Genomic DNA, 66208 nt, shown 5'->3' with positions numbered 1-66208 from the left:
CATTCTAAGGATAAATTTGGAGTAGATACAAATGATATCGGGGAAACCCGATGATTGCATGTTATTTTTGCTACACAGCTATATCATTCTAAGGATAAATTTGGTGTATAGATACAAATGATATCGGGAAAACCCGATGATTGCATGGTATTTTGAAAGTTAAATAAATATACCCTTAACCCATTGCCACCTTATGTTTCACATGAACTCACTGGTAAGTTACTATTTATTCATCCAACTTTACACTAGATTATGCAAAAATAACTAACACGATAGGGTTCTAAAAAGTTCTACTTTTGTTTCGTATGTGTTATTTCGTCTTTCAGATATCTTGTTTTGAGATATTGTAATCCTTTAATATTTTTTGTCCCGAGATATTTCATGAAAATTGTTTGGTTTTGATAGTATGTTATGTTTCCAAGGATACAATTTCTAAGAAACAAGATAGATGAAGTAATCAACAAATAAGCTACCAATGTGCGTACTTTGTCCATTTTTGTATTAAGAAAATATTAACTTTAATGAGAAAAAAAGTATGTCATTAAAATACCATTTTTATTACCCTATTAATTTAAAAAATAATCATTTTTTCCCAATCTTACAAGCTCTCTATGAAAAGTTTTATATCCGGCATCATATTGTATTTGGCATAACTGGAAAGCTGAATTTCTCATGTATTTGATAATCTGTTTTAATCTCAATCATCTCGGAAACACCCAAAGAAACACCTCACTGATACGGAAAAACATAATTTTGCAATCTTGTCCGTATGTCTGTGTGTCTGTCTGTGTGTGTGTGTGTGTGTGTGTGTCCGTGTGTAAAAACGATAACTTGAGTACCGTTACAGCTAGGTTGATGAAATTTCATATAAAAGTATTTAATCAAAATCGTAGATCCGTATCAACTTTTGAGCGATTTCCGATAACCGGAAGTGGTACTTTTCCTACTTTGAATTTTTCAAAAGCCTATAACTTGAGTACTATTTCAGATAGATAAATGAAATTTCACATGTAAGTAAAAGATCTAATTCTCTACCTTGTGTTAAATTTTGAGTAATTTCCGTTGACCGGAAGTAGTAATTTACGCTACTTCCGATTTCTCAAAAAAAACAAATGTAAATTTTTAAAGTACTAATAATATTGCGCACTATTATGCACTTTTTTATTTGGCGTTCACTTGGTGTGTAATTAATTTGTCTACGAGATTTTATTCTATTTTTAAAACTTTAAGTATTTAAAATGGATTAAAAATCATGTCTATAGCCCGAGTTCCCATCCCCTGTTATTTTATATAAGAATATTCGAGAAAGTTTATGGGAGATCACTCCCGGTTTATTTATTTATAAAAAAATGCACACTATATCTTCAGTAATTGTTCTGCATGCAAAAATAAAATTTTTGTCACGAGGGAATTGTGATGGCTTTCATAGAAAAAAAGTATTCGGTAATTAATATGCAAATGTTGAAACTTTTGAATACTAAAAAGGGTACGATATTTTAACTATAGTAAAAAGTTGTCGTGAAAAAAATGTAATATATAGATCTAGATCTACCGAAATATAACTAGTTTAAATTTGATTGCTATAAGTGCATAAATATGCCTTGGCATTTTTAAAAGTACCGAAAAATTAAAAATGGTGGAGGTTTTTTGGGTTTTCATATTTGGGTACGATATTTTAGACCTTGCTATTTCTTACTAATAACTATATCAAAAAGTTGTCGTGACAAAAAAATTAATATATAATACTGAAATATAAGCAGTTTAAATTTGATTACTATAAGTGCATAAATAAAAATGCCTTAGCATTTTTAAAAGTACCGAAACATTAAAAATGATGGATGTTTGTTGGGTTTTCGTGAAAACCAAAATTGTTTTTAACCCTTTTTTTTTTTTTTTTTGCTGTTTAATACTTACTTTCATGTGCCAAAGATGGTAGTAGTATTCAAAAGGCTTTAGATCTAAAATTGTAAAAAAAAAATAGAGAGAAAAAAACGGAGCATATCCCCTTAACTTAATTTTGCTTCCTAGTCAAAGATCGAAATGGGCGAACGAAATTTTGAGCGTAACTGACCGATTCATTTCAAACTTGGCACGTCGGGTCAAAACCCGATGACAATGCAATCTGAAATTAAATTTGACTTAATTGGATGACTAATTAATGTTTTATGAATAAGTTTTTTTCCAAAATCTTGTCTGAACTCTATCAAAATAGAGTATTTTAATCAATTCCTATTAGAATGTATTAAAACAGTTTTCTAAAACGCAAAATAACGTCTAAAATTAGTTTTCTAACATTGTTTTTTTTTATAATGCAAAAGTGTGACGTCGCAAAACCTGACCCCCCACCCCCTCATCACACACCGTCACAAAATTAGGGACCCTCCTCCCCTACGAGTGTAACGTCATTTATGGACGACCCCTTTATCATGTTCATTTGGTGCGTAATAGTTTTTATTCATGCAACTCTATTGTATTAAAAATTTTAAAACTATTTTAAAACTATAAAACAGCGCGGGTCTTTCTGTCACGTTATATATATATATATATATATATATATATATATATATATATATATATATATATATATATATATATATATACTAGCCTTCCCGGCCAGGCCCTGCACAGGCATCTCTGAAAAACGTATCTGTAAAGGACCATAACTTGTATGTTTAGTAATCAGCATTTATCAGGCATTGCCCACCCTAACCACAACCAACCAAAACACACAAAAAACGCAAACATAACACTAACACAAAACAAACACAAACGAAAACACAAAAACAAACGCAAATACAAACCAAACCACAAACACAAAGAAAACAGAAACACTAACGCAAACAAAAAAGCAAACGAAAACAAATCCAAACGCAAACACAAACCCAACAACAACCAAACAAAACCAAAACACACCAAAAATAACAACGCAAACATAACACAAACGCAAATACAAACACACACGAAAACACAACACCAAACGCAAACACAAACACAATTACAAACACAAAGAAAACACAAACGCAAAGAAAAAAAGCAAACGAAAACAAACCCAAAGCCAAAGCATAACGCAAACACAAACGCAAATCCAAACTCAAACACAAAGAAAACACAAACGCAAAGATAAACTCAAAGTGTCCACAGTCTAGCCCGGGGCGCGAAATCGCACCATGACGATGTGCGGCTTAACCGCCAAATTCAACTTAGTAAATGACTATAGTACTCAACTTATTCATAGTCTTTTGAACTCACTTACGCAAACGTAGGTACGATAGCGTACATGGGAAGGCCCGGGGCGCCAAATAGCACCCTGTTGGGGTGCCGGATGACGCCCGGATTTGATTCACTTAAAGACTATAGTAACCTTTCTTATCCATAGGCTATCGCACTGTTTAAAACAAAATTATGCAGCATAGCGCTCACATGATAGCCCAGGGCGCCTATCAAACCGTGCAGGAGCGCCGGCGGACGCGCCTGTTTCAATTTAGTGAACAAAATTAAAATACTCCAAGCTTATCCGTAAATGGAAAGAAATAAACATATAGGATTTGTAGGACCTGGCTTATTAAATGTTATTGATTTAAAAAAATAATTAGTGAACAGTATGTTCAGTGTATAGAATAAATAAAAGGCGGTATTAAAATACCAACGACATTGAACTTAATCAATCCCCGCTAATTATGTAATTATTTTTTTTCTTAACACCAAAACAAAGTAATAAAAGCAGTGGCGTAGCGAGGTCGGGTGTCACCCGGTGCGGCACTTAATGGCGTCACCCCCCAGAGGCATAGAGACCCTTCCCAGGGACAAACTTTCAAATTTTCGATTTGCACCCCCCCCTCAAACTTTCGATTTGCACCCCCCCCCCCTCAAGTTTTCGATTTGCACCCCCCCCCCCTCGAGTTTTTCTCTTTATATTTTGCTATTTTTTGCCTTGGTGTCACCCCCCTAAATGGTGTCACCCGGTGCGGTCCGCACCCCCCGCCCCCCCCCTCGCTACGCCCCTGAATAAAAGTAAATTCTTTCTTCCCCCGATTTAATGTTTTTTTTAAAGGGAAGTAACTGTGTAGTCAATACATTTCAGACACAATTTTATAAATTTCATAAACGTCTATAGTCTATACACTTTTTAAAAATTGTATGTATTGTTCATAATTGAAAATTATTATTCTAAGTAAGTATATACAATGAAAATTGTTTTTAAAGACTTTCAATAGTATTTTTTTACTCATAAATTTAGACCATGAGCAATATAATATTCTAACATTTAAATCCATCGAAGTATCCACGACAAACATTTTACAAACATTTTACAAACATTTTACATACAGAATTGAACTTTATATTTTAGATATAGTGCATAATTATATAAAAACTTGTATTTAAAACAGTATCATTTATATATATATATATATATATATATATATATATATATATATATATATATATATATAAATGATGATGTTTTAAATACAAGTTTTTATATAATTATGCACTACAAAGTAGAAAGTAATATTCTCCACTATATTTGCCACTAATTAAACATTTTAATAACTACTAAGAAAAGCGTGGAATTGATAAGTAGATACTGAGTTTTCTTGACATCAAAAATTAAAACCATAATAATATTGCACAATGGTGAAGAAGTGGAATTTTTAAAATCAGATCTATACTATCATATGCAATTATATCACACACATACACATAACATACAAACAATTCTGCCATAGATAAACTGAGTTTATTTCAGCTTTATATAGAAGGGCCTAGGCCCTATGCCCTATAGATAAATACTAAATAGTTTATAAATTATTTTCTTCTATTTACTAATTTTAGTGTATAGTCAAATGCTTTTTAATATAGGCCTAACTTGCTTTTAAAATTAAATTAAAATGTTTTTATTTAATAGCCTAGATCTACTCGGTTTTTTTTATATTTACTTCAAGAGCAATACAAAATGCCGACATCATAATTGTGATACCACTACGTGCCCGAAAATAGCTTGTAGCCTAATCTAGGTCTAGGTAAAACCTTCGTTTCGCGTCGGAAATTATCGGGTAATGTTTGTTTGCGTTTCGGTAACTAAAGTTACGGTAAACCATGGTTTATATGACCATTGAAATATAAATAAATGAAAGTCGATTGTAGTAAATTGTTTTAATTTTTAAAAGTTTAATCGAGAAAAGGAAACGCGAATAAATATATATAATAGTAGATTTAAATTAGATCTAGTAGATCTAAAAATTAAAAAAAAATATATAAATAAATGATAAAGTGTAAAGTCAAATGTAATAATTTGTTTAATGTTTTTAGCTTGCAGCGAATTTGCATTAATTAATTAGTAATGAGATCTAGCTAGCTGCTAGGCCAAGTGAAAAAAAAATCTAGATTATGAAAATAGTAAAAATGATTACAAAATGTTAAAATGATTACAAAAATAGTAAAAGTGACTAGAAACAAGGTTCTTACCCTACTTTGAAAATGAAACCAGACATTTGTAACCACAACATTATTAGTGCTTATATCTGATAAACTTTTGTCTGCTATTAAAAACTACCGGTATCCCCCCCCCCCCCACACACACACACAACAAGAGACGGTGGAGGGATCACTGTGAGGTCACAGTAGCCCAGTCTAATACGTCATAGCATGTACTGTACTGTAACTTTTATTCCTCCTCCCCCCACCCTCCCCAGCCAAAAAGCACCAACTACGTACTTGGGGTCACGGTGAGTTCATACAAGGGTCGCTATGTCTCTGGGGGGGGGGGGGGTGACACCATTAAGTGCCGCACCGGGTGACACCCGACCTCGCTACGCCACTGCTTACACTACACCTTCCTTCATAACTTTTTTTTATAAGACTACCTGCCTGCATCCTCAGACAAACTTAAGAAATAATAGCGGGTAAAAAAAAGAGGTCATGATTTGTATGGCCATCCCCCCCCCCTCCCCTCCCTCAATGACGTACAGTGTTTCTTCCAGACTTTTTTCTCCGGGGGGGCACTTGAAATCTTCGGGGGGGCGGTAAACTTTCTTCGGGGGGGGGGGCGGACACTGTTAAAAGTATATATTTTCTATATAAATTATATAATTTTCATTTCGTTCGGGGGGGGGGGGGGGGCGGTAAAAATTTTTCGGGGGGGGCTTCGCCCCCCCGTAGAGATGCCTGGAAGAAACTCTGAGACGTAGTAACTGTGAAACACTTAAAAATATTAGTTATACAAAATGATTAATAAAGCAGTATATTTGGTAAAACTCCATTTTAGCGTATTTTATTCTCCGCTTGTCGTTTACCTCCAGTCGAGCGTATTTTATTATTAAAAAATGGAGTTTTACCCAGTATTTAACACGCAAATAAAATAAATGTATCAAAATTTTAAACATTCTGTATAAAAAATAAAAGAATGCGCCAAATAAAGTATGGTTTACAGTACTTTCGTTGGATTCCAGAAGTGTATGACAGACTTTGTCATTGTTTTACTGTTTTTTTTTTACTGCGCGATTCCGGAATAATAACTGACGCTAAACTGAGGTTTTACCCTAGGTCTATTTTTAGAACAGAAAAACAGATCGGGTTTTCTTAAAATCGGGAAACTATGACATTAAGTCGAAAGCAAGAATCAACAATAGATCTTGATTTTTTAAAACAGAAATCATCTAGATCTAGGTATAATCGTACATCCACACATTTCAATCATGTTATCACGAAATAGGCTATAGAATACTAGATCTATAGATCTAGAATCTAGTCTAGACTATTTATTTAAAGTATTTATTTGCTAATCTATCGTTTTAGTTTTAGTAGGTGCGTAAAAATAGTAAAATCGGCCGAGGCTAGATTCTACCTCTACACTCTACACTCTACTAGAATCTAGAATCTCACTAGATCTAGATCTAGATCTAGACTAGATTCTAGATCTATAGGCCTATATATTATATATAGAGTATCTAGAAATAGATCTATTATATAATCATATATTAAATTATATTATAGGGCTTTAAACTTTAATTACTTTAATAGAAGTAATACTATTATTACTAATTTAATTAGGCCTAGAATCTAGTCTGGATCTAGAATCTAGAAATCTAGTATAATATTAATTTATTAATATTCACGTACACTTACACTATAAATATAATATTGATATTGTGTCAAATATTATATTAGGGCCTTTAAAATTATATTATATATAATTAATAATATAGGCATATAGTATATATATATATGGCCTATTATATATACTATTAGGCTAATACTATTCGAAGTGTCTACTCGGAAGAAGATTTTTCTCCCCTACGTCTCCACTTAGTCGGCAAAAGATAGCTCTGCGCATGCGCAGTGACCTATTGCTAGGGTTAGGGCTAGAATGAGGGTTAGGGGTAGGATTAGGGATAGGATTAGGGATAGGGATAGGATTAGGGTTAGGGATAGGATTAGGGATAGGGTTAAGGATAGGATTAGGGTTGGTATTAGGGTTCTGCGGTTGTAAACACACGCATGCGCAGTACCATCGAAAACATCGCCGCTAAGGCAAGTCGTAGTTTCTCTGCATTGCGCATGCGAATCGCATACGTATCTTATTCCGGCTAGAATCGGCCAATACTATTAGCCTCTAATAGTAATAGCCTATTACTAATAGGCCCTATATATTATATTATAGGCCTACTGATATAGATAACTGAATAATAAACCAAAATCAGTGGCTAAATATAAATAATAAGGCTGCCGATTCTAGACGGAAAAAAGATACGCATGCGCAATGGAGAGAAACTAAGACTTGCCTTCGCTGCGATGCAGTAGCGTAGCGGGGGGGGGGGGGGGGGGGCGGGGGGACATATGTGTCCGAGCGCCGACCTTAGGGGGCGCCAAAATGGGTTGGAAAAATAAATTGAAAGGTTGAGGGGGGGTGCAAATTGAAAGTTTGAGGGGGGGTGCAAATCGAAATCTTGAGGGAGGGGGGTGCAAATCAAAAAGTTTGTCCCCGGGTACCAGGAAGGGTGGCTACGCCTCTGCGGCGATGTATTCGATGGTATTGCACCTGCGTGTGTTTACAGCCACAGAACACTAACCCTAGTCATAACCCACCTCAGCTGTTAAGGTCACTGGGCATGCGCAGAACTATCTTTTGCCGACCAAGTGGAGACACTGGGGCGAAAAATCTTTTTCTGAATAGTCACTTCGTAATAATAAATATATCAATAATCCTACAAGGCCAGCAATTAACTTTTACTTTTAAGGATTCAATTTTTAACAGCAGTGTTTGTGAGCAAGATTTGCTATAGTATAGTATGTACTATATATAATATATATAGATTAGTATATACTTTATACTATATATAGTTAATATATAATCTAGTCTATATAAACATCTGTAAATTAGAGTTGTTTTCCCTGAATCTCTATCTATACTAGGCCTATAATTTATAATCTTATTAAAAAAACTTACTTTAAAATTTAATTTAAAACATTAATTGTTAGAATTACTTCGGCGCCATGTTGGGGAGTCTTCTTTTTCTCGTGCGTAGGACATGACCCAGCCATCTCCATCTCCTCATTCGAACTTCTGAAACAATGTAGTTTAATCCTGTCCTTCGCCATATTTCCTTGTTCAGGTGTTTGTCGTCCCACTTTATCCTTCGGATACGTTGGAGGGATCTTCTTTCAAAGCCTGAGTCGGCTCTCTCCTTTCTTGTTTAGTTTCCATGACTCTGCAGCATAGAGGAATACAGAACGTACATTTGACTTGTAGATCCTTATTTTAGTTCTCTGCTGCAGTGAGGATGATTTCCAGACCTTATCAAGTCTGTTGAAAGCTTGTGCTGCCATTGCTATTCTGGTGGCTATTTCTTTCTCCATGCTGCCATTTGCTGATATATAGCTGCCGAGGTACTTAAAGTCTTCAACCTCTTCTAGCTCTACTCCATTCGCAAAGGTCTTGAGAGCACTTTTGGTTTTTACTTTCATTAGCTTGGTTTTCCCGGAGTTTATCTTTAGCCCAACGCTTTTAGCAATTTGCTCCATTTTTGTGGTTTTTGTTTGGATGTCTTTTTGGGCATGTGAGTGTAAAGCCAAGTCATCCGCAGTCTTTGTTAAAACTATTAAACTGTGTTAAAATACTGCTTCAGCTATATCACCTTCTTTGCGTTGGTTGCATTTCTCTTTCATGCTTACCAAGTAATTTAAACAGGGTGATACTTGCACCAGAGGCAACAAGAACCGCATAAAAATACATGTTATAACTTGTCTGAAAATGCTAGATTTAGTTATTATCTAACAAATAAAAACATTATGATAGTGATCGCTCGTTTTACTCTGAGAATTATAAAAACTTTATAGCATGGTAAAACCTGACAAATGTCAGCCATTTTGTTTTGGCACCAACAATCACTGTGCAAAAAAAAATTCACCAAAATAAAACTATTCTATATAAAAATGGTTTTAAAATATATAGCAACCAATGATTGAACACTTGAAAAAAGAATGGCATTGAAAAAGTCATGTGAAGTTTCCTAAGTTATGTCTACTTGGGAAAAAGTTCACAAAATGGTTTTATGGAGGTGAGAAATTTTGAAGAAAGAGCAATGGGATTAATACGTATTCATCTTCTCCATACTGGGCCAAGTGTGTCATAAATTACTTAAAATGAATCCTCTGCTTCTCTGTTATCAAAGAACAGCAGTGGCTGTTACCTCAGAAGTAGATTAGTAGTTTTGTTGGGGGAGGGGTTGTGGGGGTGGGGTGCTGATCAGGTCTTAATACTGCATGGCTATTAGTGGCCTGCTTTACCCTATATAGTGTTATAAATCTAATTCTAATGATTAATTCTAATAATTATTTAATTATCACTACTAATGTAATCATTGTAATGCAGATGTTATAGGCCTCTAGCTTATGACATAGCCTAGCTAGGGCAAAGAGCCAGTGTTTCTTCCAGACTTTTTTCTCCGGGGGGGGGGGGGGGGGGCGGACACTGTTAAAAGTATATATTTTCTATATAAATTATATAAATTGGAAGAAACTCTGCATAGAACATAGGTCAGCACACAATCATCCATGTCGTATTACTGTTAATTGTTAACATAGGCCCACTTTTTGGGACACTATCATCATTATTTTTTCCCCATTCATGTCTGAGACACATGGGGCAAATAAAGTAGAGTTCATCTGTATTCTGTATCAATGATATCGGCATACGAGGGGATAGTGTGATCATCTCTAGACCCTACCACCTCCATTTCTCTAATGTGCATCAGATAACAGAGTTAGGTGGACTCAGAGGCATCCTACAGACTCGAGCCTACAGACTTTTGGATTGGCAGGCATTTGCACTACCACTCAACCATGCCATCCCAAATTTGTCAATATCTTTATTAAATATAGATCTATATTTTAATATTTTATACTATGCTAGATCTAGGTCTATCACCTAGTGAGTTCACAAATTTTAAAGTGTGTTTTGAAACAGATGTATCTTTATATTATTTTACACCCCTTCTGTTGTCATCTAGATCTATATATTAGAATTATATTTTCTTGGTTCATCTGCACAGTAAATCCCAATACTTTTAATTTTATGTTTACATAGATCTAGACCTTAATGTAATGTAAACATTAAAATTAATAAATTTATATGTAAATGTGCAGATATTTTATTATTTAATATGTTTGCTAGACCATCCATCATTATTCATTATATACATTATACAAGTCAAAACACAAGTGACAGATCACTCCACAATAAGACCTACAGAAAAACCATTAAATTCAATCGGTATATAACTGTTGGATAATGCGTCGACTTTCATACTGTGTTTGAATAATTTGCTTGTTTTTCATTTATGCGTATATTTCATTAACTTTAAAAATAAAACACATTATTTTTTGGTTAAAACTATTAAACTGTGTTAAAATATTGCTTCAGCTATATCACCTTCTTTGCGTTGGTTGCATTTCTCTTTCATGCTTATCAAGTAATTTAAACAGGGTGATATCCATCTAAATATCCAATCAATGTATACCATTCTTGAGAGTGGATAACCTAATGGTCGGAGCTTTATCCTAAACAATCATCTCTAAATTATGCATTAAATAGTTGAATACCTTTACTAAAATTGTATTAACAACTCGTGCTGGTTATTCATCGTTACGGTGAAGTTGATATGAATCTTGGATAAATTTACTTAATATTTGTTAATGTTATTTAATTAAAAGTACATATCTTTTGTAAAGTAGGTAGCATGTTTCAAGCCTTCAATTGTTCATAATTGAAAATTATATATTAACAGCAGCTCAAGCCATGGGAAATCGTAGTGCAACAGAGAAAATTAAGCCAGCTGTTGAAGGTAACACTATTTGAATAATATCTAGCCTGTTTATGTAGAATATGCTATCATTTTTTTTTTATTTACCTCATAACTTAATTAGATTCAAAACAAGTTACAAATTCCATAATCTCAGACATGTTTCCACATTAAAAATATATGTTTATAATCTAATAGTGTATGCAGCCTACTAGTAGGCCCAAGAGACATCGCATGTTAAAGATTTTTTTAATGTTAGTTATTTAAGCTTCATAACTTTAGACTTAAAAATTTATCTCCTGTAGGAAATCATGAAGCTGAAATGTGCTATAGAGGAGAAGCTGATCTACACAAACATGTTACTGGCTGTAAGAAGAATGCAGGTCACAAAGGTTTTATACCACTTAAAGATTTCAACGCAAGTTATCTCCCCTCACGTTACCATGACGACGAGCTCATGTCTGAGACAATCAAAACATTGGCAGCCCTAACTGTCCAGGTGCAGAGTAAATTCACCAGTCTAGAGAGACCAGAGTTTTACCCAGGCACTCAAGTTCAACATCCAAATTATATTCGCAGAGGCAGTCATGGGATTAGGTTAGGGACAGGGAGGGTGTGGGGTGTGACCAAGTACACAGAGAGTGACAGAACTTGTCATTGTGCCAAGTGTCAAGTCTCTGCCTCACCCAGAATAGTGTGGGGGCAGGTTCATGTGGTGACAGCCACACATGTGGTGTTTGATGACAGTGAGGCGAGACAGACCAGTTGTGTTTTAGGTTTTGATGACAATAAAAGTCCAGGGGTCAGTCTTGATGGCTGGGAGGTGAAGAGGGCACACATTGAGGGGGACTTGGGTCAGTTGAGTTATTTGACACGTGACTTAGAGTTGGTTGATGAACTGGACAAGTTGTGTCGGGACTTTGATGATCTATGTAGGGAAGGATGGGACAAATACAGAAGATTTGTTGATGTGGACAAGTTGACCGTTATAGTGTCACATCCTCACGGCTGTTCTAAACAGGTCTCTGTAGGACAATGGACACACAAATGTGAGAGGGATGACTTGTACACCACGTACACCAGGTACTGGTACACAACATGTACATGTCCTGGAAGTGCTGGGGCTTATGTGTACAGAGTAGGCTGTAACCCACGGTGTTGTCATCATGTACACAGTGGATCAAACTCTGAAGGAAATTATAGTGGGGTGAACTTTCATTTACCTTTGTATCGTCCTGTGGTGTGTGATGTCAGCAAGATGAGACATGCTTGGTGTAGGCCAACTTTAGGTTTTGATGACAGTCAAGTGGTTACTTCTGTTAGCTGTATGGTAGAGTTATTAGAGCTACTAGAGAAGATGTATTGGGCAGAAGAAAACAAATGCTGGAGACATTCTCTCACAGATACATTGATTGTTGTAGTGTTACATCCTCATGGGTGTGTTGAACATGTCTCCTTAGGCCAATGGCCACACAAACATGAGAAGGAGGGTTGGTACACCAGGAATGTCTACACAAGTAAATATCCAGGATCTAGTACAGCTTGTGTGTACATACTGGGAAGTGACAAGTTAATTTGCTTGTTACAATCCGAAAAGCCTTTGACTTCTTGTCATCTTTTGCTATCTCAAAGAATACTTTCTACCTTTCTTTCTCGAAAATGTTTACTGCCACTTTTTACTTCTTCTTCAATTACAACTCCCAGCGATGAGAAATTTTTTCATACTTTTGATTTGAAGCATAAATCACTTAAATGTGAAAATGAAAGTTTTCAAGATTTTTGCAATGAAACCTGTGGCTCTCAAGGATCAGAAAAAAGTTTTGGTGCTTTAACCAGGCATCTGAATAGCAACAAGAGTAAACACCAAGATGATTATAAGGCTGAATCTGTTACTCTATCTATAAAAGCTTCTTCCCATGATCTAAATGTAGATCAGGTAAATGGGAATGAAAATTTGGAAATAGTTGGAAAACTCATCTCAACTATTGGAATAAAGCAAGTTCTTGGCTTACATTTAAGAGAGACAAGTGTTTACATGCTTCGGTCTCCCTCTGGGAGGGCAGACCACCCTAAAGAGGTGAGGGGAATACCTTGGAAAGAGTTTGAAAGGGAGACCATGAGAGTGGCATCATTTGCTGACTACCCTGTGGACAGTCCCATCTCCGCGTCCATCCTAGCTAGCCTGGGGTTTGTGTACATCGGGGAGGGGAAGAGTCAGAAGGTCATCTGCTTCTTCTGTTCCCTGGTGAAGGAGAAATGGGAACCTGTGGAAAATGTGGAGGAAGTCCACAAGCTCAACAGCCCCAACTGCCCTATTGTGGTTGTCATGGAAACCAACAACACAGCCTCGTCTTCTTTAAGTAGAGAAATATCAGATACAGCAGCGATGTTCAATAACTTGGGACAAAATGGAAATCAACCCAGCTACGGCGCCGCGCCTGCATCTTCAATAGGGGCTAGCGCTGCCGACATGGACGTTGTGGACATGATCACTGAAAATAACAGCAGGGCCGACAGTCTGGGTCAAGGTGCAACTGGGCCAGCTGATGCTGCGCAGCCGCTTCATCCGAACATAAACTCTTCAATCTACTCCATCCCGCGCGTCCCATTATCCGTCCCTCCCCAACCCTCCGCTGGTAACCAAAACAGGGCAGCAGCCAGCGGTAACGCAGCCGCAGGTCGTGACCTTAACCTACAGGATCTCGGCATCTTCCACGAGAAACCAAAAAATCCGGAGTATGCTATCCTGAGCAAGCGGATTGAGTCTTTTGATGGATGGCCAGCTGACTGTCCTGTATCCAGTTTGGATGTGGCCAGATCTGGACTCCACTTTTTGGGTAAGTACAACTCTCAGATAGTTGTCAATTTTAGCTGATTGGCCTGATGTTCGTTACAATTTTAACTAATTAGCCTGATCTTCGTTACAATTTTAACTAATTAGCCTGATGTTCGTTACAATTTTAGCTGATTGGCCTGATGTTCGTTACAATTTTAACTGATTAGCCTGATGTTCGTTACAATTCTAACTGATTAGCCTGATGTTCGTTACAATTTTAACTGATTAGTCTGATGTTCGTTACAATTTTAACTAATTAGCCTGATGTTCGTTACAATTTTAACTAATTAGCCTGATGTTCGTTACAATTTTAACTAATTAGCCTGATGTTCGTTACAAAATTTAAACTGATTAGCCTGATGTTCGTTACAATTTTAACTGATTAGCCTGATGTTCGTTACAATTTTAACTAATTGGCCTGATGTTCGTTACAATTTTAACAATTTCTTGAAGACACCAGTAAATTATACATACTAGAATACCCTAAAGAAAAATTTAACATAGTTCGTTACGATTTTAACTGATTGGCCTGATGTTCGTTACAATTTTAACTAATTAGCCTGATGTTCGTTACAAAATTTTAACTGATTAGCCTGATGTTCGTTACAATTTTAACCGATTGGCCTGATGTTCGTTACAATTTTAACTAATTGGCCTGATGTTCGTTACAATTTTAACAATTTCTTGAAGACACCAGTAAATTATACATACTAGAATACCCTAAAGAAAAATTTAAAATAGATAATTTTCACAAACCCAAACTGTTTTAACATTTACTTTTTCCCATTTGCCCAATCAGTTATATAATTATATTAATTTCCATTGTCATATCATCATCTAATAAAGTATTGTCTCAGTTTATAAGCCAGAATAGCTTAAAAATAAAAACTAGTTTTGGGTTTTAAAAGTGGTGCTATAAATTCAGGTTTCAAAATATTGGTAGTGATCAATACATATAGGCTATAGCATATGGGTTTAGATAAAATAAGTCTGATGCTTCACTAAAATGATTTTAAAATAAATAAAAATAATGAATTATAAAATTTTCAGAATATTTTACAATATAGCTTTTAATCTATTTTGAAATGTACAGTGCTGTAATTTGATACATGTATTTGTGTTATTAATGAGGAGTTTCATTTTTCTATGTTGTGCTGTTTAAAAATTTCTCACAATAACTGAAGTCGGTATTCGTTCATGTGTTATAAACTCTCTTAACAGGCTACAGTGATTGTGGGAAATGTTTTTTCTGTGGGGGTGCCCTCAGGAACTGGACCCTAGGGGATGATCCCTTTGTTGAACATGCCAGGTGGTACCCAAAGTGTAGCTACATCAGGCAGTACAAGGGGCAGGCTTTTGTTGACGCAGTACAGGAGATCAAGACCGCTGACAAGAACAAGGTCAGTAGAAACACAAGTTGGGGGAACGGTGTGGTTGGTTGGTAGAGCTCAAAACTGCTAACCCGAAAGTCTTGAGTTTGAATCCTGGGTTTGAGATCAAGAATGCTGACAAGAACAAGGTGAGTCAAAACACAAGTTAGGGGAACGGGGTGGTTGGGGAAGGGTCAGGCTTTTGTTGATGCTGTACAGGACATCAAGAACGCTGACAAGAACAAGGCTAGTCAAAACACTAGTTAGGGGAATGTTGTGGTTGGTTGGTAGAGTTCAAAACTGCTAACACGAAAGTCTTGAGTCTGAATCCTGGGTTTGAGATCAAGAACACTGACAAGAACAAGGTTAGTCAAAACACAAGTTGGCGGAACGGTGTGGTTGGTTGGTAGAGCTCAAAACTGCTAACCCAAAAGTCTTGAGTCTGAATCCTGGGTTTGAGATCAAGAACACTGACAAGAACAAGGTTAGTCAAAACACAAGTTGGCGGAACGGTGTGGTTGGTTGGTAGAGCTCAAAACTGCTAACCCGAAAGTCTTGAGTTTGAATCCTGGGTTTGAGATCAAGAACACTGACAAGAACAAGGTTAGTCAAAACACAAGTTGGCGGAACGGTGTGGTTGGTTGGTAGAGCTCAAAACTGCTAACCCGAAAGTCTTGAGTCTGAATCCTGGGTTTGAGTCCTAAGTGCACCCTGCTGTAATGGGCACCTGACTAAGGCGACTGGGCATGGTGCTGACCACACTATCTCCATTATGCCAAGGTCATTGAAATAGATTGACTCTACTTCATCTGTTTCATGTGTCTTTGGCTTGAACTGGAATAGATAACGAAAAATAAAAGTTACTCAGCTTAGTGGTGGCTTGTAAAATATCTTCAAAATCTGTGTGAATAGTGAAAATGTAATGTATTATCATGTAGCCTACATATTTGTATGAATTAGTGTTTTATTTTCAAATTGATGTTTGAGTTGGCCAAGGCTACCCCCAGTTTGTGAGAAATAGGCACCTTGATTTGATTTTGTGCCACCAAATAATCATTTAAGAAATCAAATTGATACCAGTGTCAAAATATCAATTTTGCTCAACTTTTGCTCCTGATAATTTAATTTCCTGGAATTTACGACATTATGATTGAAACTCCTGTGTGGCTCCTAGAGTGCTTGCTAGTTATAGATTCACTTAACCTTCTTTTATTTAAAAATTTGATAGTTTGATTCAATTTTTTTTTCTGTTTCAACAACACACATTTTGATATGGTTTGTATAGTAATAAAATAAAATGTATGACTAAAATACATTAGACATTTTTTTTTTTTTTTCACAGAAGATAATCACCTTTGAAGAAGTCAGACAGTACATGGAGCGTAGTGGAGCCGTCATTCTGAACCGTGAGTAGCTTCTTGATGTCTCTTAATGCAGCTTTTTATGCAAATTAAATATAAACTGTCACAAACTTTGCTACATGTCAGGTTTAATCTTCCAAAAAAAATAAATACTTTTTTAGCATTCATAACACCAGTCTACTTTTTCATTACATTTCATTATGATTTTTTAAAATAATGTCGTCATTAAAAACTTAAAATCCAATTTATAAGAATTACATTGGCAACCAGATTGGTTTGTTTAATTGAATATATTTTGCCCTTTGTAACTAGTAACATTATTAATAATTAATATTAATAATTAACATTATTGCTTTGGGCTATTTAACTGTTTTCATTTTTTTTTAATACACAGTTAAAAATTAAACATAATTAATTTTGAAACATCTTTAACTTAAACAGTACCTGTGTATTTTTTTCAATTTTGTATATGTAAACATAATGTTATGAAGTGCTGGTATACAATTTTATACTGCTTGTGTAGTATCAGTTAAACATAAAGGTTTTTTAGCTTTCTGTGAGCACAGCAGTAGATAATTGGGGAACCACAGCTACATACTAATATTGCTAGTAACAGGTTCTGCAATCACTAATTTGTAGCTATTTCTACTGAACATATGCAATCAAAATAACTGTACACAATTAAAATATTTAAAAACTCTTCTACACTATGTACATTGTATTAGAGTTTGATGACACCCCAGTGGAATATGATGCCGCTGTCATGTCTCTTATAGAAGAAGGATACGGGGCAGAGGATGTCTACAGTGCTGCTAGAAGCATTAGAGAATCAGGTGGGTGATGAAACTGTTCAGTATTTGACCATTCCACCTTATTTAATCTGCTAATGTAGTTGTTATACTATACAGTTGACTTTTTTCTAGTGTTTACCTGTCAAATGACCAATATTAAATGACCAATATTAAATGACCAATATTAAATGACCAATATTATATGACCAGTATTAAATGACCAATATTAAATAACCAATATTAAATTACCAATATTAAATGACCAATATTAAATTACCAATATTAAATGACCAATATTAAATGACCAATATTATATGACCAATATTAAATGACCAATATTATATGACCAATATTAAATGACCAACATTAAATGACCAATATTAAATGACCAATATTATATGACCAATATTAAATGACCAATATTAAATAACCAATATTAAATGACCAATATTAACTGGTCTTAAATATTTTAAATTTCTTTCCAAAAGTAAGAATTAAAATAGGCTAGATTTTTCAGTCAAAAATTTGGCATTACTCTACTCCATTATTTCAGGGGGGACATTGAGGCCTGATGTTTTCTAAAATTGGACCATGCTGTATTCTTCTATAAATTATTGTGTGTGTGGGGGGGGGGGGGTCTGAAGTTAATTTAATAGACCTTGAGGTCTTATGTTATTCCCAAAAAGTTGACCATACTTTATTCTATGAACTATTCCAGTTGGAACCTTATACATCATTTCAGGTGGAACCTTAAGGTCTAATATTGTAAAATTTGACCATGCTTTATTCTATACATCATTTCAGGTGGAACCTTAAGGTCTAATATTGTAAAATTTGACCATGCTTTATTCTATACATCATTTCAGGTGGAACCTTAAGGTCTGATGTTATTTTAAAATTAAACGAAGCTTTATTCTTTAAATCATTTCAGGTGGAACCTTAAGGTCTGATGTTATTCTTAAATTAAACCAAGCTTTATTCTATACATCATTTCAGGTGGAACCTTAAGGTCTGATGTTATTCTTAAATTAAACGAAGCTTTATTCTATACATCATTTCAGGTGGAACCTTAAGGTCTGATGTTATTCTTAAATTAAACCAAGCTTTATTCTATACATCATTTCAGGTGGAACCTTAAGGTCTGATGTTATTCTAGAGAAACTGTTGGAGGGCAGCAGAGCTGAAGGTGCCACAGCAGCCATGCCAGTATTGGTTGACAGCAAGGAAGATTTGAGTGAGTTTTAGCTTTAGTCTGTTATAGTGCTGAACAACACTATAATCAGGTATTTTTCTGTTATTAACAGGCAGTTGGAAAAACCAATTACACCACTACATGATAGTTTACAGATTTTCTGTTGTAAAAGTTTACCTAACAAAACTAATCATGTAGAATTTTTACATAGGCGATTTTCTTTCCAAATTATTCAATTATTCTTTTGAAGAATATTTCATTCTTTTTTTTTAATAGAAAAATAAACTTTTTGAAGTCATAAATCTAGAGAAAAACCTTGATTTTATGTAAACTCTCTCATTGATTAAAAATATACTATTGATGGCACTGTAATATTCAATTGTCTGTTATTTACCTCATCATCTGTGTGGAATGTTGTAAACATTTCCTTTCTATTATAAAGTGATTGATGTTTGTAATCTTTTTTAACTATAAAAACTAGTCAAATAGTTTTTAAGTCATTTGTATCAAGAATATATATTTAGAACTGAAATATATACCAAAACAGCTGCAATGATAAATAGTAAATACATTTCCTTTCACATTAAAGACTGTATCATATTAATTTATACCACACCAAAGATAGATATCTCACTAATCATGCTTTGATTATCTTGCTGAGTTCTTAAAGATGTTCAACTCATTTAGTCCAATTAATCTTCTTCTAGAGATAATCCAGGACCTGAAGGAACAGAACAGCACACTACGCAACAATCTGATCTGCAAGATATGCATGGACAAGGAAGTGAAAATTGTGTTTCTGCCATGTGGCCATCTGGTGTCATGTCAGGAGTGTGCTGTGGCCTTCCACGACTGTCCAGTCTGCAGGAGCCACATCAGGGCTTACGTCAGGGCTTCAATACACAACCGTTAGAGTGTTTGTCCATTTTTATGGAGCACTTTTCACAATTTAGAAGCGTAAGTTATGTAAAAGTAGTAGCCTACTTTCGTAAATCTATTTGGCGTTACTTTAAATATCCACTGCTATTAGGGTGTTGTTTGCTCTACATTTTAAAACCGTCTCTTGGTCCGCCAAAAAGACCAAGCTTTATTTTTTTTTCTATTTGTAAAATTTCAATGTCATTTTAACAAAATGTTTTGTATTGTTTTATTTTACAAATTGTACCTTACTGATCATGTTATAGCTTATAAAGATGATTGCTTAGTGTTTGTCATACATTTTCAAACTACAATATTTTTGTTTCATTATGTTGGGTAATGCCTATTTTGTCCACCTTTTTGATGGGATGAACTGTGGTAGATTATTTTACACAGTTAATTAGCTCACTGATTATAAGTAGTCACAGCATTACAAATGAATGGTTTCAGCATCATAGCCAGTTAAATAATAAATAATAGCAAACCATTTTTTAACAACCAATTTCTAGGCGTCAGATTTATTTTGATAAAATCAATTGATATTTTATGGTAAACAAATGTAGTTTTTATATTGTTTAAGTCTTCTCGAACAATAATAAAGTTTAAAATTGCAGTTCATCTCTACTTATTCCCCATTGTTTGATGTTAAATGTCTTTTAATTTCTTTTTCTAGATTTTCCCCAAATAAATTGTACAATGATATTATATATGAATGTCTTATGGCATGTAGAAGACAGAGGAGTTGATGAATTTGATGTTGATATAAAACTAGACCCACATATTCAGGAAGTAAAGGCAGCGCTGTTATGAATAAACAGAGGATGGAACCCAAATGTAAATACAAGTGTAACAGTTGTTGTAGAAACAGGTAACTCAGACAATTATAGATAAGCCCAACTGATGTGGTCACATGATATGAACCTGAAAGGACAACCTCATTACTACAATGTAACTTTGATGATCCTACTTGTAATTTGATGATCCCACTTGTACTTTGATGACCCCACTTGTACTTTGATGACCCCACTTGTACTTTGATGACCCCACTTGTACTTTGATGACCCTACTTGTACTTTGATGATCCCACTTGGAATTTGATGATCCCACTTGGAATTTGATGATCCCCCTTGGAATTTGATGATCCCACTTGGAATTTGATGATCCCTCTTGGAATTTGATGATCCCACTTGTACTTTGATGGTCCCACTTGTCCTTTGATAGTCCCACTTGTCCTTTGATGGTCCCACTTGTAGCCACATCAGCAGTACTGCTGTGTCACAAGATCACCCAGCACAACAGACTGGTTTTCACAATACATTATAATCCCTGGATCTTATCCTGGGACAAGTGCTATACATACACATTTATACATGTAATAAAAACAGAGTACCTACTGTTACTCAGTCTGGGAACTGGCTATATGCATGTCCCCATAATACAAGCTTATACTGTTTTGCTGATGGCAATTCTCTAGATAAGATTTGTTTGTCATTTTGTTACTAAACACCATCAGATTAAGACCCAATATAATGTTGTAATTTTGTTTTTAAGTCTTTTTGACCAGTTTGTCAATTTTATTAATTTTCACTTTCATTTTTTTTTGTCATTCATTTTATTAAAATATTATCATAAGTTTAATAGAGATAATAACTTTTGATCTGTATTTTAACAATACTGCTATGTCTTTTTATATGGAATATTTAATTATTATTTATTAATGTTTGTAAATCACAAAATTGGTTAGTTTTTTTATTTATGCTATGATTCTTTGATAAGGGAATAAAATAAAATCTGATATATTTTGTTTTATTTCTGTTCATGAGTTTTAAGGCTAATATATAAAAAAAAAATTAAATATGAACCTTTTATAATAATAAGTTGTTAAATTTTAATATAATTTATCATAGTATACTTCATACAATTTTATATGCATGGTTAATGCATGGTTGAGTTACTTAACCTTGGTGAATTGATTAACTTCAAAGGGAAGCTATATAGCTCCATGCTTCTTTTTTTTCAAATCAGTTTTTTAAGATAAATTGTTTAGTCATTGAGTGTAGGATTGCCTTGTCAATTTTATCTAGGGGTCTTGATACTATATTTTATAAAGAAATGTACCATAGACCATCTGTCTAGGAATAGTGCCTTACACAGCTAGTTTGAAACCATTCAGGCCAAACCACTTCTTTTTTGACAGACTGTTATTAATAACCTGTACTAATATTACTAATAATCATCTAGTCAGAACATAAGTTAACGAATCCTCTTTACACCTAGAGATTCATTAAGCAGATAAAGAAGAGTTTATATTTTTCTTGACCTTGGCATATGAAGAAGGGAAGGTGTGGTCAGCACTTTGCCCAGCTCCCTTTACTTTCCCTAACATGAGATAGGTACCCATTAGAGCTGGGTGGACTCAGGACCTTCAACTGACTTGCCAGATTTGAAGTTAATATTTTCGGGTTAGCAGAAAATGGATATAATTTATCCTAGTGATTTTAATTATTGTAAATAACATAAAGACACTAAACATAGGGTTAGTGTCTGTTCAAAAATATGGAAACTAAACGTGAAATTTTAGAACTGCTAATCAAGATTGTTGAAATTATTTTTGGGGGTGGCATTGTCAGGCTGGTGTTAAACTGCACAGTCCCAAGTTCAAACCCTAAGCAGATGAGGCTTAATTATTAGCTAGGGGCAGCATCCCATCTAGGAGAAAAATTCTAAATTTAACAACTGCTGCCTTGTAGTTTGTTCTTTGATGGACAAAGGCTATGGAAGAGAATCCAAAAAGAAATGCAGGCTAAACTTGGGGTCAACTGGCCTGATGTTGCTAAACATGTTGACAAGTAATACTTGTGTAGAAGATCCCATCTAACACTACTAATAAGAACAAAGAAGAAGAAAGAATTTGTGAAATTGGAGCAGCTGTTTTATTTGTTGTGTGAACATGGTAGGAACACAAGGAAGAAATTTCAGATAAATGCTAACCTGATAAGTCTACAAGTACAAAAAACTTAAAATTGACTAAATGCTTATTTAATTTTTCACAACAAAATAATTCTAAACAAGCTGTAGTAGTCAAAATAGTGCAATGATTTCATACAGTTAAATCAAGAATGTAAGAGTAACATAACCTAAAACTTCAGAATTTAAAAAAAGAAAAAACTACTCATTGCATCTGATTACTAAAAACAAATATTTAAATTTCCTGTACCAAAACTTAACTTCTTTCAGGTTGTATACATTTTTTCCATACAATCCTAGACCTTTTTATCCCATTGGGCTTTGAATCTTTCAGGTTTAGAGACATGGTTTTACACCTTTGTCCTTCAAATGGATAGTTATGACCCAATCATATTTATATGATTATTTATACTACCATTATCAATGAGCTGCTGACAATGAGCTGCTGACCTTTTGGTACATTGACCTTCTAGTATTCAAACACAACACTTTGCAACAGAAAGATTGACAACAAAGTCTTTAAACAATTTCATTTGTTTATTCTGTTTGACAACTTAGGGCAAAACAGAAGTTTTACACAGCTGACTTAGACTTATGACAGACAAGACTATCTATAAATGACATAACTGGGACACAAGACAATGATGGCCGTTTCCTATGGCAACAAGAGAAGGACCAAACTAAATGTGCCTACTCCTTCCTTCCTGTTTGCACCAAACATCTTTATGACAACCCTCTGAACAACATCAGCTGCTTTAGCCAGTGGATGAGATCCTTGCAAGTCTCCTGTAGGACAGTCATGGTAGTTGGGCTTTACAACTGTGAATCAAGTATAGTGAAAGCTCATTTATATCCATAGCTTGAAGTATAGTGAAAGCTCATTATATCCATAGCTCATGTAGCAGAGGCGTAGCGATGGGGGGGGGGGGGGGGCAGGGGTGTACATATGTCCCCGGGCGCCGACCTTAGGGGGCGCCAAAATGGGTTGTAAAAACAAATTAAAATGTCATTTTAGCTGCACTTTTGCATTATAACTAGTTTGAGGGGGGTGCAAATTGAAAATTTGCTCCCGATGGGGGGCGCCAAATTGAAACTTTGTCCCCGGGCGCCGGGAAGGGTCGCTACGCCTCTGTCATGTAGTAAAGCAAAACAGCTATTGCAACAAAAGTACAAATGTATGTTTCAGTGAATCAGCTGACTGTGTGTTTAAAAACTGCACTTACTGGTGTATGTAGTTTCCACTTCTGCAACCATCTAGTGTACTGCTGCAGTCACATCCTGCTAAGTCTCATTACTTCTTAATGTCACGGAATATTTCATTGGTACTAAACAATTCCAGGCTTCTTGAGCTGTCCATTTTTTCTTTTTATTTTTCCGATCAGCTATACATATTTTGATGATTCACCTGAAAGCACATCAATTAAAACATTTAAAGCCTTTTTCTATGAAATGTTTAAAATATTTTTAAGCATAATTTTGCTGTTAAGAGGCCAGTAACACATCTACATATATGGGACCACAAGGGAGTAGCGTCTCCATTGTCCACCCCCCCCCCAATCAGTAACGTAAAGAACAACCTGAGTGGGTAAGACTAAGAATGGTCACCACACCCAACAGCGTGTGATAAGAAAGGCTATCCTAATATATAAATCCCCACGTTCGCACATCTCTCTCTCTCTCTCTCTCTTTCTCTGTCCGCAAAAAATTTTCGCCGGACATCACGTCAGAATCGGCAGCGATATATCGAGAACTTTTTACGGACTTTTGTTGAAAAAAATATGTTAGATGTTTTAAATGTATAACCACAAAATTATTTAAAGAAGAAAAATAAAAAATAAAGGCGTATTCGAATATAGAGAAACAGTATTATTTATGCAACCGGAAAAGCATTAATATATGTGAAAAAGAACGCATAAAACTGTGACGTCACTATTGCTTATACATTAACTAATGACGTCATCTGCCGTGTTTAGAATGAAAAGAAATGAACTATTTCATTCAAATTTGATTTAGATCTACGTACACTATGAAATGTATACAATACAATTTTTCCGGCCTAAACTCATAAAATTTATTTTATGTATTTGGATTCTAGATCTAGAGATTCTAGATCTAGACTAAATCTAAATCTACGCAATAACTAGATCTAGACGTAGACGCTAAGATCTAGATTTAGACTCTAACTTCTCTAAAATCAATTCCAAAAATAAATTTCTATATTAGGACTAAACTATTTCAAGACTTATTTATTTTATACAAAATCTTTGTTATGAACTGGCTAATTTGGGATAAAAAATTAATTTGAAAGAATAGGCATATTCGCGTAAGTTAAGATTTTAAAATACGTGTTTCATTCTCCGTATTTTATAAGGTGCCTAAATAGCGGAGATGTTAGTGTACATTAAACCACGCAGGTGGTGCGGGTTCGAGACACAGCAAGTCAGCTTGGTTAATGTATTCTTTTTTATTATGCTCGGGCTAAACTTAAAAAAAAAATTCTTTTAGAAATCTAGCTCTAGATCTAGATTGTCGGGTGTCCGATAGGGCACTTCCCGGCGCCGCAGGCGCTTCAAATCTGGCATGATCTTGCCTTGGTGCGACAGAACACGGGGGCCGGTTGGCCGAAAAGTCTACGATGTGGGGGTCAAAACTGACCTCGACTGACCGGTACCTTATATGAGCTATAAATCGAAAAAAAATGTCCACGGAGGAACCTCTTCATAACTCTTGAGGTCGTAGACCGACCTTCGGGCGAATTAATTAAGCATTCAAATTCTCAATGTTTTCGAAAGCCTAAGCGAAGCTGGGCAGCATGCCTAGTTTTTAAGAACTGTAATAGAAATGTATAAATATATGCAATATTTACCAAGTACAGATAATATTTGATAGAGTAATAAATGTTTTTTTTAAAAAAAAGACAAAAAAAATGCAATTTCGAGGGGAGGGGGTTTGTATGATCAACGTGTGATACTTAACACAATCAACTTTACACAAACATTATTCTACTTCGCACAAACATCATTCCATTTTATTTAAACATCATTCTAACAAAACAAAAAAAAATGGTTTCAGCGTGTATTTTTTTTAAAATTAATACAGAATGTACTCCACGTCACATTTCTACTCCGTCACTCCCACCCCAGGAAAATTAATAAAAATAATTTAATTGAAAATACACACCTTAACCAGTGTCGTCGTCCCGCACCCCTTTCCCGGAAGAAAAAACGTCAGAAATAAAACTTGGCGTTTCGTCATTTCCGCCCCCCCCCCCCCACCTGCAACCCAGAGGCGTAGCGACCCTTCCCGCCGCCTGGGGACACACTTTCAATTTGATGCCCCCCCCCCCCATATATTTTGATATTTATAACGCAAAACTGCAGCTAAAATGAGCTTTTAATTTTTTTCAACCCATTTTGGCGCCCCCTAAGGTCGGCGCCCGGGGACATATGTACCCTCCCCCCCGGCCCCCCCCCTCGCTACGCCTCTGCTGTAACCCCATGTTTATCCCTACCGACAGAAAACACCGTGTCGATAAACTGATTGCAAACATCGACCCAATACAACCACACTCAAACTTCTGTTGTGAAATATAAACCACGTTCATCACCGCCGCACGCATTAATGATTTAATTAAACATCCCATTAGACATAAAATAAACAAGCCAAACAATAAGCCACATAGATAAACCTTCTCAACGGGGAGGTAACTCCTACTTTTATTTCACTTGCGGCATCTGGTTATGCATAATGGTTGAATTTCTGTGTGTATTAGTGTATGGATTTCTGAGCATTAGTCAACGTATTTCTGATTGTAATTCCTCCATTAATGTCAGTTCAGCTAATTTAGTGAGAAATTATGTGTGTTGGATTTTAACATACGGACGTTTATCAGTAACTTTCATGTAGCTGTCTGTTGTAGATTAACAATCAAATGCTCTCCCCTCTGTCGTTTACGGTAATACAATTATTAACATTTCAATAGACCACAAACCCTTACAATTATTTAGCTTTTCTGCAACCACGACCTCCCCTTCCCTGATAATATAAATATTTTTAAATTATATATATATATATATATATATATATATATATATATATATATATATATATATATATATATATATACCAGAAAAGAATTGTAATTGTATTGTCAGAACTTGTATTGTGTAATAAAGCAGGATTGAGTTTCCCTAAAGGTTCCTTGTAAATCTATATGTAACGGTAGGTGTTCGGATAGCACTTACAGTGGTATCCAACGAGAGAAATGGCAGACACGTTTGTGAAAGATTTGCTTGTTTTCCAATTGAGAAAACACATAGGGGCAAAAATTTCTCAGTATATGCTGTCTTATAGGGGATACGATTATCAAATTGTGATGGCTTTTTTAAGAAACTGGAAATAAAGTACTGTTTCCGGTTACCGGAAACCGCTCATTTCGACGTATATATATATATATATATATATATATATACGTCGAAATGAGCGGTTTGGGTAGCCAAAGTAAAAGTCTGTGCATCTAATCTTGACAGAAAAACAGGCTCAAGTCATGAGACAACTACCCATAAGGTGCATAAATTGTTATGTTGGAGGAAATCCCCATCAGTATTACTGAAAAGAAATACTTTACAAATTAGAGAAGCAGGTCTAATAAGTAAGGTTTCCCATTCAAACCTGACGGTCTATGGGGCAAGTGAAGTAGAGTTCACTTGTTTCTGTGACCTTGGTATATGAAGAGATAGTGTGGACTCAGGGATGGTCTACTGACTTGAACCCGGATTCGAACTCGACTTGTGGGTTAGCAGTCCAGCTCTCTACCGCTAGACCACTCCATCCCATAAGCAGGTCAAATGGACATATTATATTATATCCAGACATACACATTTATCTTAATAGAAGTCTGCAGATTCCCAATAGCATTTTTAAAGACTTGAATTTAAATGAATTTTTCTAAAATTAGAAATGTTCACACCTGTCAATCATCAGTCAATAGTTAACATTTTAATTCAATGTATCACATGCTATAGCCAACTCACTAGTAAACTGATGTAGGCCTATAGTGATAGTTTCTTTATAGCATATAGCTTCTTTATAGCATGACAAAGGACTCACATTTAATCTTATTTAGTGAAGTGTAAGTATAATGGATGGGGAGATCCCTACTTTGAGACAAAATAAGATGCCAACACATTTTTTCACATCTAATTTATTAAAGCAATTTTTTTTTACAAAAACTAAAATATCTACATACATTTTGAGCTTGGTGTAAGTTGATGGACTAAATAAAGTGTTCTAAAAAATATTTAAACACATCAATTTGATTATGCACCTTCAATTTCAAACATTATAACAGTAAAATTGCAAGAGAAATACACATTTTTTTACTATTTTTATGCATATCAAAATTGATTTTTAAAATTAAAAACTTTAAAAAAAAAAAAAAAATTTAAAAAATACACCAATCTAAGGTACATTTACTAGAGAAGTCCATAATTTAAAAATAAAAGAAGTCCCTTTTGTCTCTTTATTCAGACTTTTTGTCTAGTTAGAATTTAAAAAAAAAAATGGGAACCAACAGAAACTAATTTTTTCAAATTTTAGTTACCAAAAGTATGATCAATTTTTAATGATCCAGGTTTTCTTGACATATGGTATCTGTGTTATATTGTTTGTGCAACAGCGTTTATACCAAAAATACTTTAATTACAATGCATGGCTTAAAAAAAAAATCTTAATGCTACTAGCATAACAAATTTGTTCATTACATTTTTTTTAAAATATTAAGTCATACATCTATTGTTCATTTAAAGTAGTTTTTTTAAAATCAGTCTTAAGGCTGCAAAAGTTTGATCAGAAAGAAGAAAAATCAATTAAGCTAAGTACCAATAGTATTACTTTAAACAAAAGTATAAAACTAACAAAATCTCTAATTTTGGTAACTAGAAACTAAAACAAGTAATTAAAAAAAGTCTAGTGACAATTTTAGCGCAATTTCCTTATGTTATATAAAAATAGCTCTGTCGTGGCGTAAATCAAGAGCAGGGTTAGTAAAACCATTGGTTAGTTATTAAAACGTTTTTTATTAATTTTTTTTTCAGTATTTTACATGTTTTATTTACAATAGAGTAACATGACTAAAAACCATTGCGCGCCTAGCTACCGAACGTGATGTCGCAGCCATTGAACGTGATGGCGCAGCTATTGAACGTGATGACGCGTGTGGTGTGGTTGGATAAAATGCCTACTAATTCGGTCCAAATTTTAATTAATTAAAAAAAAATTTTGTGACCGAACGAAAGGATATTTTTGAAAACTTTCTTCGGCAATATTGTTCTAAATTATGGCAGGAATCGATTGGTACATGTTTCAAGTCGCTAAGTGGTCTGGTTGCCGAGATATGGGCCAAAAACTGCATTTTTTCGAGGTTTTTTGGCTTTTCCTGGATATCCATGAAAGAAGCCCGGAATTTTTTTGGCCTATGTTCATCCTGGTAACTTGCTTAACATATTTGCTTTGGAACTAGTCCTCGATATTGCTTAGTTGAGGAGGAGATACGACTTAAAGCTGCGGACACACATCCATCCATCCATCCATTCCCAGAAAAGACGAGTTAATAAACGCAATTCTCCAGAATGGAAATTGCGCTAAAAATTATGGTAATTTACTATTTTAAAAAATAAATTATATTTTTTATGTGTTAAAAACTAGCACACACAAGTGTAAAAATATTGAACTATAAAAAGTAATTAAAACAGCAAATACAATACCCTTGATACCATACTCATATTTTTGATAGCTTGTTTTAATATGAAGTCAAACAAAATCGAAATCTTTCTTTTGAAGTAACTTTTTTCCAATATTTTCCATCTAACCAGGAGGATGATCTTGTTCTCTGGAGGGCTCTATATTTTTTTGAAAATGTTATAATGGTTAGTTGAATATGTACAAAACGCAGCCAGTACATCTTTTTACACTAGACCTACCAATGACAACTATCACATTAAAATAAAATTTTACATTATCTTGATTAACACTTTCGTTGACTTATTTTTTTAAAATGATTATTGATGCGCCCTACGATGGCCTTGTGTTTTAATTCCAAGGAATTATTTATTCATCTTAACCATCGTAACCAATTACTACATGGCTGATTTTATAGCCAACCATTTACTCTAACCTAAGTCTCTCCTTCTGTTACCATATCAGTTTTACTTTTTAAAATGATGGACTCCAGTCTGTCATCATGTCAACATTGTAGTTTATTTTTTTATCCCATGACTTTACCACCTTGTACACCTGATATATTTACTAAACAGCAAAACAAAAAACCTACTGTTTTCTTTTCGATCTACAGTCTCTAGCTCTTCTCTTTTCTCTGCCTCCGGTAACATTGGCACATTTGGTGGGGGTGGCATTTCTTGGCCTATGATTTAAAACATATTTGAGCATAAGTAATCAGTTATATGCATGGATTGATGTATGAATATATAATTGTACTATATACAAAGATTAACAAGCTGAATAAAATCTAAAGTTCAGGTTTGAAGAACAAAACAATGTCTCACTAGTTGTGACAGAATCTTGCTGAGGCTCTCCACTGGAAGTACTTGTTCTACCTTAAAAGATTAAAAAATGTATGTTAATTATTATGTTTGTCCAATGGTTATAATATCACACTCCCAGGGGAAGGGGATGATTCAGAATTACATGAGTGTGTGTTGGGGGTGGGGGGGGGGGGGGAAAGGGAAGGTCTGTTAACATAAAAAATTATTATTTTGTTACTTTTAAAACTGAATGTAAGTGGTTATTTCACATACTTTAATGAAAAATGTGTTGATATATAATATAAAATATATAGAAAAGTTGATCAAAATACTTTATCCAGAACCAGCTCAGTTAGCCCCATAGTAAGGGAAAGGTCCATGTGAATTTCATATATTAATTTGCCATCACACCATAATGAAACCCACTTTTTTCTTTCCTATCTACAGGTTCTTGCTCCTCTTTTTTCTCTGCCACTTGTGCCACAGGCATATTTGGTGGGGTTGACATTTCTGGGCCTTATGAAAATTAAAGAATCAAGAATTAGTGATGTATATATGTTGATGTCTATATATTTATACTGTACACATGGTACAGGTTGAATGAAAAAAAAAAGGAATGTTTAAATTTTAAAATAACTTTACTTATTTTAAATAAAAATTTGTAAAAGATAAAATCTGTATGTATCCAAATAGGAGCAAAATCCAAGCACTAACTTGATAGCCTTACCCATAGTTTGATTTTAGGTTAACTGTTGCTATTAAACTATATAAAAGTATTCTATTTGCTCTTTACCCTTTCTCATTCCTACCCACACAACTGTTGCATTAAATGTGGGTAAATTATTTAGTTTTTGAGAGTAGGCATTTAATGCCAACATTATACAGACACAAGAATTGTTAAAAACAAAGTTTTTCAGTGATTAGCTGTCTGACTTGCTGTTGTTCTCCATTGGGAGTGCTTGTGTCACCATTAAACAACAAAGTCTCTATGTTTGGTTTATTTTGGAATAATCATTATACTTATAAGGAATAAATCAAAATACAGTAAGCATAAGAAATTAAGAGAAAATTCTACCTGATGAGTGAACTTCAGTAGCTGTTTCATCACCAGTTTCCTGTTTCACCTGGAAGTGATAGAGGTTTTTATTTATTTTACCATGCAAAGCATGTTCAGAGAACCATTTTGATCTAAGCTCAATAAATACAAAAATTTCAAGTTTTCACATAAGAAAATGTTAAAGATAAAAAAATAATTTTCAAAACATTTTCAGTCAATTTTAGAAAGGAGAATTTGTTTACTTAAATTCAAATTAAATAATGGAAATCAGAAAATATAATTTATGTTATTATTGATTAAACAAATCACTTGACTTACTGGTTCTTCCATTAGGTCTTGGGGTTCACTGGTTTCCTGGCTGTTGTTAAAGTTGTTTGATACATCACCTGGTTCATCCATTAGGTGTTGGGGTTCACTGCATACTTTTTGTGGGTTGCTGGTTTCCTGACTGTTGTTAAAGTTGTTTGAAACTTCACCTGGTTCTTCCATTAGGTCTTGGGGTACACTGGTTTCCACTCTGTTGTTGAAGTTGATTGATACATCACTTTTCACCTTTAACCTCATTTTTGATTTCTTGGTTTCAACCCTATCTTTAGACACTGGGAGCTTTTTGTTGAGGTCCAGATTGATATGGATGTCAAATTTTAATTCATCATCTGACTCAAGGCTGACCTTGTTATGTTGCCATGAGGTTGTGCCAGTTGGAAGGTTCTCAGTCATGTTGGGGAGATCAGTCTGTGCAGCCGTGCTAATTCCAGTCAGTTGGTTGTGCAGGTTGTTTTGTAGCAAATTATTAATCATAGGCATATTTGAGCTCACATTATACCAAATGAGAGCCACCAAACACAACACTAGCAAATAAGGAGTGATGTGTGGGTGTACTCCTGATGCTTCTAATGAAGGCGGATTGTCATTGTTTTCATTGTCATCATCCGGTGCATCATTGCTTGGTCGGGCCATCTTCTTTAACTATCTATCTATATATATAATTCTCTTCTGGGAGCCGTTAGAAAACAAGCTGCAAGCGCCTCCTTGCAGTCCCCTCTCTTTCTCTCTATCACTATCACTACCACCCCACCCCACCCCCACATTGTCTGGTGATCTGTGGTCACGCTAAATGTTAGTGGGGGGGTTAGTGTTTTAAAGCAAATATTTTCAGTGGCAGCATTGGTACTGTTGAATTCACAAATTATGAATTACTGAAAAGTAGAAAATAAAACAACTAAATAGCGGCGTATGATACCCAGCGGGTCGGCTCGAATTATAATATAATACAATATGTTAAAATGAAGGGAATGATATTGTAAAGAAAACTCCAAAGATGTAATTAAATACATGTACAGAACTGTATTAATCAGTGCAATGGTTTGCCCTACTTTTGATCACAATTCGTCAATCGTTTTAATATGTTGTAAGCAGAATAGCATTTATTTTACAAGAATTACCAAATCGGTTGTGTTTTTTTTGGTCATGAATATTGTGTTTTGCGCTTTTTTGTTTTGTGTTTGTTGTGTGCGATGTGTAATTTTGAGTTCTGTTATATTCTGTACTAGCCGTCCTGGCCAGGCCCTGCTCTGGCTTCTGTGAAAAACCTTTCTGTTAAAGACCATTACCTGTGTGTTTAGTAATCATCATAAACCCGGCATTGCCCACCCAAACCACAACCAACCAAAACAACAAAACGCAAACATAACGCTAACACAATTACAAATACAAACGAAAACAAAAACCTAACAACAAACCCAACCACAATCACAAACACCAATACAAACACAAAGAAAAAACAAACAAAAAAGCAAACGAAAACAAAAACCTAACAACAAACCCAACCACAACCACAAACACCAATACGAACACAAAGAAAAAAAAAAACGAAAAAGCAAACGAAAACAAACCAAATACAAACGCAAAACCAACCACAAACACAAACCCAAAGAAAAAAAACACAAACGAAAAAGCAAACGAAAACAAACCAAATCCAAATGCAAAACCAACCACAAACACAAATACAAACCCAAAGAAAAAAACACAAACGAAAATGAAAAAAGAAAGAACAAAAACGAACCAAATCAAAACGCAACCACTAACGCAAACCCAACCTAAACACAAAGAAAACACTAAATGCGAACATAAACGCAAAGTGCTCACAGTCTAGCCCGGGGCAGAATCGCCTGTTTCAGCTTAATAATCGACTTTAGTACCCCAACTTATTCACTTATTCATAGTCTTTTGCACTCACTTAAACGAACGTAGGTGCCAAACCAAACCAAATGAACAATTATATACTCCAAGCTTATTCGTAAAATACCTACAACATTTGCACTTGATCAATCCCCGCTAATTATGTAATTATTTTTTTCCCCAACACCAAAACAAAGTAATAAAAAGTAAATGTTTTATAAAGGGAAGTAATTGTTTCCCTAATTTATCAAAGGGAAGTAAGTGCTAAAGGACTAAATATAAATAATTTTCAGACATAATTAGAATTTTTGTTATTTTTAAAAAATTGTGTTTAATGAACATGCCGACAATTATTACTATCAGTTTGAAAAATGAAAATTATTTCACAACACTTTCAATAGTAATTTTTTAACTCATAAATTTAGACTATGAGCACGATAATAGTCTAACACTTAAATTAATAGAAGTATGTCAACGACAAACTTATTACATGTTACATACAGTATTGAGCTTTATATATTAGATTTCAAAATAAATACTAATTTTTTTTCTAGCATTATATATATATATTGTGCCTTATCTGGACTTGCCACCCCTAACCCTACTTTAAAATCCTGCATATGTCTTTAGGGTAAAGGGCCCTTGTCTTTTATGTTCACTGGCCGCACACTGATCAATTTTGTTACTGCCGAGCAGTCAATTAAAATGTTTTTAGATGAGTACATAAGATGGATAGGCCTAGCTGTATAGAGCTAACCTGTAAGTCTCGAGTTCAAATCGCGGTTCAAGGCAGTAGAGTGTCTCTAAGTCCAACCAGCTCTGATAGGTACCTAACTCATGTTAGTGTAAATAAAGGCAGATGGGCATAGGGCTGACCACACTATTCCTTCATATGCCCAGGTCACAGAAACAAGTGAACTCTACTTCACTTGCCCCGTAGACCGTCAGGTTTACTTTTTTACATAATAAAACATTGAAACCTTAAAATAACGCACTTATGTTAAGTGCATTAAAATTATGATAGTCGAAAAAAAAGTTTCTTTTGACTCAGTAGTAATAGATTTGGTTACTCATAATATTATTTAAACACTTGGGTACGAGTGTATTGAAAACATGAATTATTTTCTGCTTTTCAATAACCAGGAATACTAAAAGTATAATAAAAATAGCACATTTTGAAAGCATTCAGCACCATATTAATTTTCCATTAATATAATTCTTAAATCTAAACCCCCAAAATGTCTAGATTAGTTTTCTATTTCTTTATTAATACCTGATACTAGCTTACCAAATCATTAGTTCTATACTAGAGTTATCTGCCCCCTTGATATACAATCTCTGCTCTAAGATATTTATAAAATCATTTGTGTATACACTATACTGGCTGTTTCCTAAGTAGCTGGACACAGAATGACTAAATGCAATGCAGAGCAGTGGGACTAATTTGACTGTTCACTTCCCATACTACTGGACCTTGAGGGTCATAAATGACATAACAAAATTAACTTGAATCATTTACTTATCAGTGATCTAAGAACAGTAATCCATTGCATATTCCCTGCCAAGGGATTAGTTTGAGTTAAAATAATAGTTGAATAGTTGTTTAAAAGCAAGTGGAAGTTCGAGGGTTTTATTGTCATTAAGGGGAAATTCAGCCTTTAAAAAACTATAGTCTATTTTAATTTATAGAATCGCATTATTTCATATATGCCCCTAGCATTCTCTGTAGACTTACACTTTTTTCTATACAGTGTTGAAAAAAAAAAAAAAATTTCATTTGGTCAGAAATTCCTGTTTGTCAAAGTGTTGAAACAAATTTGGTCAGAAATTCCTGTTTGTCAACAATTGAAATAAACCAGTTTTGCCTGTTAAAATGGTTTCCTCATAATAATTAGAATTTATAGATCTATCTAGACTGCTATAAACAGAGGTAGTTTATACCTAGATTGTAGATGTGAGTATTAATAAAGTTTACTAAAATTGGCTTAAAATTAACCCCATTGTTGTACGCCTTGGCCTTGCAGGTTATGTAGACCCGACCTAGATTTAGAGATCTATTACTACTGTGCTCTAATGAGTAATAGTAGGCTACTAGATTATCTACTACTATTCTGAATTAGGCCCTAGATTCTAGATCGGTATCTTTTTACTAGATCTAATGACGGCCAACGCAACGAAATTTATGTATTGGTTGGCATTACTTCACTTTTAGAATTGACCTATGAAAATAAATGAAAACGACAGTTTACCTCTTGACTTTACACAGTCAACAAACAAGAAGTTACGACAGTTACGTTACGTCACTGTTCCAGGTTTAAAAAAAAATTTAACCGTTTTTAACGCATATAGATCTAAATTGTTTTCATTCAAATGCAAATGTTGTGCTTTATTTCATCCCAAAATGTATGATAAAGCGTTATTAATATAAAACAAGGAAGCCTAATTTTTTAATCTATTTTCTGGGCTTATGCCGAGGTCAACAAAAAAATAATACTAGGTCTTATATATATTGCTTAATATGGCTTATATCAATCCTGACAGATTTGTTTTCTTATTTACAAGAGTTCACAGTTTAACACATACTAGTTTTATTTCTTTGTAATAGCACAGTCAGTATCTGTCGTTCTCTAGACACGTGTGGAGGTAGAGAGAGGAGGGGGGGGTGTCAAACGTGTGGTCACTTAAATTATATGGGCTTGGTAGGGATTTATCATAGGGCTACTTCATGATGAACACATTTTTAAAGTAAATATGAACATCTTTTTATGTAATAAGTAAAAATATTTAAAGATTTGGATATGTAGGGCTAATAGTTTGCGTGTGCTGTTCGTTAATTGGTTACAACAGCTGAGCAGTTGACTGCTACACGTTAATTCTGGTTAGTTTTTCGTCACATGATTTTTACCGCAGTCACTGCTATCTCGCTACACGGTGTGTAGCATGGCGCGAACAGATTTAAAAATAAGTGATACGGGCGTCTATAGACCAAGAGACGGATCGATGCTGCACACGACTATGCACACTATTTATATTTGGGTCTAGCACGACAGCCAGGGGAAACAACGCAATTTATTTTAGGGGGGAAAATTCAACCTATTCTGGTTATATCCCCTTAACGGGAAAAATGTTGTCGTTTTGTTGGAAATAATTGTGTGCGTTTAATAGAAATTGTTAACAGAGAACAAAAGTTAACCTATCGAAATATTGTTGCTGGTTTTGGTATTTAAGAGCATTAATTTGATCTTGCATGAGTAGCATGGAATGTTCAGTGATCATGTTCAAAAATCATATTCTTGCAATTAGTTTATCGACACGGTGTTTTCTGTCGGTAGGGATAAACATGGGGTTACAGCAGAGGCGTAGCGAGGGGGGGGGGGGTTCATATGTCCCCGGGCGCCGACATTAGGGGGCGCCAAATTGGGTTGAAAAAAAATTAAAAGCTCATTTTTGCTGCAGTTTTGCGTTATAAATATAAAAATATATGGGGGGGGGGGGGGCATCAAATTGAAAGTGTGTCCCCAGGCGCCGGGAAGGGTCGCTACGCCTCTGGGTTGCAGGTTAGGGGGGGGGGCGGAAATGCGGAAATGGCGAAACGCCAAGTTTTATTTCTCACGTTTTTTCTTCCGGGAAAGGGGTGCGGGACGACGACACTGGTTAAGGTGTGTATTTTCAATTAAATTATTTTTATTAATTTTCCTGGGGTGGGAGTGACGGGGTAGAAATGTGACGTGGAGTACATTCTGTATTTATTTAAAAAAAAACACACGCTGAAACCATTTTTTTTTTGTTTTGTTTTGTTAGAATGATGTTTAAATAAAATGGAATGATGTTTGTGCGAAGTAGAATAATGTTTGTGCGAAGTAGAATAATGTTTGTGCGAAGTAGAATAATGTTTGTGCGAAGTAGAATGTTTGTATAAAGTTGATTGTGTTAAGTAGAATGATCTTTGTGTAAAGTTGAATGTCTGTGTGTAGTAGAATGTTTGTTAAAATAAAAAGATGTTTGAGGAAAGTTCAACGAGGTTTTTGTAAAGTACAGGATAAATAAAAATGATAGTTGCAGTGAGGTTAATGCAATTAGTAATAAAACAGATATTGTTAGTTACCTCACAAGGTAACTGTCTTTAACTTTTGAGGTAACTAACACTTCCGTTTTATTAATAATTGTAAAATACAATGATGTTTGTGATTAGTTGAATGATGTTTGTGTAAAGTACAATTATGCTTGCATAAACTGTATTAAGCTTACCTGAATTGATACAAAACTTCCAACGATTAATCCAAGCCTCGATTAATCCAAGCCTCGTTCCCAAAGTAAAAAAAAAATCCTACAATTTAAAAAAAAAAAGTTTAAACTTCCTCGTGAAAATGTTTTTAATTCAAACACTTTCGGGGGGAAACAAAACAATCCCAACAACCAAATTAGAAAAGTCCTCACACTTTCAATTTAGGGAACATACCCGCAAAACGATGACGTCACGCAGAGAGGGACACACACACACACACACACACGGTAGCCAGGTAGCTGACCTGGATTTGACAAACGTTTCGGTGTTTGGTGAGGCCGGCTGTACGTCACATCCGGTGACAATACCGGCTGTGTTGCGGTGAGCACACGCGAGGAGGGGGGAGGGGTGACATTGATACCTGAGCGGAGGTCAAGGTCGAGTGCACAGGTGTTCCTACAATGTCGACGTACTCAGCTGGTCCACGAGCGTGTTGGGGATTGATTGGTGAGTGGATAGGCCCCTGTTGGTCAAGTGAGTTGGTTTTTTTTTTTTGTGGTTTATCAATGCCCAGACTACGAACCCAACGCTGTGATTCGGACTTCGAACGTCATATCGACATATATGGCGATTCCGGCTGAGAAGGTCCTGTCGGTCCTACACTATGATTAAGTTGATTCGTACCTCGAACGCCCCGTTGACCCACACATTGGCTCAGGTTACGAACGACATATGGTCCTAACAGTGAATGCCATGTGGACCCTACACCATGATTGGGGTGATTCGGACTTCGAATCCCCCCCCCCCCCCCATTGATAGACCCATTGGCTCATGTTACGAACACCCAGTGATCCGGATTACGAACGCTGGGTCACCACCCGATGACTCCCGCTACGAACACACTGATGGACCAACATCAAGCTCCGGATTACGAACTCTTGGTCGACCAAAAGATTCTCGCTTACGAACGCCCGGTCACCTCACACCGTGATTCAGACTACGAACGCCTGGACTCGACGCCGTGATTCGGATAACGAACGATCAGTAGACCGACACAGTGAATCTCGTCACGAATGGCGATTCGGATTATGAATCGCATCGTTTTCCCAAATTGTAAAAGCACATTTTTTTTTAAATAAATAGTATTACAAAGTGTAACCATTCTTCTAACCAAATTTAAACTACCAACAAAGAAAGTCTGGTCGAGCTTTAGAGCGTGCGACTGCTAACCCGAAAGTCTCAAGTTCGGATCTGTAGGATTTGCTTGAGTCCACCCAGCTCTGATGGGTAACTGGTTAATTTTGGGAAAAGTAATTTCGCCAGATTATCCTTTGACATGCTGAGCTCACAGAAACAGGTGAACTCTACCTCATCTTCCCTATTGACCGGAATGATAGAAAAAAGTTTTTAAAAAACTAGTAACTAAAAAAAATGTAAACAAATAATCCGAAATAAAATGGGACGGAGTGGCCTAGCGGTAGAGAGCTAAACTGCCAACGCGTAAGTCTCAATTTCGAATCCGGGTTCATGTCAGTAGAACGTCCCAGCTGGGCATAGTGCTGACCACACTATCCCTTCATATGCCAAGGTCGCTGAAACAGATAAACTCTACTTCATCTGCCCCGTGTGTCTTTGGCACGAACGGGAAATGATGACGAATCTTAAATAAAATGTCTGCATGTATCTATTTATAACGAATCCAATGTGTATCTACCCTATCAGATAACGACATTGATTACGTACGTATCGGATAATGAACTTTGACCTCATCTAAGTTCATTATCCCCACGGTATTTGTACGCTTCTCACCGGCGACGTTACATAAAACCCCATGTCACTGTTATCGAAATATCTGGAGAAGAAAAGAATCGGCCGGCTTTAAGCTTTGGACCTGATCTAGAGGCGAATACTTGGCGAACGGGGTATCAGATTTCTGGTTGTTCTCAAAGCAGGAAGTCTGAGTGGGAATAAGCAGTAAAGCATTTTAATAGGCTGTATATAGGATAGATGTTATGTTGTTGTATGTATGTATATATATATATATATATATATATATATATATATATATATATATATATATATATATATATATATATATATATATATATATATATATATATCCTAATATATAATAGCCTATGTGCGCACTTCTCTCTCTCTCTGTCTGTCCGCAAAATATTTTCGACGGATATCACATCAGAATCGGCAGCGATACATCGATACCTTTATACGGACTTTTGTTGAAAATAATATGTTAGATGTTTTAAATGTATAACCACAGTTTTATTTAAAGAAGAAAAATAAAAAATAAAGGCGTATTCGAATGTAGAGAAACTGTTTTAATTATGCAACAGGAAAAGCGTTTATAGTTGTGAAAAAGAATGCATAAAACAGTGACGTCATTAATGTTTATACATTAACTAATGACGTCATCTGCCGTTTTTAGAATAAAAAGAAATGAACAATTTCATTCAAATTTTATTTAGATCTACGTACGCTAGAACATTTATACAATACAATTTTGCTCGGGCTAAACTTAAAAAAAAAATTCTATTAGGATTCTAGATCTAGATCATCTAGATCTAAGGAAAAACTAGACTTACACAGATGTAGACCCTACCTAGATCTAGAATCTATTCAAATAATACATTTCTTTACTAAAGTATTTCATGCCTTAATTACTTTATTGTAATCTTTGTTTATCTATGCAATTTGCTAATCTCTATAATATATAAAGCAAAGTTGTCGGGTGCCCGACAGGGCACTTCCCGGCGCCGCAGGCGCTTCAAATTTGGCAGGATCTTGCCTTGGGGCGACAGAACATGGGGGCCGGTTGGCCGAAAAGTCTACGATGAGGGGGTCAAAACTGACCTCGACTGACCGGCGCCTTATATGAGCTATAAATCGAAAAAAAAATGTCCACGTAGGAACCTCTTCATAACTCCTGAGGTCGTAGACCGACCCTCGGGCGAATTAATTGTATTCAAATTCTCAATGTTTTCGAAAGCCAAAGCGAAGCTGGGCAGCATGTCTAGTATATATATATATATACTGTTTTATGCATTCTTTTTCACAACTATAAACGCTTTTCCTGTTGCATAATTAAAACAGTTTCTCTACATTCGAATACGCCTTTATTTTTTATTTTTCTTCTTTAAATAAAACTGTGGTTATACATTTAAAACATCTAACATATTATTTTCAACAAAAGTCCGTATAAAGGTATCGATGTATCGCTGCCGATTCTGATGTGATATCCGTCGAAAATATTTTGCGGACAGACAGAGAGAGAGAGAAGTGCGCACATAGGCTATTATATATTAGGATATATATATATATATATATATATATATATATATATATATATATATATATATATATATATATACATACATACAACAACATAACATCTATCCTATATACAGCCTATTAAAATGCTTTACTGCTTATTCCCACTCAGACTTCCTGCTTTGAGAACAACCAGAAATCTGATACCCCGTTCGCCAAGTATTCGCCTCTAGATCAGGTCCAAAGCTTAAAGCCGGCCGATTCTTTTCTTCTCCAGATATTTCGATAACAGTGACATGGGGTTTTATGTAACGTCGCCGGTGAGAAGCGTACAAATACCGTGGGGATAATGAACTTAGATGAGGTCAAAGTTCATTATCCGATACGTACGTAATCAATGTCGTTATCTGATAGGGTAGATACACATTGGATTCGTTATAAATAGATACATGCAGACATTTTATTTAAGATTCGTCATCATTTCCCGTTCGTGCCAAAGACACACGGGGCAGATGAAGTAGAGTTTATCTGTTTCAGCGACCTTGGCATATGAAGGGATAGTGTGGTCAGCACTATGCCCAGCTGGGACGTTCTACTGACATGAACCCGGATTCGAAATTGAGACTTACGCGTTGGCAGTTTAGCTCTCTACCGCTAGGCCACTCCGTCCCATTTTATTTCGGATTATTTGTTTACATTTTTTTTAGTTACTAGTTTTTTAAAAACTTTTTTCTATCATTCCGGTCAATAGGGAAGATGAGGTAGAGTTCACCTGTTTCTGTGAGCTCAGCATGTCAAAGGATAATCTGGCGAAATTACTTTTCCCAAAATTAACCAGTTACCCATCAGAGCTGGGTGGACTCAAGCAAATCCTACAGATCCGAACTTGAGACTTTCGGGTTAGCAGTCGCACGATCTAAAGCTCGACCAGACTTTCTTTGTTGGTAGTTTAAATTTGGTTAGAAGAATGGTTACACTTTGTAATACTATTTATTTAAAAAAAAAATGTGCTTTTACAATTTGGGAAAACGATGCGATTCATAATCCGAATCGCCATTCGTGACGAGATTCACTGTGTCGGTCTACTGATCGTTCGTAGTCCGAATCACGGTGTCGAGTCCAGGCGTTCGTAGTCTGAATCACGGTGTGAGGTGACCGGGCGTTCGTAAGCGAGAATCTTTTGGTCGACCAAGAGTTCGTAATCCGGAGCTTGATGTTGGTCCATCAGTGTGTTCGTAGCGGGAGTCATCGGGTGGTGACCCAGCGTTCGTAATCCGGATCACTGGGTGTTCGTAACATGAGCCAATGGGTCTATCAATGGAGGGGGGGGGGATTCGAAGTCCGAATCACCCCAATCATGGTGTAGGGTCCACATGGCATTCACTGTTAGGGCCATATGTCGTTCGTAACCTGAGCCAATGTGTGGGTCAACGGGGCGTTCGAGGTGCGAATCAACTTAATCATAGTGTAGGACCGACAGGACCTTCTCAGCCGGAATCGCCATATATGTCGATATGACGTTCGAAGTCCGAATCACAGCGTTGGGTTCGTAGTCCGGGCATTGATAAACCACAAAAAAAACCCAACTTACTTGACCAACAGGGGCCGACAACTATCCACTCACCAATCAATCCCCAACACGCTCGTGGACCAGCTGAGTACGTCGACATTGTAGGAACACCTGTGCACTCGACCTTGACCTCCGCTCAGGTATCAATGTCACCCCTCCCCCCTCCTCGCGTGTGCTCACCGCAACACAGCCGGTATTGTCACCGGATGTGACGTACAGCCGGCCTCACCAAACACCGAAACGTTTGTCAAATCCAGGTCAGCTACCTGGCTACCGTGTGTGTGTGTGTGTGTGTGTGTCCCTCTCTGCGTGACGTCATCGTTTTGCGGGTATGTTCCCTAAATTGAAAGTGTGAGGACTTTTCTAATTTGGTTGTTGGGATTGTTTTGTTTCCCCCCAAAATTGTTTGAATTAAAAATACGTTCACGAGGAAGTTTAAACTTTTTTTTTGAAATTGTAGGATTTTTTTTTTTTACTTTGGGAACGAGGCTTGGATTAATCGTTGGAAGTTTTGTATCAATTCAGGTAAGCTGCTTAATACAGTTTATGCAAGCATAATTGTACTTTACACAAACATCATTCAACTATACACAAACATCATTGTATTTTACAATTATTAATAAAACGGAAGTGTTAGTTACCTCAAAAGTTAAAGACAGTTACCTTGTGAGGTAACTAACAATATCTGTTTTATTACTAATTGCATTAACCTCACTGCAACTATCATTTTTATTTATCCTGTACTTTACAAAAACCTCGTTGAACTTTCCTCAAACATCTTTTTATTTTAACAAACATTCTACTACACACAGACATTCAACTTTACACAAAGATCATTCTACTTAACACAATCAACTTTATACAAACATTCTACTTCGCACAAACATTATTCTACTTCGCACAAACATTATTCTACTTCGCACAAACATTATTCTACTTCGCACAAACATCATTCCATTTTATTTAAACATCATTCTAACAAAACAAAACAAAAAAAAATGGTTTCAGCGTGTGTTTTTTTTTAAAATAAATACAGAATGTACTCCACGTCACATTTCTACCCCGTCACTCCCACCCCAGGAAAATTAATAAAAATAATTTAATTGAAAATACACACCTTAACCAGTGTCGTCGTCCCGCACCCCTTTCCCGGAAGAAAAAACGTGAGAAATAAAACTTGGCGTTTCGCCATTTCCGCATTTCCGCCCCCCCCCCCCCTAACCTGCAACCCAGAGGCGTAGCGACCCTTCCCGGCGCCTGGGGACACACTTTCAATTTGATGCCCCCCCCCCCCCCATATATTTTTATATTTATAACGCAAAACTGCAGCAAAAATGAGCTTTTAATTTTTTTTCAACCCATTTTGGCGCCCCCTAATGTCGGCGCCCGGGGACATATGAACCCCCCCCCCCCTCGCTACGCCTCTGCTGTAACCCCATGTTTATCCCTACCGACAGAAAACACCGTGTCGATAAACTAATTGCAAGAATATGATTTTTGAACATGATCACTGAACATTCCATGCTACTCATGCAAGATCAAATTAATGCTCTTAAATACCAAAACCAGCAACAATATTTCGATAGGTTAACTTTTGTTCTCTGTTAACAATTTCTATTAAACGCACACAATTATTTCCAACAAAACGACAACATTTTTCCCGTTAAGGGGATATAACCAGAATAGGTTGAATTTTCCCCCCTAAAATAAATTGCGTTGTTTCCCCTGGCTGTCGTGCTAGACCCAAATATAAATAGTGTGCATAGTCGTGTGCAGCATCGATCCGTCTCTTGGTCTATAGACGTCCGTATCACTTATTTTTAAATCTGTTCGCGCCATGCTACACACCGTGTAGCGAGATAGCAGTGACTGCGGTAAAAATCATGTGACGAAAAACTAACCAGAATTAACGTGTAGCAGTCAACTGCTCAGCTGTTGTAACCAATTAACGAACAGCACACGCAAACTATTAGCCCTACATATCCAAATCTTTAAATATTTTTACTTATTACATAAAAAGATGTTCATATTTACTTTAAAAATGTGTTCATCATGAAGTAGCCCTATGATAAATCCCTACCAAGCCCATATAATTTAAGTGACCACACGTTTGACCCCCCCCCCTCCTCTCTCTACCTCCACACGTGTCTAGAGAACGACAGATACTGACTGTGCTATTACAAAGAAATAAAACTAGTATGTGTTAAACTGTGAACTCTTGTAAATAAGAAAACAAATCTGTCAGGATTGATATAAGCCATATTAAGCAATATATATAAGACCTAGTATTATTTTTTGTTGACCTCGGCATAAGCCCAGAAAATAGATTAAAAAATTAGGCTTCCTTGTTTTATATTAATAACGCTTTATCATACATTTTGGGATGAAATAAAGCACAACATTTGCATTTGAATGAAAACAATTTAGATCTATATGCGTTAAAAACGGTTAAATTTTTTTTTAAACCTGGAACAGTGACGTAACGTAACTGTCGTAACTTCTTGTTTGTTGACTGTGTAAAGTCAAGAGGTAAACTGTCGTTTTCATTTATTTTCATAGGTCAATTCTAAAAGTGAAGTAATGCCAACCAATACATAAATTTCGTTGCGTTGGCCGTCATTAGATCTAGTAAAAAGATACCGATCTAGAATCTAGGGCCTAATTCAGAATAGTAGTAGATAATCTAGTAGCCTACTATTACTCATTAGAGCACAGTAGTAATAGATCTCTAAATCTAGGTCGGGTCTACATAACCTGCAAGGCCAAGGCGTACAACAATGGGGTTAATTTTAAGCCAATTTTAGTAAACTTTATTAATACTCACATCTACAATCTAGGTATAAACTACCTCTGTTTATAGCAGTCTAGATAGATCTATAAATTCTAATTATTATGAGGAAACCATTTTAACAGGCAAAACTGGTTTATTTCAATTGTTGACAAACAGGAATTTCTGACCAAATTTGTTTCAACACTTTGACAAACAGGAATTTCTGACCAAATGAAATTTTTTTTTTTTTTTCAACACTGTATAGAAAAAAGTGTAAGTCTACAGAGAATGCTAGGGGCATATATGAAATAATGCGATTCTATAAATTAAAATAGACTATAGTTTTTTAAAGGCTGAATTTCCCCTTAATGACAATAAAACCCTCGAACTTCCACTTGCTTTTAAACAACTATTCAACTATTATTTTAACTCAAACTAATCCCTTGGCAGGGAATATGCAATGGATTACTGTTCTTAGATCACTGATAAGTAAATGATTCAAGTTAATTTTGTTATGTCATTTATGACCCTCAAGGTCCAGTAGTATGGGAAGTGAACAGTCAAATTAGTCCCACTGCTCTGCATTGCATTTAGTCATTCTGTGTCCAGCTACTTAGGAAACAGCCAGTATAGTGTATACACAAATGATTTTATAAATATCTTAGAGCAGAGATTGTATATCAAGGGGGCAGATAACTCTAGTATAGAACTAATGATTTGGTAAGCTAGTATCAGGTATTAATAAAGAAATAGAAAACTAATCTAGACATTTTGGGGGTTTAGATTTAAGAATTATATTAATGGAAAATTAATATGGTGCTGAATGCTTTCAAAATGTGCTATTTTTATTATACTTTTAGTATTCCTGGTTATTGAAAAGCAGAAAATAATTCATGTTTTCAATACACTCGTACCCAAGTGTTTAAATAATATTATGAGTAACCAAATCTATTACTACTGAGTCAAAAGAAACTTTTTTTTCGACTATCATAATTTTAATGCACTTAACATAAGTGCGTTATTTTAAGGTTTCAATGTTTTATTATGTAAAAAAGTAAACCTGACGGTCTACGGGGCAAGTGAAGTAGAGTTCACTTGTTTCTGTGACCTGGGCATATGAAGGAATAGTGTGGTCAGCCCTATGCCCATCTGCCTTTATTTACACTAACATGAGTTAGGTACCTATCAGAGCTGGTTGGACTTAGAGACACTCTACTGCCTTGAACCGCGATTTGAACTCGAGACTTACAGGTTAGCTCTATACAGCTAGGCCTATCCATCTTATGTACTCATCTAAAAACATTTTAATTGACTGCTCGGCAGTAACAAAATTGATCAGTGTGAGGCCAGTGAACATAAAAGACAAGGGCCCTTTACCCTAAAGACATATGCAGGATTTTAAAGTAGGGTTAGGGGTGGCAAGTCCAGATAAGGCACAGTATATATATATAATGCTAGAAAAAAAATTAGTATTTATTTTGAAATCTAATATATAAAGCTCAATACTGTATGTAACATGTAATAAGTTTGTCGTTGACATACTTCTATTAATTTAAGTGTTAGACTATTATCGTGCTCATAGTCTAAATTTATGAGTTAAAAAATTACTATTGAAAGTGTTTTGAAATAATTTTCATTTTTCAAACTGATAGTAATAATTGTCGGCATGTTCATTAAACACAATTTTTAAAAAATAACAAAAATTCTAATTATGTCTGAAAATTATTTATATTTAGTCCTTTAGCACTTACTTCCCTTTGATAAATTAGGGAAACAATTACTTCCCTTTATAAAACATTTACTTTTTATTACTTTGTTTTGGTGTTGGGGAAAAAAATAATTACATAATTAGCGGGGATTGATCAAGTGCAAATGTTGTAGGTATTTTACGAATAAGCTTGGAGTATATAATTGTTCATTTGGTTTGGTTTGGCACCTACGTTCGTTTAAGTGAGTGCAAAAGACTATGAATAAGTGAATAAGTTGGGGTACTAAAGTCGATTATTAAGCTGAAACAGGCGATTCTGCCCCGGGCTAGACTGTGAGCACTTTGCGTTTATGTTCGCATTTAGTGTTTTCTTTGTGTTTAGGTTGGGTTTGCGTTAGTGGTTGCGTTTTGATTTGGTTCGTTTTTGTTCTTTCTTTTTTCATTTTCGTTTGTGTTTTTTTCTTTGGGTTTGTATTTGTGTTTGTGGTTGGTTTTGCATTTGGATTTGGTTTGTTTTCGTTTGCTTTTTCGTTTGTGTTTTTTTTCTTTGGGTTTGTGTTTGTGGTTGGTTTTGCGTTTGTATTTGGTTTGTTTTCGTTTGCTTTTTCGTTTGTTTTTTTCTTTGTGTTCGTATTGGTGTTTGTGGTTGTGGTTGGGTTTGTTGTTAGGTTTTTGTTTTCGTTTGCTTTTTTGTTTGTTTTTTCTTTGTGTTTGTATTGGTGTTTGTGATTGTGGTTGGGTTTGTTGTTAGGTTTTTGTTTTCGTTTGTATTTGTAATTGTGTTAGCGTTATGTTTGCGTTTTGTTGTTTTGGTTGGTTGTGGTTTGGGTGGGCAATGCCGGGTTTATGATGATTACTAAACACACAGGTAATGGTCTTTAACAGAAAGGTTTTTCACAGAAGCCAGAGCAGGGCCTGGCCAGGACGGCTAGTACAGAATATAACAGAACTCAAAATTACACATCGCACACAACAAACACAAAACAAAAAAGCGCAAAACACAATATTCATGACCAAAAAAAACACAACCGATTTGGTAATTCTTGTAAAATAAATGCTATTCTGCTTACAACATATTAAAACGATTGACGAATTGTGATCAAAAGTAGGGCAAACCATTGCACTGATTAATACAGTTCTGTACATGTATTTAATTACATCTTTGGAGTTTTCTTTACAATATCATTCCCTTCATTTTAACATATTGTATTATATTATAATTCGAGCCGACCCGCTGGGTATCATACGCCGCTATTTAGTTGTTTTATTTTCTACTTTTCAGTAATTCATAATTTGTGAATTCAACAGTACCAATGCTGCCACTGAAAATATTTGCTTTAAAACACTAACCCCCCCACTAACATTTAGCGTGACCACAGATCACCAGACAATGTGGGGGTGGGGTGGGGTGGTAGTGATAGTGATAGAGAGAAAGAGAGGGGACTGCAAGGAGGCGCTTGCAGCTTGTTTTCTAACGGCTCCCAGAAGAGAATTATATATATAGATAGATAGTTAAAGAAGATGGCCCGACCAAGCAATGATGCACCGGATGATGACAATGAAAACAATGACAATCCGCCTTCATTAGAAGCATCAGGAGTACACCCACACATCACTCCTTATTTGCTAGGGTTGTGTTTAGTGGCTCTCATTTGGTATAATGTGAGCTCAAATATGCCTATGATTAATAATTTGCTACAAAACTACCTGCACAACCAACTGACTGGAATTAGCACGGCTGCACAGACTGATCTCCCCAACATGACTGAGAACCTTCCAACTGGCACAACCTCATGGCAACATAACAAGTTCAGCCTTGAGTCAGGTGATGAATTAAAATTTGACATCCATATTAATCTGGACCTCAACAAAAAGCTCCCAGTGTCTAAAGATAGAGTTGAAACCAAGAAATCAAAAATGAGGTTAAAGGTGAAAGGTAATGTATCTAACAACTTTAACAAAAGCGTGGAAACCAATGATCCTCAACACCTAATTGAAGAACCAGGGGATCTTAACAACAGCGTGGAAATCAGTGATCCCCAACACACAATGGAAGAACCAGGTGATGTATCAAACAACTTTAACAACAGTCAGGAAACCAGCAACCCGCAACTATTATGCAGTGAACCCCAACACCTTATGAAAGAACCAGTAAGTCCAGTGATTTGTTTTATCAATAATATCATAAATATATTTTCTGATTGCCATGATTTAATTTGAATTAAATTAAAGCAAACAAATTCTCCTTTCTAAAAATGACAAAGTGTTTTGAAAATTTAAAAAAAAATATTTTTTGTCTTTAAAATTTTCTTATGTGAAAACTTGTAATTGTTTGTATTTATTGAGCTTAGATCAAATTGATTCTCTGAACATTCATTGCATGGTGAAATAAAAATACCTCTATCACTTCCAGGTGAAACAGGAAACTGGTGATGAAACAGCTACTGACGTTCACTCATCAGGTAGAATTTTCTCTTAATTTCTTATGCTTACCGTATTTTGATTTATTTCTTATAAGACTTAGTATAATGATTATTCCAAAATAAATCAAACAGAGATTTTGTTTAGATGAAACAAGCACTCCCAATGGAGAACAATAGCAAGTCAGACAGCTAATCACTGCAAACATTGTTTTTAACAACACTTCTTGTGTCTGTATAATGTTGGCATTAAATGCCTACTCTCAAAAACTAAATAATTTACCCACATTTAATGCAACAGTTGTGTGGATAGGAATGAGAAAGGGTAAAGAGCAAATAGAATACTTTTATATAGTTTAATAGCAACAGTTAACCTAAAATCAAACTATGGGTAAGGCTATCAAGTTAGTGCTGGATTTTGCTCCTATTTGGATTCATACAGATTTTATCTTTTACAAATTTTTATTTAAAATAAGTGAAGTTATTTTAAAATTTAAACATATTCCTTTTTTTTTCTTCATTCAACCTGTACCATTTGTACAGTATAATTATATACACATCAACATATACACATCACTAATTCTTGATTCTCAAATTTTCACAATGCCCAGAAATGCCAACCCCACCAAATATTCCTGTGGCACAAGCGGCTGAGAAAAAAGAGGAGCAAGAACCTGTAGATCGGAAAGAAAAAAGTGGGTTTCATTATTGTGTGATGTTAAATTAATATATGAAATTCACATGGACCTTTCCCTTTCTATGGGGTTAACTGAGCTGGTTCTGGATAAAGTATTTTGATCAACTATTCTTTATATTTTATTTTTTAATATCAACACATTTTTCATTAAAGCATGTGAAATAACTATTTAAATTAAGTTTTAAAAGTAATAATATAACAATTTATGTTAACAGACCTACCCTATCCCCCCCAACAAACACTCATGTAATTCTCAATCACCCCTCCCCCACATCAATTATAGTTTATTGGACAAACATAATAATTAACATACATTTTTTAATCTTTTAAGGTAGAACAAGTACTTCCAGTGGAGAGCCTCAGCAAGACTCTGTCACAACTAGTGAGACATTGTTTTGTTCTTCAAACCTGAACTTTAAATTTTATTCAGCTTGTTAATCTTTGTATACAGTACACTTATATATTCATACATCGATTCATGCATGTAACTGATTATTTATGCTCGAATATGTTTTAAATCATAGGCCAAGAAATGCCACCCCCAACAAATGTGCCAATGTTACCAGAAGCAGAGAAAAGAGAAGAGCTAGAGACTGTAAATCGGAAAGAAAACAGTAGGTTTTTTTGTTTTGGTGTTTAGTTAATATATCAGGTGTACAAGGTGGTAAAGTCATGGGATTAAAAAATAAACTACAACGTTGACATGATGAGAGACTGGAGTCCATCATTTAAATAAGTCACCCCGGGGCAAGTAAAACTGATATGGTAACAGAAGGAGAGACTTAGGTTAGAGCAAATGGTTGGCTATGAAATCAGCTATGTAGTAAATGGTTAGGTAGCCAACCTGACAAAAACCCAACTTAAGATGAATAAATAATTCCTTGGAATTAAAAACAAGGCCATCTTAGATCGCATCAATAATTATAAAAAGATAAGTCAATGTAAGTGTTAATCAAGATAATGTAAAATTTGATTTTAATGTGTTAGTGGTCATTGGTAGGTCTAGCATAAAAACTGGCTGAGTTTTGTACATATTCAACTAACCATTAAATAACATTTTCAAAAAAATCTAGATCCCTCCAGAGAACAAGCTCATCCTCCTGGTTAGATGGAAAATATTGGAAAAAAGTTACTTCAACAGAAAGATTTCGATTTTGTTTAACTTTATACTAAAACAAGCTATCAAAAATATGAGTATGGTATCTAGGGCAGGGGTCTGCAACCTTTTGAGACGAAAGAGCCAAAAGTTACAATTTACAACATTACCCGGTTTTTAAAGAGCCACTAACATGTTTATGTCTATAGCATATTTGTTTAGGATTATATATATATATATATATATATATATATATATATATATATATATATAATCATAAACAAATATCATACTATATATATAATATAAAATAAATAGCTTTGAATATAATATGAGATAATCACATTTGAATTTGTGTTGAGAGCGGGGCTTTAACCACAACGGGATTTTCAACTACAGATGGGGGCCATAATATATATATTTTAAAGCATAATTATAAACTGTTATTTGATTTAAATTTATGATACAATTAAATAGAATTTATAAATGTTTCACGAGAGTACATTAATTGAAATTAACAAATACTAAAAAAGTCAATAAGGATATTTTAGTCTCCACATATACCAAGTTTCACAAATAAATAGTGTACAATGTACTTGAAAATACATAGCATAAAAAAGGGTTAAAAAAACATGCCAACAATATAGTCAAAGAAGTAATACTTGTTATTGTTAACTAAATAACAGACGAATTAACTTATTATTAAACCCTGCCGCAATTTAAAATGTATTACACAACTTTTAGAATTAATCCTTAACACCTGTGATCAAAGACCCTATATGGACAAAACACCTATAGTCAAAGCTGGACACAGCGCTTGTGATCAAACACCCGTTGACAAACCATCTGTGATCAAAGACCCTCTGCTGAGAAAACACCTGTGGTCAAACCACCTATGGCCAAAACCCCGTTATGGTCAAAGCCTGGCTGTGGTAAAAGCCCCTCTGTGGTCAAACCACCTATGGTCAAAGGTCCGCGCACCGCTTTTCTAATTCTATTGGGGTCGCGGGTCACTTACTTTTTATAAAAGGGGGTCGCCACTCGAAAAAGTTTGAGAACCACTGTTCTAATAGAATAGTGAATGTTTTTTGTTTATATCTATTGTTATATCGTGCCGAGTGTTGCAGACTACTATTTTTATGAGTTTTGAAAATAAAATAATTATTAATATTTGTGCATGGAGCGGAAGAGCCGCAACTGGACACCAAAAGAGCCGCAAGCGGCACGCAAGCCACAGGTTGCCGACCCCTGATCTAGGGTATTGTATTTGCTGTTTTAATAACTTTTTATTGTTCAATTTTTTTTTACACTTGTGTGTCCCAGTTTTTAACACATAAAAATTTAATTTATTTTTTAAGATAGTAAATTTCCATAATTTTTTTAGTTTCCAAAATTATTTAAACTAATACTATTGGTACTAAGCTTAATTGATTTTCTTCATTCTGATCAAACTTTTGCATCCTTAAGACTGATTGAAAAAAAACTACTTTAAATGAACAATAGATGTATGACTTAATATTTAAAAAAAAAAATTGTAATGAACAAATTTGTAATGCTATTAGCATTAAGATTAATTACAATGCATGGCTCAAAAAAAAAAATAAAAGTAGTATTTTTGGTATAAAAAAACGCTGTTGCACAAACAATATAACACCTGGATCATTAAAAATTGATCATACTGTTGGTAACCAAAATTTGAAAAAATTAGTTTCTGTTGGTTCCCATTGTTTTTTTAAAAATTCTAACAAGACCAAAATCAGAATATTATTGGATGTTAAATATAATGCCCACACTTTTTGTATTTTCTTAGTGTGAAACTGAAATTCTTTTATTCTAATTCTTGTATTTTAAAAATAAAACTAGAATGCATTTGTTACTTTTTTTATTTTCTTTTGATTGTAGAAATTCTTTAGCTACTTTTTGTACTTTCTTATAAAAACTAGAAATGTATTTGTTACTTTTGTATTTTCATATAGTTACATTTTTTTTAGCTGTTCTTGTATTTTCTTACAATTCCCACAACTGATTTTATCAAGTTATGTGTTGTAATAAAGCTCAAACTGATTAGCAGTCCATCACCCTTACTTTAATAATTCTCTCTGACAATTGCAATTGTTACTACTTACAATCAACTTTCATAAACTAGCAAAGATTCAATGGCAATAGTTGCAGCCAGTCAGTATATATACATCTTTACTTTTCAAATTAAAATATAAACAAAATTTTCTTAAAGAAAAAGATTTTTTTCATTTCTATTGATGTAAAAGCAACACATTAAAACACTGACAGAACAATGCATCATCTGTAAAATTTCAATTAAGAAGTAATAAACTGCTGATTCTAGGCTGAAATTAGAGTAATTAATTAAAAAAAATAAGATAAATTTATTTTCCAGGTATCTAAATGTGATCATAAAAATCTTGTAACAGAAGCTTTTGTGATAAGAGACAAAAGGGATTTCTTTTATTTTTAAATTATGGGCTTATCTAGTAAATGTACCTTAGATTGGTGTATTTGTCAAATTATTATTTTTTTTTTAAAGTTTTTAATTTTAAAAATCTATCTATTTTGATATGCATAAAATTGTGAAAAAAATTGTTATTTCTCTTTCAATTTTACTGTTATAAGTTTGAAATTGAAATGTGCATAATCAAATTGAGTTGTTTAAATATTTTTTAGAATACTTTATTTAATCCATCAACTTGCAAGAACCACAAAATTTAGGTAGATATTTTAGTTTTTGTACAAAAAAAATTGCTTTAATAAATTAGATGTGAAAAAATGTGTTGGCATTTTATTTTATCTTAAAGTAGGGATCTCCCCATCCATTATACTTACACTTCACTAAATAAGATTAAATGTGAGACCTTTGTCAGGATATAAAGACACTATCACCTAGGCCTACATCAGTTTACTAGTGAGTTGGCTATAGCATGTGATACATTGAATTAAAATGTTAACTATTGACTGATGATTGACAGGTGTAAACATTTCTAATTTTAGAAAATTCAAGTTGAAGTCTTTAAAAATGTTATTGGGAATCTGCAGACTTCTATGAAGATAAAATGTGTATGCCTCGATATAATATAATATGTCCATTTGACCAGCTTATGGGACAGAGTGGTTTAGCGGTAGAGAGCTGGACTACTAACCGGTAAGTCTCGATTTCGAATCCGGGTTCAAGTCAGTAGATCGTCCCTGAGTCCACACTATCTCTTCATATGCAGAGGTCACAGAAACAAGTGAACTCTACTTCACTTGCCCCATAGACGGTCAGGTTTGAAAGGGAAACTTTACTTATTTGACCTGCTGCTCTATTTTGTAACGTATTTCTTTTCAGTAATACTAAAGAGGATTTCCTCCAACATAACAAGTTATGCACCTTATGGGTAGTTGTCTTCTGACATGAGCCTGTTTTTCTGTCAAGATTAGATGCACAGACTTTTACTTTGGCTAACCAAGAACAATCTGCAAGGCAGCAGCTGTTTAATTTTAGAAGGATTTTTTTTTCTAGATGCACAGTTACTGTCCCCAGGTAATTGGCCTCACCTGCCTTGGGGTGGAAGAAAACAACTTAATAACCACTTCAACATTCAACTATAGACATTCTGATAACAAACTGTTACCAGCACAACAGTCAACTTTATGACACATCCAACTTTTTGCACTTTTAAACTATGCATGGGAGAAATAACAGGAAATTCCTCAAACCACACTAGTTTTACTGATGTGACTTATCTCAGTGTGACTTGTAGTAGTAACCATTGTAATGATAACCCTAACTAGTTCACTTCATTTGCAGGTATGACAAATGCAGTGTTGATCATTTTAATCAGGTAAGTACTAATCAGAGCTGAATTTCTTAACAAATGCTCTTATCTTGCTATTTACAAATATCAAGATTTTAAAAAATTCTAACTTTATCAATGAAGTTGTGACTGGTGGGTTTGTAAGGTGGAGGGAGAGGCACCATTAAATGGCTTTAAGCAATTTTAACTAATTACCCAACCCCACCTCTTTTTATGGCAAGTGGTCAAATAAAAAAAAGTATCACCCCTCCCCCACACATTTGTAGTCCACTAAAATAGGACTACTGGACCTGTCATTCCATCAAATTTATTGCTAAGATAATCAACTGGCTTGCTGGAACTAAAGACCCCCCCCCCCTCTTGTATGACATCATTTAAAGCGAATTTAATGGGGAAAAAAAACTTTCCTCATGTAGGCCTACTTGAAAGTTAAATATGAAATCGCCTTTACTACGCGAAGTTATAGGCTACGGATTCAAGAGGGGATAATCGGGAATAGCCTGTGCAATACAAAAAAGTCTATATTAATGGTTAGTCTCCCTTTATTCCAATAATAAGAGAATTAGATTTAGAATAGCAAATTACCAGAGCTCCGCACATGCACACAAAGAATCTGTAACAATTTTTTTCCCCGTAAAATCCACCTAGTCAAAGATGTAACTCAAAACTATTTTTATTTGTGTTTTTAATTATTCCTTGTCTGAAACAAGTTGCATAGTCATTTATTTAAGCTAGAGGTGTTTTCATCTCAGCCTACTTTTCACTACTTTTAAAAGAATAAGAATTTGTAACACTTTTTTTTTTTTTTTTTTGCAAAGAAGTGAACACTGAAATAATATAAATGATCACTTCGTTGTTTTCGAAAAAAAAAAAAAAAAAACAACGGCGGAAACTCATCGGACGTGACTTTTCTTAGCAGCCTTTTTGTACCTCATAAAACTAAAGTCGCTAAACAAATTGTTAGCTTTCAATAGTTTCATTTATCGGTGCGTAGGTAGGAGGTAAAATGTTGGAACTTTGCGACGTCACAAATTCAGCGGTGGGTTCGGGCCTTAAGTGACGTTACTGGGAATGGCTTGTATTTCACAGTTGCATTCTCTTCTTTATGTATGCTGTGTAAACCTGCTTTGTAATCTCTAATATATAATGCATGGGCCATAAAATGCACGGCAGCGTGGTTCAACCTTCGCGTGACAGAACACCTTTCAAAAAATGTGACGAGCCAAGTGCATATTAAATAATGCTACTTCTCTAGGAACAAAGTGTTCACTGAGAAAATTCTCCAAAATTCTGTAACTGGACAGATTAAAATTTCATTGTCTTTGTTTTCTTACTTACCGTTCATCAAATCGCGAGTGTTTAGGGCATATATATTTTCAATGAAAAGCGAGCAAGTCAAATTTGTTGTCCGTTGTGATGTTACGGTCAATGTCCTTGAATGACTCCAAAAGTTCAATAATAGTTTAAATAATAGAAGGCTAAAACAATCTGAAGTGTCCCTTGAGGTTAAAGGTTCATGCATTTGTTTTTATTGTTTTATTTCCAGGGTTCGTACCACTTTTTAAAAATGAATTTCCAGACTTTTTTCCCACACATTTTCCAGACTTATTTGGAAAAATTCCAGAATTTATACGGATAATATATTAGCGAATAATTTATAAAATGATGCAACATTTGTACTGTATTACTTACATAATAGTGATATTTATTTTAGACAATTGAGCTAGTGTTTATATTGTACTTTCTCTAGCCACACGGACAAACAACAACTTTACTACTGCTGTCTACCCAACTCCCCCCAAAATTTCAATAATTAAAATAATTGATTAAAAGAATGAAACTACTTTGTTTCCAACCTAGAACTTATGTAATCTGTTTGTGATCTAATTGCATTATCTTTTGAATTAAACTACTACTAAAATAGTATTGCATACTAATGATAGTTAATTACTTTAAAAAATTCTAATAAAGTAATTTACTAATTGATGTCTTTTTGAGTAGCCTAGACTTATTTCCCCTAGGTCCTAGATCTAATGAATAGTGTTTTGAAAATAATAGGCTAATTAAATTGAAAAGAAAAAATTGGAGCAAAAAAAAACATTCTGCAGGCCGTGTAAACACATCATTTATTATTTATGCTATAGATAGAAACTACAATCTGCACTTAAAAATTGCCAGTATCCCCCCTCCCCTTTTCCCCCAACAAAGCACGGTAAAAGGGTCAATGTAAGGTCATGGTAGGCCTGTTTAATACGTCATCATAGCATGAACAAGAAGGTGATTTTTTTCCCCATCCCACCCCAGCAGTAGTTTGGAGACCCCTGGGCTAATTGAAAAGAAAAAATTGGAGCAAAAAAAAAAAACATTCTGCAGGCCGTGTAAACACATCATTTATTATTTATGCTATAGATAGAAACTACAATCTGCACTTAAAAATTGCCAGTATCCCCCCTCCCCTTTTCCCCCAACAAAGCACGGTAAAAGGGTCAATGTAAGGTCATGGTAGGCCTGTTTAATACGTCATCATAGCATGAACAAGAAGGTGATTTTTTTCCCCATCCCACCCCAGCAGTAACAAATACGTATTTGGGGTCAGAGTTCACACAAGTGATCGTAGTTACAAGAAGGGGCGGGTAAGTCTAGCCCTAATCGTCAGCATTTGTAAAGATTTTAAAAAAAACAGTTGAACTGAAGGTGGATTAAAAATACAGATAGATAAATTATACTTTAACTACCACTTACGTTACACACCTCTTCCGTAATTTTCTGCTATGACTGCTTGACTGCAAAACTCAGAAAAACTTAATGAAAAATAGCGGGTAAAATCGAGAGCCTAGCGTTTCTGTGAACGATAATTAAATAATTTTAAATACTTGTAACTGGCTCAGTTTTTACGTCACATTATAGAGGAGGGGAAAGGGGGAGGGTAGAGAAAAAAATTCTCTACCCTCCCCCTTCCCCCACAATGTGACGTAACAACTGAGCAATCGGGTTTATTCTGAGATCCAGCAAAAAATGTCACAACACTTTGTAAACCCACAGCGCGGGGTAAAAAATGGAGTAAATTCGAAAGAATATCCTTTTTGTTAGTCGGAAAATTTGGACTTCGTGGACAATTTATTTCTAGAAACTAGACTCCAGACTTTTTCAGACTTTTCAAAAACTCCAGTCCAAAAAACTAGCGATTTTCCAGACTTTTTAAAGTCGTAAGTTCATTTTTCTAAATTCAAGACTTTTTCCAGAGTGCGTACAAACCTTGTATTTCAACTTGTTTATTATATCACTGAGTATTATGCACCCATGACATATTTACAGGGGTTGGGATTTTTAACAGGCCATAACTCATCTATCTTCTATATATATAATTCTCTTCTGAGAGACGTTAGAAAACAAGCTGTAAGCGCGCCGAACAGTACCCTCTTTTCCTCTCTAGGCATATCTCAACCACCCCCACACCCACATGGTCTGGTGAGCTGTAGTTCACGCTAAATGTTTACATCGTACAGCCGGGTTTAGTGACGGCTATTAGGGGCAGATAATTTAGTTTAAAACTATTTTATACTTAGGGGAAGTAACTAAGTGGAGGCTGCTTTCACGTGGGTGGTGGTGGGGGAAAGGAGGGTTTTAGTGTTTTAAAGCAAATATTTTCAGTGGCAGCATTGGTACTGTCGAATTAACAAATTATGAATAACTGAAAAGTAGAAAATAAAACATCTAAATAGCGGCGTATGATAGCGGGTCGGCTCGTATTATATAAATCCGATAGAAAAGCGTTGTTCGTGCCCATCAAGTACACAGGGTAGACGAGGCATACACTAAAACCAAATAGTGTGCCTAGGACCAGGGGCGTAGCGAGGGGGGGGGGGGGTGCGGACCGCACCGGGTGACATCATTTAGGGGGGTGACACCAAGGCAAAAAATAGCAAAATATATAGAGAAAAACTTGAGGGGTTGGGGGTGGAAATCGAAAGTTTGAGGGGGGGTGGGGTGCAAATCGAAAACTTGAGGGGGGGGGGGGGTGCAAATCGAAAGTTTGAGGGGGGGGGGGGGGTGGTGCACATCGAAAACTTGAAAGTCTGTCCCCAGGAAGGGTCGCAACCCCTCTGGGGGGGGTGTGACACCATTAAGTGCCGCACCGGGTGACACCCGACCTCGCTACGCCACTGCATGTTACGTAATAACAAAGATGTTTTACAAAAGCCCAAACATTATTTCACCCCTACCCTACCTTGTCCCAAAAATGGCCATATAATCACAACTCTCAGTAATAAACTGTAGCTTCAGAAATCCGCTTGTATTGCCCACACTTGACGCGATCCGACTAAACCCAATCATTATGCTCAAGTTAATAATATTGCGGTGTAGTGAATCCGGTTGTTAACCCGTTGAATAGATTTTCTCTTTAGCTGTGTTAGGCTTTAGATTACTAGTGCACGTATGTACATTATTAAGTCGGTGATAGAATAAAAAGTGGGATTTTGTTTATGTGGAGTTAACAATGGCACCCAGCCTCACTGTTTATCTTCGGGACGAATAAAATATCATTTAACGAGAAGTTAAGGGTCGTAGTGATCGGGTGGTAGAACACTCGGCCACTTGCTCGAAGATCATGAGTTCGGACCTCACTACGGACTTGGGACGGTACCCAGCTCTGATAGGCACCCGACTCACTCACGCTGCCTGACATAGTATTAGTCACGGTATACCTTCCTATACTGAGGTCATGAAACATAAAACCCACTACCTCGTGTGCCATATGAATCGTTAAGTATGAAAGAGGTACTTTACAGACTTTACTTAAAAAAAAAGTTAAAGAGACGATGCTTTCTGGATTTTAAAACAATATAATTTACTATTAGCCTTTTAGTTTTCTCTACAGACAAAAACAAGTTGTATAACAAACCCGTTATGGTAAAAAAAAAAGATTGACTGACAAACTCTGTTGTAGCAAGCGTGGAACCCATGATATTAATGAACCACCTGAGTCGATATAAAACTCGACAGCATGTAGCTATTTCTAGGACAATCACTTGACGCCAGAGACGTCGGTCCCACTTATGTATTCATAAACCAACCGGAAATTTCACGTTCGGCAATCCCGACTTAAGCGCGGAACCCGAGAAACGCGGCGTCGCACAAACCCGTTGAAGCAAGAACACTACGGGCCGTTAAAGCTAGTACGCGACTTTTAATTTGATAGTGTTGTGCGCTGGTCCAGTGAATGGGTGTTTGTTGGCTGGGGTGGTGCCGCTACTAGCAACATTTGCTGATCTGTTGCATGGTGTTAAGGGGGGGGGGGGGGGGGGGGGGGGTCGATATGTTTTATGCTTTTTTAAAGCTTATGTGTTTGAACTTTTAATTTCAACTAAAATTTGAGGCAGATTTTTTGTCTTAACTGAAAGAAGAGCAAAAAAAAAAAACCACTATATAGAAAGGCAAATGAGATAACTAAAGTTTTGAAGCGAAATACACCTAGTCAAGAACCTTTAAAAATAAACAACACACAATTAGGTAGCGCTGTCAATTATGAAGGAGCCTGCATCGCTGAAATTAAAACACGCATCTAAAGTCAAACGAATGGAGGGAACTTTCTGTGGAGGGCCAGTGTGTCGTGGGCACAAAAAGGAAAAGACGATGATGATTATTGTGTTATATTATGTTATATAGGGTAGTGTTGGGTCCGTATTTTGTTACATTATTTGTAGGACTAATGTGACATTACTCTCAGGTCAATGTGACATTACACTCAGGTCAATGTGACATTACACTCAGGTCAATGTGACATTACACACAGGTAAATGTGCGACATTACACTCAGGTCAATTGACATTACACTCAGGTCAATGTGACATTAAATGAGGGTCAGTGTGACATTACACTAAGGTCAATGTGACATTAACTCAGGCCAATGTGACATTACTCTCAGGTCAATGTGACATTACTCTCATGTCAATGTGATATTATACTCAGGTCAATGTGATATTATACTCAGGTCAATGTGACATTACTCTCAGGTCAATGTGACATTACTCTCAGGCCAATGTGACATTACTCTCAGGCCAATGTGACATTACTCTCAGGTCAATGTGACATTACACTCAGGTCAATGTGACATTACACTCAGGTCAATGTGACATTACACTCAGGTCAATGTGACATTATACTCAGGTCAATGTGACATTAACTCAGGCCAATGTGACAACTCTCATGTCAATGTGACATTACTCTCAGGTCAATGTGACATTACACTCAGGTCAATGTGGCATTAACTCAGGCCAATGTGACATTACACTCAGGTCAATGTGACATTAAATGAGAGCCAGTATGCTATTTACAGAAGGAATCGTTTTAATTTATCTATCACCACAACATAACCAACACCGACATCCACACCACCACATATTCATCACGACATAATCACTACCACCACATTCACTTAATCACCACAGCTACATAATCATCACAACCACCTAACCAATACAACATAGCCATAGAGCCCCCCCCCCCCCCAAACAACACCACATAACCACTACCACTACCATCACTTAATCAACTACATAATCACAACCACCACATAACCAATACAACAAAATCCCCACCCCCCCCCCTCCCCATAACACCAACACCATATAACCAATACAACATAGCGCCCCACTATCACCACCACCACAACCACTATCATCACCATTACCACCATCACATAAACACCACTACATTAAAAACTGCCACCCTCACCACCAGTGGTCCTCATGTTACCTTATAGCAACAGATGGTTCACTTCATGCTGTGTATAAACCTTTACGGGAATAACCTAACCACAATTATTTTTACTACGTGTTCATAAACATCTTTTCCCACTGCCAACAATACCTGCCAAGTTCAAGTGTCACTAGACCACACCCGTCTCAACTAAACGCCATAATTATTGTAAGTTCTATTCACCATAACACACACCTAATACCCAGTGTCTTCATGTATGTGTGCATGTGTGTTTTGTAAACATCCCCTGCCGTATTTGATCGATTGAAAACAAGCCCAAATGAGAAACAAATTGCTGGGGTATATTTAGCTGGTTAGAATTAGAAAACAGAGTGTGATGGCAGGGCTACAGATAGGAGAGTATGACATTTTAAAGCAAGAATGTGACAGACAATGTCAATGTGTCACTGACAGCAGTGTGTGACAGTGTTTGACAACATAGTGACACACAACATCGTGTGACAGTGACAACAGGGTGAGAGAAACGAGAGCTGTACCTGGGTCGTCTTATCGCAAGGGCTGGACGGGCATTTGCCCGGGGGCCTCAACAAACTCGTGGGGTGATATGATTTTCAATGCTACAACTGCAAAAACAATTTCACTTCCTCCCATTAATCACGCCGTGTTACGTAATCATTTACCATCATCAAAACATGAGCTACATTTTAATTTTCAACAAGAAAAACAATATTTCCTTAAATTTAAATTACATCACAAGGCGTAGATGTAATGTATACATCAAACGACGAAAAGATTCTGTTATATTGTCGTCGAAAAGATTTTGTTATATTGTGTTATTTGGTAAAAACGCTTAGAAATGGAACAATGTAACACAACACATTTTTCTAATAGTTCAGGCACATGTGAATTCTCTTGATTTTTAAAATTTAATTTCCATCGTGTACGGGGTACAGTAAGTAGTATTATGACCGGGAAAAAACCCACCTAAATTGATATCTTGTCAAAATCTTGTCACTAACACCTTCCTGGGTCGAAAGAACCTTGTATTACATTTTTGTCTGTGTGTGTATGCTTCTTGTGTGTGTCTGTGTTTCTTTCTGTGTGTTTGTGTGATAACACGATAACTTGTGTACTGTTTCAATCTGGTGGACGAAATTTTATATATATATATATATATATATATATATATATATATATATATATATATATATATATATATATATATACGTCGAAATGAGCGGTTTCCGGTAACCGGAAACAGTACTCTATTTCCAATTTCTTAAAAAACCATCACAATTTGATAATCGTATCCCCTATAAGACAGCATATACTGAGAAATTTTTGCCCCTCTGGGTTTTCTCAATTGGAAAACAAGCAAATCTTTCACAAACGTGTCTGCCATTTCTCTCGTTGGATACCACTGTAAGTGCTATCCGAACACCTACCGTTACATACAGATTTACAAGGAACCTTTAGGGGAACTCAATCCCGCTTTATTACACAATACAAGTTCTGACAATACAATTACAATTCTTTTCTGGTATATATATATATATATATATATATATATATATATATATATATATATATATATATATATATATATATATATATATATTAATATATAATTTAATTTAAAAATATTTATATTATCAGGGTAGGGGAGGTCGTGGTTGCAGAAAAGCTAAATAATTGTAAGGGTTTGTGGTCTATTGAAATGTTAAATAATTGTATTACCGTAAACGACAGAGGGGAGAGCATTTGATTGTTAATCTACAACAGACAGCTACATGAAAGTTACTGATAAACGTCCGTATGTTAAAATCCAACACACATAATTTCTCACTAAATTAGCTGAACTGACATTAATGGAGGAATTACAATCAGAAATACGTTGACTAATGCTCAGAAATCCATACACTAATACACACTGAAATTCAACCAGATGCCGCAAGTGAAATAAAAGTAAGAGTTACCTCCCCGTTGAGAAGGTTTATCTGTGTGGCTTATTGTTTGGCTTATTTATTTTATGTCTAATGGGATGTTTAATTAAATCATTAATGCGTGCTGCGGTGATGAACGTGGTGTATATTTTACAACAGAAGTTTGAGTGTGGTTGTATTGGGTCGATGTTTGCAATTAGTTTATCGACACGGTGTTTTCTGTCGGTAGGGATAAACATGGGGTTACAGCAGAGGCGTAGCGAGGGGGGGGGCGGCGGGGGGGGGGGGGGGTACATATGTCCCCGGGCGCCGACCTTAGGGGGCGCCAAAATGGGTTGAAAAAAATTAAAAGCTCATTTTAGCTGCAGTTTTGCGTTATAAATATAAAAATATATGGGGGGGGGCATTAAATTGAAAGTGTGTCCCCAGGCGCCGGGAAGGGTCGCCACGCCTCTGGGTTGCAGGTGGGGGGGGCGGAAATGACGAAACGCCAAGTTTTATTTCTGACGTTTTTTCTTCCGGGAAAGGGGTGCGGGACGACGACACTGGTTAAGGTGTGTATTTTCAATTAAATTATTTTTATTAATTTTCCTGGGGTGGGAGTGACGGGGTAGAAATGTGACGTGGAGTACATTCTGTATTTATTTAAAAAAAAAACACGCTGAAACCATTTTTTTTTGTTTTGTTTTGTTAGAATGATGTTTAAATAAAATGGAATGATGTTTGTGCGAAGTAGAATAATGTTTGTGCGAAGTAGAATAATGTTTGTGCGAAGTAGAATAATGTTTGTGTAAAGTTGATTGTGTTAAGTAGAATGATCTTTGTGTAAAGTTGAATGTCTGTGTGTAGTAGAATGTTTGTTAAAATCAAAAGATGTTTGAGGAAAGTTCAACGAGGTTTGTGTAGAGTACAGGATAAATAAAAATGGTAGTTGCAGTGAGGTTAATGCAATTAGTAATAAAACAGATAGTGTTAGTTACCTCACAAGGTAACTGTCTTTAACTTTTGAGGTAACTAACACTTCCGTTTTATTAATAATTGTAAAATACAATGATGTTTGTGTATAGTTGAATGATGTTTGTGTAAAGTACAATTATGCTTGCATAAACTGTATTAAGCAGCTTAACCTGAACTGATACAAAACTTCCAACGATTAATCCAAGCCTCGTTCCCAAAGTAAAAAAAAAATCCTACAATTTCAAAAAAAAAAAGTTTAAACTTCCTCGTGAACGTATTTTTAATTCAAACACTTTTGGGGGGAAACAAAACAATCCCACCAACCAAATTAGAAAAGTCCTCATACTTTCAATTTGGGGAACATACCCGCAAAACGATGACGTCACGCAGAGAGGGACACACACACACACACACACACACGGTAGCCAGGTAGCTGACCTGGATTTGACAAACGTGTCGGGGTTGGGTTATGAAGAGTTATGAAGAGGTTCCTGTACGTCACATCCGGTGACAATACCGGCTGTGTTGCGGTGAGCACACGCGAGGAGGGGGGGAGGGGTGACATTGATACCTGAGCGGAGGTCAAGGTCGAGTGCAAAGGTGCCAAAATAGTGTTTGTTTGGCGACGACTCTAGATAAGCTCACCCTTTGGCTGGTGTCTGGAAAGTACCTCATTAACAATTCGGGTTCTAAGGACCCACGATAAAACGAAGTTGTTTACGTCATGTGGCTTTGTGAAGCAAGTTAATATTTAAAGCCTGTTTGTGTCGACGTTGGCCTACTGGAAATATATAGGCCTAATCCGTGTTTCTATTTTTTTTTTACTTGTAAAATTTATTTATTTATAAATAATTATTTTAGCGTAAATGAAATAAATTTAATTTTATCTGGAATATTTCTTAAAAATTTAAAAAGCACACAAAAAACTTTTCTGTTTTAGTAGTTTTGGGAACCTACTTTGTGATGTTTGTAAATTATATCCAAAGCGAATTAATCATGAGTTCTACATTTTCCATTAACATTATTCCTTTCTTTTAGATTTTACTCAGTCAAACAACACACAACAAGTTTTGGCTATGACTGGGAACAGAAGCGCAAATATGCGCATATGGCGTAGGTTCTATTTTGTTCCCAGCCCGATAATCTTCTGCTAGGGCGGGTGTCAACAATACGGCTTAAAATAAACTTTAACCACAGGAGAGCTATCTTTTGCCCGTCGAAAACAATATTACAAATCCCAGAAAATGTATTCCTGCATACTGTATAACTATCAACCGATAAATGACTTTAGTATGTTTGTTGTTAGGCCTGAATATCAAATTAGAATCTGGAGGGTAGAGAGAACAATTAGTGTTTTAAATGTCATATATATATATATATATATATATATATATATATATATATATATATATATATATATATATATACAGGGGCGTAGCGGGGGGGGGGGGGGGGTGCGGACCGCACCGGGTGACACCATTTAGGGGGGTG

The 66208-nt window shown here is 35.5% G+C and overlaps 3 protein-coding genes and 1 long non-coding RNA gene across 5 annotated transcripts; 2 read left to right on the top strand and 2 right to left on the bottom strand.

Moving 5' to 3' along the window:
• The first annotated feature begins 11617 nt into the window (after positions 1-11617).
• Positions 11618-20583, top strand: LOC131929045 (uncharacterized). Its single transcript, XM_059285231.1, has 6 exons — positions 11618-14137; positions 15358-15536; positions 16849-16912; positions 17593-17700; positions 18785-18892; positions 19558-20583. The coding sequence occupies exons 1-6, from the start codon at positions 11623-11625 to the stop codon at positions 19761-19763; spliced, it is 3180 nt and encodes a 1059-aa protein (XP_059141214.1). The 5' UTR covers positions 11618-11622; the 3' UTR covers positions 19764-20583.
• Positions 20584-23260: 2677 nt separating this feature from the next.
• LOC131929024 (uncharacterized) lies at positions 23261-48977 on the bottom strand. Of its 2 annotated transcripts, none has more exons than XR_009383877.1 (3): positions 48783-48977; positions 23959-24140; positions 23261-23554 (listed from the first exon to the last, which is right to left on the bottom strand). It is a non-coding gene; the product is annotated as an uncharacterized LOC131929024 (long non-coding RNA). The 2 variants fall into 2 exon arrangements; XR_009383879.1 differs by lacking the exon at positions 48783-48977 and adding an exon at positions 45422-45538.
• LOC131929012 (uncharacterized) lies at positions 29548-31788 on the bottom strand. Its single transcript, XM_059285208.1, has 6 exons — positions 31652-31788; positions 31352-31400; positions 30703-30792; positions 30298-30348; positions 30066-30155; positions 29548-29634 (listed from the first exon to the last, which is right to left on the bottom strand). Exons 1-6 carry the CDS (start codon positions 31730-31732, stop codon positions 29600-29602), a joined length of 396 nt encoding a protein of 131 aa, XP_059141191.1. The 5' UTR covers positions 31733-31788; the 3' UTR covers positions 29548-29599.
• Positions 48978-48992: 15 nt separating the features above from the next.
• Positions 48993-54064, top strand: LOC131929005 (uncharacterized). Its single transcript, XM_059285198.1, has 6 exons — positions 48993-49226; positions 49489-49538; positions 50102-50190; positions 50524-50574; positions 50717-50806; positions 51266-54064. Exons 1-6 carry the CDS (start codon positions 48993-48995, stop codon positions 51298-51300), a joined length of 549 nt encoding a protein of 182 aa, XP_059141181.1. The 3' UTR covers positions 51301-54064.
• The last annotated feature ends 12144 nt before the right edge of the window (positions 54065-66208 follow it).

The sequence above is a fragment of the Physella acuta genome, unplaced genomic scaffold (genome assembly GCF_028476545.2).
Source record: "Physella acuta isolate Inbredline_101_S28 unplaced genomic scaffold, ASM2847654v3 ptg000093l, whole genome shotgun sequence".
Classification (NCBI taxonomy): domain Eukaryota; kingdom Metazoa; phylum Mollusca; class Gastropoda; family Physidae; genus Physella; species Physella acuta.
This window is presented reverse-complemented; position numbering and strand designations above follow the sequence as displayed.

Coding starts and splice junctions, on each gene's coding strand:
- LOC131929045 (XM_059285231.1), top strand. CDS start 11,623: ATGTGCTATAGAGGAGAAGCTGATCTACACAAACATGTTACTGGCTGT. Junction 14,138..15,357: donor ATCTGGACTCCACTTTTTGG/GTAAGTACAACT, acceptor CTCTCTTAACAG/GCTACAGTGATTGTGGGAAA. Junction 16,913..17,592: donor TGGAGCCGTCATTCTGAACC/GTGAGTAGCTTC, acceptor ACATTGTATTAG/AGTTTGATGACACCCCAGTG.
- LOC131929012 (XM_059285208.1), bottom strand. CDS start 31,732: ATGGATGAACCAGGTGATGTATCAAACAACTTTAACAACAGCCAGGAA. Junction 31,401..31,651: donor AAGACCTAATGGAAGAACCA/GTAAGTCAAGTG, acceptor TATCACTTCCAG/GTGAAACAGGAAACTGGTGA. Junction 30,349..30,702: donor TGTAGATAGGAAAGAAAAAA/GTGGGTTTCATT, acceptor TAATCTTTTAAG/GTAGAACAAGTACTTCCAGT.
- LOC131929005 (XM_059285198.1), top strand. CDS start 48,993: ATGAGGTTAAAGGTGAAAGGTAATGTATCTAACAACTTTAACAAAAGC. Junction 49,539..50,101: donor ACTGACGTTCACTCATCAGG/TAGAATTTTCTC, acceptor ATTTTCACAATG/CCCAGAAATGCCAACCCCAC. Junction 50,575..50,716: donor GCAAGACTCTGTCACAACTA/GTGAGACATTGT, acceptor TTTAAATCATAG/GCCAAGAAATGCCACCCCCA.